This window comes from Grampus griseus (assembly GCF_964374135.1).
Source record: "Grampus griseus genome assembly, chromosome: 3".
NCBI classification, from domain to species: Eukaryota; Metazoa; Chordata; class Mammalia; order Artiodactyla; family Delphinidae; genus Grampus; species Grampus griseus.
This window is the reverse complement of record NC_139019.1, coordinates 163054253-163115657: the sequence shown is the minus strand read 5'-3', so window position 1 is coordinate 163115657 and position 61405 is coordinate 163054253. Positions and strand designations below refer to the sequence as shown.

The window sequence follows — 61405 nt, the reverse complement described above, 5'->3', positions numbered from 1 at the left end:
TGCTGTGAATGGTTACGGGTCTCGTAAAAATGCTCCTCCCAGATAAAGCTTCAGTGTTGGTCTGAATTTGTGGGTTTTGGGTGTGGAAGTTGGGAAGAAGCTTAACCCCAGAGGTGATATTGGGGAGCCATACACACACTACACCCTCCTCTCCTAAAACTGGGCAACCCTCCTCAGGCACTTGCAGCCGGTCCTTCCCCCACCCCAAGGTCAGGCTACATTGTCCCTGTCTCCTGCTTCGAAACCCAGACACATTCACAGGGACCATCTTCCTCCACTTAAGAATCCTCAGCCCCGGGGGCTTCCCTAGTGGTACAGTGATTAAGAATCCACCTGCCAATGCAGGGGACACGGGTTGGAGCCCTGGTGGGGGAAGATCCCACATGCCGCGGAGCAACTAAGCCCAAGGGCCACAACTACTGAGCCTGCGCTTTAGAGCCCGCGAGCCACAACTACCGAGCCTGCGTGCTGCAACTATTGAAGCCCGCACGCCTAGAGCAGGTGCCCCGCAACGAAAAGCCATCGCAATGAGAAGCCCGCGCTCGGCAAAGAAGAGTAGCCCCCGCTCACCGCAACTAGAGTAAAGCTCACGCGCAGCAACGAAAACCCAACGCAGCCAAAAAAAAAAGAAAAAAGAAAAAAATCCTCAGCCGGGTCCCAGAGCCCCGTCATCCTTCACCCTGTCATCATCCGAAGTGACCCCTTGGCTAGCTCAGCGACGGTGGCGGGGGGTGGGGGGAACGTGCAGAATGAAAAGGGAGAGGACCAGGAGGGCAAGCGCCCTTTAAGGGAGCAAAAAATCACAAGAGTTGGACCTCAGGCTGTAAGGCAGGAAAGGAAAAAAAAATCCAAATTTACCTCTGACGGAGAAGCCAGGGGAGGAGCGAGGTTCAGCGGAAGAGTGTTGATTGGGATTAGCCAGAATTGAAAGAGACGGAGGCGGGGCCTGCTGGAGGGGCGTGGGCTGTGATTGGCCAGGAGTAGAGCCGGAGGCCGGACACTGGAAACCACCTGGCCATGAGAGGCCGTGTCTGGGCCGAGCCAGAGCGTGGAGCCTATCAGGGACTAGTCTGCCGGAAGCAGGAGGAGGCCCCAGGCTGGCCGGGTCGGGGGCGGAGCCTGCAGGGAGTGACTGTACGGAAGAAAGCCGAGACCTCTGGAGGATCCTTGACTACCTGTTCAAACCTCTGCTTCTCACCTCGCGGGCGGAGTCTCCATCCTTGTGATGCCTGGGCCTGGGTTCCCAGGCGGGTTTGGGGAAGTGAAAGTCACCAGAGGCCGGGTCTGGCCCAGCTCGTGACCCTGCGCCTTGCGGTCCCGACACAGATTTCTAGACCCCAGCTAGAGCTCTGAGCTCATGGACGCCCTGAGTTTGCTGCTATCGGCCGCGCTGCTCTGGATCCCTGTAGGGACCCTGACCTGCTACGGGGACTCGGGGCAGCCTGTGGACTGGTGAGTGCGCGGGAGCCGACCGTCCCTCCAGGGCCGCATTGGGGATTGCTGCGTTCCTAGGTGAAGACTGGGGTTCCTTCTCTTCTCCCGCTATTCTGTCCATTTCCTAACTTCCAGGTTCGTCGTCTACAAGCTGCCGGCCCACACAGGGCCCGGAGATGCGGCGCAGAGGGGGCTGCGGTACAAGTACTTAGACGAAGACTCAGGGGGCTGGCGCGACGGTGCGGGGCTCATCAGCAGCTCCACGGGGGCCGTGGGCCGCAGCCTGCTGCCGCTGTACCGAAACACCACCAGCCAGGTGAAGACGCCCCCGGCGGAACCAGGGGTGGGACTCTAGGGTGGGCCCGACTTGGGGGAACCTTCAAGTTGCCCCTGTCCATCATCCCCAGCTCGCCTTTCTACTCTACAATGACCAACCGCCTCGATCCAGCGGGTCTCAGGACTCTTCCAGCCGTGGGCACACGAAGGGTGAGGCCAGACTGGGGACTGGGGAAGAGTTCTGGTTTCCCTGTGCATTTCCCCCAGCTAACCCATGAGTTGCCAGGGGGGTGAGGGTGGGCTGCTCTGTCAGGCCCTAGCCATCTGTTTCCTTATTTTAAATCAACACTGTCCTTCCTCTGGACTATGAGAATCGATGGCTGTGGAAACTGAGCTCAGCGGTGGTTCTGACACTGCCCACTGGTCCTGTGGTCCAGGGCCCCCTACAGACTGAGTGTTCCTGGGTTGCACATGTGCTCGCTGGGATGCCTCAAGCAGTCCCCCTGATCTCCAGTTTCTGGTTCAGGTGTGCTGCTCCTGGACCAAGAAGGGGGCTTCTGGTTGATCCACAGCGTTCCGAACTTCCCTCCACCTGCCTCCTCTGCTGCATACAGCTGGCCTCCTAGTGCCCGGAACTATGGGCAGACCCTGATCTGTGTATCTTTTCCTCTCACCCAGTTCCTGGATATCAGTGAGTGGAGACGGGGAGGCAGGGTGAGTCCCTGATTCCCAGGCTAGGATCTTGGAACAGTCCCTCGTTTTCTTCTCCCCTTGCCCTCCAGGCAGACAGCTGACCTTCACCTATCCCCTCGTGTATGACCATAGGCTGGAAGGGGACTTCGCCCAGAAATTCCCCCACCTGGAGGAGGTAGTCAAGGGCCATCATGTTCGCCAGGGACCATGGAACAGCAGTGTAACACTCACATCAAACAAAGGACACGTGTTCCAGAGCTTTGCCAAATTTGGAAAGTTTGGAGATGGTGAGCCTTGAGGTTGACAGTTGGAGAACTTTTTCTGCAGAGGGGGGGTCTGGTGTGTCCATGGCTGAGGGCAGGTCATGGTTAGGGACTAGAACACCTTGGAGTCATAATCACATGAGAGGTAAACAACCAATATACCTGTGTTCAAATGTTGGTGTCTGGCTGTGTGATACACGATTTAACCAGGGCCTCAACTTACCTTTTTGAAAAATGGGAATAATGGTATCAACTTTAAAGGGCTGTTGAGTGGCATGATGCATATAAAGCATTTAGTAAGGGCTGTTAGTCTTAATGTTATAATCCCCCAGATTGCCAGGGATTGATAACTGAGGAAACAGCTCAGAGATGGGAAGTGGCCTAGGGAATCCCTAGCCGTGATCCTCACCCTGTCCATGTCCTCTCTCCATCTTCTGCAGACCTGTACTCTGGCTGGTTGGTGGAAGCCCTTGGCAGTGACCTACAGGTCCAGTTCTGGCAAAGGTCTTCTGGCATCCTGCCCTCCAACTGCTCTGGGGTCCAGCACGTACTGGACGTGACCCAGACAGCCTTCCCTGGGCTAGCTGGGCCAACCTTCAATGCCACAGAAGACCATTCCAAGTGGTGTGTAGCCCCAGAAAGGCCCTGGGCCTGCGTGGGTGACATGAATCGGAACAAAAGAGAGGAGCACCGGGGTGGGGGCACACTGTGTGCCCAGCTGCCCGCCCTCTGGAAGGCCTTCCAGCCTCTGGTGAAGGCATGGGAGCCCTGTGGAAAGTAGAGCAGGGCCTTCTCTCTAGGAAGCCCAGCAGAGCATATAAGAGCTAAGGCTCAGGGGCCAGTTTGGACTTCAGTTTGAATCTATTTAGTCTCTTCCTATCTGTTTGGCCTTAATCATGTGCCTTAACCTCTCTGTGACTCAGTCTACTCATCTGCAAAATGGGAATCATAACACCTCACTCAGGATTGTTGAGGAATAAAAAGAAATGGGTAAATGAGGCTGTTAGTCTTTTCTTCAGGTGGGCACTGGGACTCAGAACAGCACTGCAGTTTGCTGAGGGTCTGGGGGCAGCTGGCACATAGGTGAGACACAACGTGGGACCACAAGGAAGGGCCAACCAAGACTCACCTCCCCTCTTTATGGTAACCAGGACTGGAGTTCCACCCCTCAACAAGCACACAGGCAAGGGGGAGGAAACGTGATGTCCTGCCTTGCTAGGGGAGGAGGGGCGAGCTCTAGAAAGCTCACGCAGCACGGACGCACTTTATTTATATGTGTACATATGTATACAGGCGGCTGTACAGCGCGGGGCCAGTGGCTCCCTTTGCTATGGGCCCGGAGGCATGGGGCAGGGTGCCCCTTTTTTGGTCGGGGCTGCTGGGGGCACAGCTTCAGCAGGGCACCGGGAAGTCAGCGCCACCTCAGGCTTGGTGGTGGGGACCAGGAGGGAAGCAGGTGGGGCTGGGGGCCCTGCACTGCTGGGTACATTCTTTGTTAGGGCTTGGGAGGGGGTCTGGGGCTCTGGGGAGAGCTTGGGAGAGGCAGGTTTGGAACGAGGCCCGCTCAGCGTGGTCCGCTCCTCCACCACCTCCAGCACCCAGCGCTCCCGGCCCCGCGGGGCCTCAGGTGCGGGAGGTGCCAGGGGTGCAGATTCCTGCAACCCCTTGGAGTCCACACTTGGGAGTTGTGGCACCTCAGCCTTGGCCCCAGACCGCACAGGCTCTACGACAATGGGCACCGGGGGCGTGCCTGCTTCGCCGGAGCTGCTGCGCCGGCCCGTCTCGTGTTCCTGCACCGGGCTCAGCGCCGCCTTGGCCACGGCCCTGGCCGCCCCGCCCGCGCCGTCCTCTGTCTGCACGCTCTGGTGTCGCGTGCCGCTGGCGTCCCGCTCCAGGGTCCGGCCCCCGGGGGTCGTCGCGCGGGGCGGAGTGCAGGCCTCGGCGCCACCCGGGGACTCTTTCTCCTTACTCGAAGCCGGCAGCAGCGGGTCCGCGCCCAGGCTCAGGGGCGACTCCTGGCGGCCCAGGCGGCGGACGGCGACGTGCCGGGTCGCGCCGGGACCCTCGACAGGGGGCGTCTCGCCGTCCGACTCGGCGAGGCTATGCAGCGCTAGCTCGCCGTGGAAGTCCTTGCGGAAATCCGGGTGGCCCACCTCGAGGCTGTGTTTGCGCAGCGCGCCCTTCTTGTCGGCGCCCAGCGAGGCTCCCAGTTTCTCTGCTGATTGCACGCGTTTGAGGAGTGGCGAGCGCGGGGGCTCGGCACTCTTAGGGCGCGGGCGCACCACTGGCGGCGACGAGTGCAGCTTGGCCGGAAAGCTCTGCGTCGTGTGAGAGCTGCCCACCGTGTGGCCCGGCAGCGGCGGCGGCGACGCCTGTGTCGGGGACGGCGTGTGCGCTAGCGGCGACAGCGGGATGTTGCCGGCCGACTTGCAGCGCGCAGAGCGGTACTGGCGGTGCAGCTTCGGCGACAGGCCGTGCAGCGTGCTGGGCCGGATGTGGTGCGAGGCCGACGACGCTGGCGAGTTGGGCGTGCTCGAGGCCGGCGAGCTGCTCTGGGACGAGGCGCCTGTGGACGGGCGAGAGAGGACGATGAGCGCCGCGGGCGCCGCCAGGGCACCGACCCGCCACCGCGCGCAGCTCGGCCCCCGCGCAGGCTCAGGGCCTACCTAGGTAGGCGGAGTCAGGCGTGGAGCGGTAGCTGTGGGTGGGCGAGCGCGCCGGCAGTCCGTGCGTGGGCGAGCCCGGGAGGCTGTCACTGGACGACAGCGAACGGTTCAACGACGACAGAGAGCGGCTAGTGTGCAGCAGGTTCGACTGCTTCGTTATCTTGCGGAAGAGGGAGCTACGCTTCTTGCTGGAGGACAAGGAGGGGACCACCTTCCCTAGACCAGACTCCAGAGCTCCCGGCTCCTCCCACTTCAGGACTTCAAGGTACCTCCTGGAACCACCCACCCTTTCTGACCCCTCCCTCTTCAGCTACCACACAGTTCCAGACCGAAGAACTTCCTTTAGCTCCGTCCCACTTGGCTCCTCCCACCTCAGGTCTACCCATTCCTTTCTGACCACTCACAGTCCAAGCTGGAAACACCCATCAAAACAGAACCAACCTTTTTTGGCCGCGTCCACCTGTCTAGCCCCTCCCTCTCCAACTAAACCCACCTGTCAGATTGGGAAAAAATTCACTGAACTCAGCCAGGCTTATCTCAAATCCCCACTCACTCCTTGTCCAGGTCAAACCCACTGATCAAAACAGAAAACTCTCCTGGCTCCACCCACCTCTCCTAGTTCCTCCTACATATAAGGGAAGAAATTATTTCTACTGGCCTGGCATACTCATCCCAGATAGAAATCTCTTCTCCCGGCCCCTCTCAGTCGCCTAAATATAATACATCCAGCAAGGCAGAATCATCTCCTGGACGGCACCCTCTTGGTCCACATCTGCTGGCTCAGCTCTGCTCCCACAGTGCCTTTCCTTCAGCCTAGGAGCTTGGTACATCCTCCTTTCCTGACTCCTCCCGCTTTCCCAGCCCCTCCTTCTCTGTTGTCTTGGTTTTGCTCTTCACTTGGTGGCCCCGGCCACCTTTCCTGTGAATGTCCCTTCTCCTGTCCTCACCTATGCCCCTCCCACGTAAGCCCTGGCCATCGCTCATAAACTGGAGTGTTCCAGGGGCCTGCTGTTTATAGCCCCTCCCACTGCACTTGGCCCCACCCACCTCTCCTGGCCCTCCTTGGCAGAGGGCCGCTTGTTCCTCCGAGCCATTTTGGCCTTGTAGCTGCTGCGCCGCGCAGGGCCGATGCGGATGGAGGTATTTTCGAAGGGCGTGGTGGTCACGGCTACTTTGTTGCCACTCTGGGGGAAGAAAGGGGGAAGTTCTCTGCTGGAAGCTGCTCTGGCAACTCCAACTCCCCGGGATCTCCCCCACCCTTCGCCCCACCCTCACCCCAAGACAGTTGGCGCTCTCCCATGGACTCACCTTAAGGATCAGCTCGACGACCTCAGGATGCACCATGCCATGCACAGGCTCCCCATTCACGTGGGTGATGAGGTCCCCGGCACAGAGCCCTGCCTCCTGGGCTGGGCCCCCCTCCTCCACGTGCTGGGGATAGGGAACCCCACAGGAGCAGAATTAACAGGCTTGGTAACAAGGAAAGCTCCCTAAGCTTATGTGCCAGACACTTAGCTCTGCAGGCACGGTCATCTTCATAACAGTTTATGAAATAACAGTTATTCTCCCCAGTTTACAAATGAAGAAACTGAGAGTCAGAAAGGAAAAGTTACAGAGGAGGGTCACAGAGGAGTCTCATCTAGGTTGCCTGGTTCCAGAGTTTGAGCTGTCCCTCACCCCTGGGGAGGGGGCGGTGTCTCTCTCCCCACTCCCACCGTGGAACACAGGCTCCGCCCATTAGTGCTCACCCAGACAATGTGGTGTACACTGTAGACATCTGAGTCACCCATGTAGACGCGGATAGCACGCAGTGTGAAGCCATACTTCTTGCCCGAGCGTTGGATGGTGATGGGGGAGCGAAGCCCACTGACAGCTGGCGAGTAGTCCCGACTCGGTGAGGAGTCCCGTGAGGACGGGTTGGAGGAGAGAGATCGTGGGGACATGGGGCTGGCCAAGGGTGAGCTTCCATGGGGGTCCACTGCAGACACAGACCCATGGTCAGAGGTCAAAGCCAACAGACACAGGTCTCCCTGTGTCCGCTCCTCCCTCCTCCCAAGTCAAAGTCCCAGAGCTCTCACTGGCCCATCCCAGAGCCAGTCACTGTGGACAAGGAAAATGCACCTGGCACCAATGGGGGCAGCCCCTCCCCTGCCAGGCGGGGCCCAGTGTCACCTGCAGGGATCATGACAGACAAGGCAGTGGCCGAGGCTGACTTGATGACTTTGCCCCCGGTTCGAGAAGGCCGCTTCTCTACCACCGGGTCTCCTGACAGCTGCTGGTGCCGCGCCCGGCGCAGAACCAGGTCATTGGTGGCTCTCAGGCCTGATGGGTCCCCATCCTTCGAGGATGGGCAGAGGTCGCCTGGGCGTGGGCGGTCGGCTGCAACAGAGCAGGTGGGTTAGGGGTCACTCCAAGGTTATAAACTTCTCGCACGCTGTTCCCTCTGCCTGGAATGCGCTTCCCACTTCTCTCCCTTGCTGGATTGTGAATTTCATGGGAGCAGGTAACATGCGTCACGAACAGCTCCTGACTCAGAGGAGTGCTCAGATACGTTTGTTGACTGACCATGGAAAACGGGTCTTCCTCATATTGATGAGAATCCCAGATTGGAGTGTGAAGAGTACACGAGAACTTGCATAAACAGTACAGGCTCATTGAACGCTCATATATGACCCCTGAGGAATTGGGGAAGGCGGCAGGAAGGGGCACTCACTGGCCTCCGGGTCCCCGGCGCTGGGGGTGCCATCCCCTTGAGCTGCCTCCTTGGGGGCCCGCGCATCCAGCGAGCCTGGGGGGTCGGAGCTGGGCCGAGCAGACCTGCGCAGCCGGGCCTCATCCTCGTCCTCTTGGGGGGCGCTGAAGCGGCTGGGCTCCAGCAGCGCCGAGAAACGGCGGCGCGCGCCCAACGGAGGACTGGCCTCCCCCTCCAGGAAGCTGGCCTCGGACGCCGAGAAGCGCTTGCTGCGCAAAGGGGGCGTGGTCAGAGGAGTTACTCCCCTTCAGGTCCAAAAGGACCCAAAAGGACCCAAACCCCAAATCCTGCCCCTGCTCACATCTCCGGGGAGCCCCCTCTCCAGGTCTTCTCGCGCAGGGTCAGGCCACCTAGGCCTTCCCGCTTGCCGGCCACCTTCTCCTCTGGGCCCTTGGCGCTCGGCTCCCGCTTGTTGGTCCCCGCTGCTGCCACGGGGGTCTTGGGCTCGTGCTGCGCCAGCTGCTCCATACTGCTATACACCTTCAAGGACGGATGAGTGGTGATGGAGGCAAGTCCAGCCCCCAGGTCCCGCCTTCCCTCCCGAACCAATCGAATTCCCGCTACTGGACCCGGCCAAACTACGCTCCGCCCCAGTAAAGCCGGGGTCCCAGCCCCCCAATTCTGGGCCGATCCCGACCACCTACAGTTCTTCAGTTCTGGCCCCACCCCACAAAATTAGGCTCCGACCTATTCTAGACCCTGCCCTGCCCAAGCCCTAAAGAATCTGCTCTCCTTCCTGCCCCGCCTCTCCAGGCCCCGCCCAGTTATGTGTGCCTTCGCCCTAGGCAGGTCCTGCACCCCCGCTACGTGCTGTTCCTAAAAGCGAGACGTTGCCCAGCCTCGCCAAGGCCTGGCCCAGCCCCCTCCATCCCCAGGCCCTGACCCCGCCCCTTCCAGATCTAGCCCCGCCCCACTGTGGGTCCTCATTTCCACAACTCTCCAGGCTCCCGTTAGATTCCACTCGATGCCAAAGGTCGGTTCCAAGACATCCAGCGAGGATGTTCCCCCGCCGCCCCCGCCCAAGCCTCATCACTCCCCGATTCTCACCGCCTCAGTAACTTCTCTAGTCTGAGACCTTGGGCCTGGACCCTGCTCCCCATAGCCTCCTCAGCCCCTGGCCACTTCAGGCCCACCTCCATCCCGTACTTAAACACAGGTCCCCCCTCCCGACGGTCTCACCTCACCTCTGTCCCCGCCTGGCCTCACCTTGCTGAAGCGCGGGGAGCAGGAGGAGAACTGGCGGATCTCCACGGGCTCCTCCTCCGTCGTGTCATCCTCGTCATACGAGTTCACATGGTGATACCTGTCTGAGCGGGCTGGAGTGGAGGTGTGGGTCGTGACCGCGGGCATGGGTCCACTCCTCAAATCACACCCCCACCGGAGCCAGGTTCGGGTCCTGCAGGCCCGGCCACGCCCCTGCCCCTTTCTCGGATCAGATTTAGGTCCTGCCCCCTCGCTGGGTCCCCGTCCCACTCTCTGAGGCTTCGTCTAGCCCCGCCTCCACAGAGGCCACATCCCCAGATTGCACCGAAGGCGCTCTCCACCCTGGCTCCGCCTCTGCCAGCCCAGACTCTTGCCTCGTGCCGCGTCCTAGCACCGCCTCGTAACCTAGGTCCAGTCCCAGTTTTAGAACTTACTCCTGTCCAGGCCCCACCCCTACCCCAGCTTCCTTTCTTACCTTCTTCTCAGACTGAGCCCCGCCCCTATTCCAAGCCCCGCTCCCGACACAACTTCAGCCCTCTCCTCTCGTCTAAGGGGCTAGTCTCCTACCCAGCTGCGTCCCAGCCCAGGCCATATGCAAGTGCCCCCTCAAAGGATCCCACACCCCGTCCCCGCTCACTGTCAAAGTAGCTGGTGTCATCCTCGGACTCCAGGTGGGGGATGAACTCGGCCTTCTGCCTCAGGAGCCCTGTCCAATCCAGGTCTCGAAAGAAACTGTGCTGCTTCACCTCAAAGGCACCGCCTGGGGAGGAAGGGGTGGAGGGTGTAGGGGAGGGAATTCTTGCGACAGCTATGGCCAGCCAAGCAGCCCAGCTCCCCACCCATTTTCTGGCCCAGGGACACGGCACTTGGAGCCCTGCTCCCGGACAACAGACCCCCCCAGCTCTGCGACCCCTTACCTGCCCCTAGCCGGCCCAAGGGGTTGGTCTGCAGGAGGCTGGATATCAGGTGCTGGGCATCCGTGGGCAGGGCCTCGTCCCCCTCGGGCCACAGGATGTCATCTGCAGAGCAAGGTGTAGGGCTGGGGTTCGCTTTTGGAGTCCATGAGGCCCCGGGCCAGCCCATGTTTCCATGCCCCCTGCCTGCCCACCGCGGAGGCACGCACCACTGATGACCTGTCCAAAGAGCTCTTCAGGTGTGTCTCCAAAGAAGGGCACGCAGCCCACCAGGAACTCGTAGAGAATGATGCCCATGGCCCACCAGTCCACCGGTTTGCCATAGCCCTGGCGCAGGATGACCTCGGGTGCGATGTACTCTGGGGTCCCACACACCTGGGGGCAGGACGTCAGCCCACGCCCTGGCCACAGGAGGGGCCTCCCGGGGGAGCAGTGCCCCCCGCCAGGCCCTGGGCCCCACAGTCCTGCCGGGTCACTCCACCCGAAGTGACCCCCACTCCCGCACACACACCTGTTTGTCCAGGAACTCCCGGGCGTCCTTCTCAATGTGGCCCTCATATAGGTTGGTGGTTAGGCTCATAAGCCCCATCTTGGAAAGGCCAAAATCCGTAAGCTTGATGTGCCCCATGGAGGTGATAAGGAGGCTGCAGAAACAAGCTGAGGGCTCAGCGGCGAGGACCATCCACTTCACTCCTGGCCCTTCCATGCCAGGGCCTCCCGAGGGGCAGGGAAGGAGTGATGGGAAAGGTCAAGGCTCACTTGTCAGGCTTAAGGTCGCGGTGCACGATGCCATAGTTGTGCAAGTACTCGAGCGCCAGCACTGTCTCAGCGAAGTACATGCGGGCCATCTCCACAGGTAGCGCCCCAATGTTCTTCAGCAGGGTGGCGCAGTCCCCCCCTGGGGGTGAAGGAATAGGCCCACGTGAAGAGGGAGGTACCCCTGGCTCAGAGCTGAGCACTCAACATGCACCGTAGTACCGGGTCCCCATCTCACATTGCCCCAGTTTTATAGCTAAGGAAAACTGAGGCTTCGATAGGGGTCTCCCTCTCCCCAGCTTGCACAGGGACTGCCCTCTACCAGGCTTCTCTTGCCCTCTTAGCCATCCTCCAATGTCAGTATAATCAGCTGATTTTACCCAGGAGGGGACTGAGACTCAGAGAGATGTTGGGTCATGCAGGGAGTTGATGGTAGAGGTAAGGTTTGGTTTGGGCCAAGGCTGCCTGCATATCTACTGAGTTTAGGCCCTTGATCTGGAGTCTGAAACTTGAGGGTCCGGGGACTTAATATATAAATTACTTGCCCCCACCAGAGTTACTGCAAACAGCATTCATATTTTAGTCTCCTTCAGTGTCCATTTCTCCTTTTTCTTACAAGGGCCAGATTTCCTTCCCGGTTTAACAGCTGGGTCAGCATGTAACCCAAGTTGCGCCAATGACTTTTCCCTATTTTTTCACAAAGATTACTAAGCGCATAGAATGTAAACCGGAATCTGTTGGATAGTAACCCCACTATATCAGGGCCTGTTTAAAGGGAAGTCCACAGAGCCAAAATATGGAGCGATTACTAATGACATGATTTGAGCACCTAGATACAGCCATTCCTGAAGGTGACATGGATTTTTTCTATCACAAGTCAATAAATTTCTTTCTTTCCTTTTTTTTCCTCTTGAGCCAGGTTTATCTATGTCAGAAACTGATGAATCAGACTTGAAGCCGTGCCCTCTGCAGTGGAAGCACGGAGTCCTAACCACTGGACTGCCAGGGAATCTGAATTTGGGCACCAGATAATCCTGACACACACTTATGCAGAGAATAAAGTGCCCATGTGGCCATGGTCTTCCTGAGCCTTATATCCCTTGTTGCCAACCTCACTACATGAAACAACCTTGTCTCTTTTGGCTTATTTTTCTTGTTTATTGTATGTTTATACAGACTTGAATGTTACCTACATGAGGGAAAAGTGTGTCTGTCTGGGTAACCACCAGCGCCCAGCACAGCATGTGGCATGAGGGAGATGATGAGGGGACACCTGTTGAGTGACTGAATGCTCAATTAAGGCTTGGAAGTGGCACAGTTGTATCCCTGTGAGATCATGTGTGTGTCCTAATAACCATAATACATGTCTGTTTGGATGATAGATGGATTAATGTTGGGGATGGATAAACAGATGAAAAACCTATACAGTGGTGGTTGGATGATCGGATGGATGGCAAATGGACAGATAAATTGATGGATGAATTGTGGATGAATAGATGGATTTAAATAGCTTGCTAGAGAAAATGAGATAGCTGCTAGAATGGAGGTTTGGATGAATGAATAAAACTAAGAACAGTAAATGGATGGATGGAAAGAGGGATGGATAGCCGATGGATTAATAAATAGGTAAACAGGTATTGGTGGAGAGATGGATGGTAAGTAGTTAGGTGAATAAATAGATAGATGAATGAATGTCTAGATATAGAAAAAGATGGATTGATGGAAAACAGATGTACAATACAAGCAATGAACCCTAATATAAATTACGGACTTTAGTTAATAATTATGTATCAATATTTGTTCATCAATTGTAACCAATGTATCATACTAATACAAGATGTAAATAACACGGGAAACTGGGGGGAGGGGGAAGCGAGTATGTGGGAACTCTCAGTACTTTCCAATCAATTTTTCTATAAACCTAAAACTGCTCTAAAAAGTGAAGTCTATTAATTTTAAAAAATAGATGTAGGGCTTCCCTGGTGGTGCGGTGGTTGAGAGTCCGCCTGCCGATGCAGGGGACACGGGTTCGTGCCCCGGTCTGGGAGGATCCCACATGCCGCGGAGCGGCTAGGCCCGTGAGCCATGGCCGCTGAGCCTGCGCGTCCGGGGCCTGCGCTCCGCAAGGGGAGAGGCCACAACAGTGAGAGGCCCACGTACCACAAAAAAAAAAAAAAAAAGATGTAATATAATATTGTAAATCAACTATACTTGAATAAAATAAATAACAATGTAATGGATAAACAGAAATTTGGATGGACAAACAGACGGATAATCAAATGGATGGATGGATGGAGAGATGGCACATAGATATATGGATAGAAAAACAGATGGATTAGCAAATAAATAGATGAAATGAAGGAAGGGTGGATAATTGGATGGATGTATCTATATTGAGAGAAATGAAGATAAATCAATAGATGGCTGGATATAAATAAACAGATGGAATGGATGATCAGTGACTGGATGGATAAATGGTTGGATAAACATACAGGTGGGTAGTTAATTTGGTGACTGGGACTCAGGCAGGCCACCCCCAGCAGCCCTGACTAGCGAGCATCCCCTCATCTTCCCTGCAGCCCTGCAGGCAGCCACACCTTCCACATATTCCATGACCATGCAGAGGTGGCGCCGGGTCTCAAAGGAGCAGAACATGCCGACCACAAAGGGGTTCTCAGCGAAGGTGAGGATGTCGCGCTCCACGAAGGCCTGCTGGATCTGGTTGCGCAGGATCAGGTTCTGCTTGTTGATCTTCTTCATCGCGAAGCGCTGCCTCGTTTCCCGGTGCCGCACCAGGTAGACGGCGCTGCAGGGGGAGAGAGCGAGGACCGGCCATCACCTCCGAGACACCCGGCCTCCGCCACCCTCCCCCCGCCAGAGCCCCGGGTGGCTCACCCGTAGGCACCATTGCTTATGAGCTTGATGGTCTCGAAGTCATTCTCTCCAGGTGGTTTCTTAGCCTTGCTGCTTCGGCCCTGCAGGGGAAAAAGGGAGACCACTCCATCATCATCATGAGACTGGCACTCTTGTTATTCCACCTAACACATGGGGAAACTGAGGCACAGAGGGGGTGGGTGTGTCCTTCATCCAAGTGCCACAGTGAGGGAGTAACAGAGTCAAGACGTGAACCCAAGACTGGCTGACCCTGAAGCCATATACTGATACCTAACTTCTCTCCATTAGGAAAGAAACCTACAAAATGGCTAATCACTCTAATATATAAAGAGCTCTCAGACATCAACAAATAAACTAACAATTGAAGAGAAAAAATAGGCAAGATATGTGAATTAGAGTTAGAGCTCTTAACCATGTGAAAAAATGTTAAACCTCACATATAACGACAAAAAGGCAAACTAAAACTACCTCAAGATACCATTTTGCACTCAGAAGATTGGCAAAAAAAAAAAAAAAAAAAAAATCCAAAAAGCTGACACTCTGTAGGTAAAGCTGTGGGGAAACAGATACTTTTATACCTTGCTGTTGGGAGTATAAATTGGTACAGCCCCCATGAAAGGTACTTGGGTGTATATCAGAATTACAAATGCATGTTCCCTTTAATCCAGCAATTTCACTTTTGAATTCATGCTACAAATATGCTTGCACATGTGAAAAATGACCTATGTACTATCCTGCTCATTGCAAGACTGGAAACAATCCATACACAGGAAATTGGTTAAATAAACACGAGGGGATATAATCTAAAGGAATATTGTACCGTTGTTTTGTTTTGTTTTGTTTTGTTTTTGGCTGCATTGCGCCACATGCAGGATCTTAGTTCCCTGACCAGGGATCGAACCCATGCCCCCTGCAGTAGAAGCATGGAGTCTTAACCACTGGACTGCCAGGGAAGTCCTGTACATTTTAAAAATGAGGAATATCTCTGTACACTTATTAGAAAGTTCTCCAAAGTATTTTGTTAAATGGGGAGGGGGGTAAGGAACAATATTACTGTATGCTTTTGTGTAAAAAAGGGGACAAAATATAATCATATTTGAGGTAATAGGGATATGGGGGACAAGAATGGGTATAAGATTTTTCACTGTATGTCTTTTTAAAAAATAATATTTATTTTTCTTAGGGACAAGAGATTTATTACATAAATATTTCACGAAAAGATCTATGAGATATAAAAATATTGAACTCTACACTCCTAAAAATGTAGCCCAAAAGAGTCTGACACAAACATTGACAGAATTACAAAGAGAAATTACTCAGAACAAGAATTTAACACATGGCTCTCAGAAACTATCAGATCAATCCGGCAAAAAAAAAAAGATGAATAGGAAGATGGAAGATTTGAATCACTCAATTCACAAGTTCGATTGAATGGAATTACATAGGATCCTACAAACAACAATTAAAGATAAATACCTTTTTAGAGTTTTAGACTTTTGAGTGATGTCATTCCATTACCTATTCAAAAAATTAAACAAATGGCATGTATAATGAGATTCAAAAAAATATATATATATATACATATATATATATATATATATGACAGGTGTGTGTGTATGTATGTGTGAATTCATAGACACAATTTGAAACAAAAGTCACAAATCCAAATGCCTTCATGGGCCAGGCATACCAGGTGAGAGCCATGGGTGGCTGGGGTGTGGATACCCCATATCATAGGCCAGCCCCCACTCAATGTCAGCTGGTTCCATCACAGTATTGTCAGAACTTCTAATTTTTCAAAAAGGCACAAACCCAGATTCTAATTTTAATCTTCTGATTTCTATATTTTGTTTCACATTTTTGAAAACACTAGGCAGCTCAGAGAAAACACATGCATGACCATTATGGTGGGCAATCTCCACCAGATATGTGGAACATCTACCGAGTGTGGTTGGCCTGGGGGGTGGAATTATAGTAATTTTTACTATGCTGAGCTGTTAACACACAGAGACACTCAACCCACTCAAAACTCCATGCAGTGTTCCTCAAGAAATTAAAAATAGAATTACCATGTGACCCAGCAATTCCACTCCTAGGTATGTACCTAAAAGAACTGAAACATTTGTTCCAACAAATACTTGTACACAAATGTTCACAGCAGCACTGTTCACACAATAGCTAAAAGATGGAAACAACCTAAATGTCCATTGATGAACGATGGATAAACCAAATGTGGCCTATTTTATTCAGCCATGAAAAGGAATGAAGTACTGATTTATGCTACAGCAGGGAAAAGCCTTGAAAACATTATGCCAGACACCAAAGGCCACAGAGTGAATGATTCCATTTATATGAAATATCCAGATTCAGCAAATCCATAGAGACAGAAAGATCTAGAAAGCAGATCAGTGGTTGCCAGGGGCTGTGGGGGAGGGAGGATGGGGAGGAACTGCGTAATGGGCACAAGGTTTCTTTTTGGGATGATGAAAATGTTCAGGAACTAGACAGAGGTAATGGCCACACAACATTGTGAATGTAGTAAATAACAATGTTATGTGTATTTTACCAGGAAAAGAAAAAAGCCTATGAAGGAAGAGCTATTATTAACCCATTTTAGAGTTGGGGAAACTGAGGCTCAGAGTGGGGACCAAGAGGTCCACCCAGCCTGAGGACAAAGAGCCAGGAGGTGAGCCCCGACCAGTCGGGCCAGACCAGAGTGTTGCCTGCTGGGCCACCTGGCCTTACCTCAGAGAGGTCGTCCTGCTCAGGTGTGTTAGAGCCGCCACTGTCCTGTTCCTCCAGGTGTACCACATCTAGGAAGGGAATGAGAGTGAGTGGAGACTGGGGTCCCAGCTGGTTCACCCACAGTCCCCTGCAGCCAGCAGCCAGCACCTGGAAAGGGGTCACGGGTGAGGCCCAGCTGGCGGATGATGTAGCGGGGGATGTCCGTCTTGACAAGGTGGCCCTCCTTCGCATGGCCCTCGGCTGCCTCCAGCAAGTGGTAGAACTCCTCGGGGTTGAATTCCTGAGGCAAGGCAGGGTGCGCTCAGGGTGAACTCCAAGGTGTCCCAGCCAACCCCTCCCCAGTCCCCCACCAACTGCCCCCCGCCCATGCCCAGCCCCCTTACCAGGCACTCCAGCAGCCTCGCTGGGCGTGAAATGATAATGAGCAGCTTCTTCACCAGCTGAGTGACAAAGGCCACCTCCAAGCTCTCGGAACGTTCATAGGCCTGGGGTGCAGGGCATAGTGGGGGTGTGGTTCACAGGTGCCTTTCCTGAGCCAGGCTTCTCTCCCATCCCCACAGGAACGGACAATACTGCTGCTGTTGTCCCATTTTACAGATGAGTAAACTGAGGCCCAGGCCACATGGTAAAAATAATCATTATTGTTACAGCAAACATGGTCCTAAAACCTTCACTCACTCAATTCATCTTCAAAACAGCTCTATAATCCAGGCCGAGTTAAAAATCCCTCTGCCTGGCATGCTCTCTTCTCAGATCCTTGCATGGCTTCCTAATTCTCCTCCTTTAGGTCTTTGCCCAGTTGTCAACTCCTCATGGAGGCCTGCCTTGAACTCTCCAATCCAAAATCACACTCCACTACCTGGTAGGACTCTCAATCGCCGTTACTCTACTCTCCTGTTCCTGTTTTCTATCAAACAGGCCACGTATTAATTTATCTATCATGCCTATCAAAGTCAGGACTATGGTGAGGCAAATGAGGCAGTCACCTTGGACACCAAAACCCTCAGTCTTCAAGATAACTAATATTTTAATGCACTATTTGAAAAATCAAAATTAATGCAGAAAAAAATGATAAGCAAAACTTATTTATTTTTTGGCCGCAAGGCTTGTGGGATCTTAGTTCTCTGACCAGGGATTGACCAGGGATTGAACCTGGGCCCTGGAAGTGAAAGCACCGAGTCCTAACCACTGGACCGCCAGGGAATTCCCAGAAAAATTTAAATAAGGACAGGATCCCAGAGGGCTGGGCCAAACCATACTGGAGCTTGAATCAAAAGGAAACGTGTGGGACCGTCTCTACATGTTTTTATGTTTTTCAAATGATTAATGATTTTAATGAAAACAGTATTACTGATTAGTTCGTTTCCATTAAAACCAGGAAAGTTAAATTATAACAAATTTTGGTTTAATTATAAATAAAATATTTAAACTTAATGTTAAGTTTTAACATACTTTTTCTTTTCAATAATTAATGCTCTGAAGAGGGAAAAAAATCACCTGCCTCATCCTAGTCTCAGTCCTGATGCCATTTGAGGAAGTAGCATTTGAGTAAAGATCTGAAGGAGGTGAAGGATGTTAAATTCCTGCTTCCTGTTTGGGGGGTTGGGAGGGATAAATTGGGAGATTGGGATTGACATATACACACTATTGTATATATAAAATAGATAACTAATAAGAACCTACTGTATAGCACAGGGAACTCTACTCAATACTCTGTAATGACGTATATGGGAATAGAATCTAAAAACGGAGTGGATATACGTATATGTATAACCGATCCGCTGTGCTGTACAGCAGAAACTAGCACAACGTTGAAAATCAACTATACTCCAATAAAATTAATTAAAACAGTGAAAAAAATAAAAGAAACTTTTACATTATTACTGTCAATATCACCAAATTATGTGAAAATCTTGGTTATAACAATATAGTGATTTTGATGAAATAAAGGCAAAAGGTGCATTTTGTGAAATAGATACGTGTATATATAAATTCCTGCTTCCTCCATCAGACCTAGAGCGGGGCTTTAGTCTTTCTCCTCCACCCTTCAATCCACACTAGCCCCTTGGCACGTGGCAGGCGCCCCCTGAGTGGATGTGGGATGAAGGAAACTATGGGGCCATTGAGCCTGATTTGGGGGTTCAGAGCCTGAGGTGTGGCCGGCCTCCTGGTGCACTCACGTCCTGCAGCAGCTTCTCCAGGTTTTCCTGCAATTCGTAGAAGTATACGGTGGTGATGAGGCCGTCGCGGGACTTGGTCAGGCAGTCCCGGGCCAGCTCGATGATCTGGTGGTGAATGAAGCTGAGCACGCCGTCGGCCAGCGGCAGCACGCTGTCAGGTTCGTAGGCGCGGGCGAAGTCGCGCAGCTTCTCTTCCATCTGCGCGGTGGCCTGTGGGAGGGACGGAGGCAGGGCCGGGATGCCGGCGCGGGGCTCAGCCCAGAGGCAGTGGTTGCCAAAGCCTGCACGGCGCGGCGCCGGCCGCCAGGGGGCGCGCGGAGCTAAAGCGAGCGAGGGCTCCGGCCGCCCCGCTTCCCTGCAGCCGCCCCCTGCCCCGCCTCACCTTCGGGAACCTCTCCTTGTAGACATGGTTCATCATCACGATCTCGTTGTCGTAGGAGGAGGGGGAGCGCCCGGGGCTGCGGAGAGAGAAGCCCATCGCGTCCAGCCACTTTCCTCCAAAACTGCAGACAGGCGCCTCGCAGGGCATGAGCCCCCAGACCCACCAGCTTGGACGGGGAGGGGGATTCAGGCCCACCTGAGGCTCCGCGAGCGAGGCCGCACCGCAGGGGAGCGGCGGCCACCATCCTCATCCGTGATGCTCTCGGTGCTGCCGAAGTGTTTGGAGAGGAAGTGGAGCTCGTCCACGGTGGGCTGGTAGGGCAGCTGGTGCAGGCGCTCCTGGGAGGAGCAGGAAGACTGGGGGGAGGGGCGGGGCCGGGGTCAGAGCCACCACGTTCCCCCACAGCTCGGGACCCTGGTCTGGGAACCCCGCGGCTGGCGGGCCACTGAGCAAGGCCAGAATCTGGACCTGGCTTATGATCCTTGGATCCCAAGGCCCAGCTTGGGATTCCTGGCAACAGAGGGGGGCGGGGAGGGGGCAGGGACAGACACAGATGAGAACAGTGACACAGACATGAATGTGGCCCGAGGGAACCTGTGAAAACCTGAGTCAAGTCTCATGCCTCCTCTGTTCAGAACTCTCCATGGCTCCCACGGTACTCATGGTGAATGCCTAAGTCCTCCCCACAGCCCACAAGGTCTTGCAAGATCTGATCCTGTCTCCTTGCCATCACCTCCTCCCACTCTCCCCCTCACCTGCTCTGCTTCAGCTGCACAGGCCTCCTTGATGGTCCTTGAACAAACCAGACACACTAGTGCCTCAGGGCCTTTGCACTGACTGTTCCCTCTGTCTGTGACACATCTACTATGGATCACTTCTCCTTCAAGTCTTTGCTTTAAAGTCACCCTTCGGGAGGCCTCCTCTGACCACACGGATCATTCCCTCTCCTTGCCCCAACTCGTTTCTTCTTGCTGACTTCTTATCTCATTACTTACTACTGTACATCTTTATGACTTATTTGTTACTGCTGTCTGCTCCTCCAGCGCAGGGATTTGGTTCTGTTTGGCCCCAGTCAGGGCCTGGCATGCAGTTGGGGCAAACACAGACCCACAGACATCAGTGGAGAAACACAAGGACAGCCACCTGATTCTGCAGGCAGGATGATCTTTTTCAACATGATATCACTCACTTTCTTGCTTAAAACTCCCCAACCCATCATTATCTATTAATCTTTTCAGTGCACACAATCTATGACCTACAGAATCAGTAGGTCAGACTGAATTTTTAATTTAATTTAATATAAAGCAAAACAGCCTTTCTATGGCTTCCCACTGCATTTAGAATAAAATCTACCTCACGATCCTGGCCAAGAAGTCCCAGCATGAGGAGGGTTGCTGCCTGCCTCACCTCCATCCCTCCACTTCCAACCCAAAGCTCCAGCCACACAAGGCTATTTTCACCTTTCTAAATGTGAAAAGTTCTCTGTTGCCTCTGGGAGTTTGCACATGCTGCTCCCCTTTGCTGAAACACCCTTCCCTCCCTTCTTCCACCTGCCAACCCCCTGCTGATCCTTTGTCTTGGCTTCAAGGCCACCTCTTCCAGGAAACCTTCTTTAACCCTCCTTCCAGCTCAGTCAGGTGCCTCCCCTCTGCTATCATCCCCTTGCCTTATGCTACCCCCATCACAGCTCCGACCACCCCAGCACCCCAAGTTATAAATGCCTTCTTACTGATCTGTCTCCTCCCATGAGGGCTTTGTGAGTCCTTGGGCCCAGGCCCAGCTTGTAGAGCCCCACACACATGACAGTCATGTGATAAAAGTCTGCTGAACATCATACCAATATATGGAGGAGCGAACCAGAGAGACATGTAGAAAAGAGGGCAGATGGAGAGAGAGACTTTGGGTACTGCAGTGGGGGAGCAAATGGACTCTGGGTGAAAGGGGTGTGTCCTGGCCCTGGCCAGCTGCAGACACTTGGGCAGTTGGTTTAACACATGAGCCTTAATGTCATTATCCGAGGTAAGTAAAATAATTAAAAAAGTAAAATAATTAAAATAAGTCCGAGGTAAGTAGGACCCCCAAGAAGACATGTTGAAGATGGAGAACAGGACCTTGGAGGGGACTTGGAACTCACTAAGGGATGGACAGATGACACCCTTGGAGAACAAGAGAAACCCAAAGCTCTCATTTAGGCCAGTCCAGCCAGCCCCCCGCGGCTCCCACCCACCGGCCCCGCCTGCCACACTCACCGAGACGGTGGAGCTGGGCGTGTTGGTGCCATAGCCAGACGAAGGGAGTGAAGCCAGAGACCAACGGCGTCCGTCCGCCCTGGAACCCAGCCGACATGCTCAGAGGCCGCCAGGCCCCACCAGACAGCCCCATTCCTCAGGGTGTGAGAGAAACCACTGGCCGTGGCCAGAGCAGGAGGTGGGGGAATATATTTGCACTCTGAGATTCCTGAAGTCCCCCAGAGTCAAGGAGGTAAAGAGAAAGTCTTCCAGCCAGGTACCCGGGACCTGGAGTAAAGATCAGTCTTCTCTGCTCCTTCCCATTTATACTCCTCTCCTGTCAACCTCATGCCAAACAAGCCCCCAAAGTGAAAAAAGCCCACTCAAGGAAGTCATCCCAGAGGGACCCCAAAAGATGACCGCTAGAGGACCCCCATGAGAAAATTCTCAGAGGAAGATCACTTGGGTCTTTTCAGAGAAGAAATATTCCTTCCTCATACACACACACACATGCATGCTCCCATAGACACAATCACTCTCGTGGCTACACCCATTAGTATTACTGTTACTAGTACGGTTGAGTTCACACACTGAAAGTCACACACATTCACACCACGTGACTCTTCAACACAGACACTCACATGCATTCACTGTTCCATACATGGACCCAAATATCACATGTTTCCAGGCTAACACACAATCATACATGAAAAAAGAGACGTACAGTCACATATAGACATATATACTTACAGAGACCTGGTACTCACACACTCTGACATACACACACACTCCCCCACACACTCTAGACTTTCACATTCACGTGACACACATTGAAGACACCCTCACGCAGTCAGTCACACATTCAAACTCTCAGCCACACACTCATTCACACTCCCACACAAATTACATATTCACATGGAGACACACATGGAGGTACATGTTTCCTCAGCTATTCACACACACATTTACAACCCTAGAAGTACACAGTCACACACGTTCACTCTCACACGCTGATACACACCCATGGATACAAAAACAGGCATGGGCTGCCTCCCATATTCACAGCCTCACAAACTCACACACATCCCCATCAGCACACAGATTGCACACTCACGTGTACACACACTCCCATGCACTGGAATCCTCTCTCCAGGCAGTGACCTCGCTCAGCTCACCTGCTTCCCAGCTCACCCTCCATGTAGGCAACCACATCCGGCCCAATCTTGGAGCCCTTTTCTGGCTCCCTATTGCCCTCAGCTGAATTCCACGGTCGCAGGGAATCCCCACTCTTCCAAGGGAGCCGTCCTCTGTCCCCACAGTCTCCTGTGACTCGCACCCCACAGCTTTCACCAGCCTTTGCGGTGACCTGCGTTGCCTCCCCAACTCAACTCCAAGGATAGAGAAGGGATGTGGTTCACTCCATATCCCAGGTCTCAGAACACAGCAGTTGTTCAGACGTTTTTAGAATGAATAAAGTTCAAAAAACAAAGAGACCCACCCAAACACCCTGGTGACTCCTCAAAGATTCCCCCTCAAAATTCAAAGAATCTCTCTTTCTCCCCCAATCTCGACAAAGTCCCCCAGAAAATTCATCTTAGGGACACTCCAGAAACCCACAGAGACCCCCGGAGGGAAACCTGAGATTTCTCCTCTTGGGCCCTCGAGAAATAGCCCTAGGGGCCCTCCCCCACGTCAAGGACCAAGTCTTTCGATGGGCATCAAGCAGTCTGCGCTTGCGCACTTCCTCCCTGCTTCCCTGTCCTGTTGCTATGGAAACGCCTGGCCTGGAGAGCGAGGCTTGGGAGACTAAGACCCAGGCCCCATAGCGCAAGCGCTTTCACTCCGCGGCAAAGGAAGCTCCGCCCCTTCCCTGGTTCTGAACTGGTGGTTGGCCCCGCCTTCTTATAGGTCCCGTCCCTAAGACTGGGTGCCTGTTCCCGCCAGGACGTTGGGGCACTCTGCGGGTCCCTCAGGCCTGACTCGGGTGCAATTAGAAGGGGAACAGATGGTGGCCCAGACGGTGGGTAGGGAGGGTATGGCCAGGGTTCTGGGGCCCTGGGGAGAGGGACTCACCTTCGGGACGAGGCGAAGGAGAAATGGGCGGGGGTGTTGGGGGAGAAGTTACGGGGACTGTCCAGGGGACTGCTACCTGTGGCGGAAAGAGAGGGATCTTCAGGCTTGGGATAGAAGGCAATCCCATCAAACCTCCTGATCCTCAAAGCGGGTTCCAAACAGCAGCTTGTCCCCTCTTTAGTCTAATCCCACCCACGTATGGGTGGACCGCTCCCCTTAGCTGTGGCCCTGCCTCTCAAAATGTTTTGGCTACCGAGTCAGCCCAGCCCCTCTCCAGGCCGATTCCGTCTTTTTCGAGGTGGCCCCGCCCCTTAGGTATGGCTCCTCCTTTCTGCTCCATCCCCTTTCCAATCAAGCTCCTCCTGGGCCTCCGCCCACAAATGCCCGTCCCCCTGCGGACCGGCCAAGCCAACACAAGATGGCTCCGCCCCTTGTCCAATCCCGGTCCTCTCCGTCTAGACTCTGGACCACCACTCCTGTGGCATGGACACACCCCTCGCCTGTGACCACGCCTCCTCTAGTCTGGCCCACAAACCCACCACCTGTCTCACCCAGGTGTCCAGGCAGTGGGGAGTGGGGTCGCGGCAGCGTGGGCGAAGTGCTGGTCAGGATGAGACTTTTCCGGTTACTGGTGCGGCAGCTGCGGGGAAGGCGAGGCAAGGGACCGGACCCGGCCGTAGCCCAGTGAGTTTGTGCACCCAACCCGCGGTCCTCCCATCTCAGATCCCCACCTGTCTCCCAACTGTGTGTGCTTGGATGTGCTCCCAAAGGACTGCTCAGAGGAGGAGGCAGTGGAGGCTTCGGTAGGACTGTGTATGGGAGGTGATGCGTATGTGTTGTGTATGTGCAAGACTCCTGGTGTGGATCATGTGTGCCCATGCATGGCACAGTGTATCAGTCAGGGGTGATAGTCATGTCCACGTGATACTAATGGAGATACTGAGTGTCTGTGTGTCTTTGGGTCCTTGCGTGACATTCGCTGTGTGTATCCAGGTGTGGCACCCGTGTGTGAATTCAGCACTGGGAGCATCCTAGTGTGACATCATGTGTGACAGTCCTTGGGTTTATCTTGTGTGACATGACCTGTGGCTTTGTGTGTCTATATGACACAGTGTAACGCCACTTGTCCATGGCTAGATGTGCCACTGTGTGCTGTAAAGTGTGCGTGATGCATGATTTCTGCTACGTGTCTGTCTTTGTGTAGCAATCTGAGTCTGTATGAGATACTGTCCTTGTGTCTGAGTGTGACATTCACCATGTGTGTTCCCGTGTGGCATCTACTGTGTGTGAGTTTAACACCCTGTGACACTGGGCACGTCTGAGCATACCACTGTGTGTGACATGGATGAAAATGAGTGAAAACCTGTGATATTGTGTGTGTCTCCGACTCTGCAAGATTCTGTGTCTGTTATTCTATCATCCGTGTGGCACAACATATGACATGCTTAGGTGATATCGTATATTGTGACATTGCACGGATGTCATTGCCACACATGTGTCTGTGTGCATTTCAGATGGCACAATTGTGTGTGTGAATCACCAGGCATGTGACATCTTACTGAGTGTACACTACACTGTGCCTGTGGGCTTACTTGTCTGTGTGATGCTGCGAGTGTCCTTGTGTGTCTGTGTGTGCCTCTGACCTATGGCCACCATATGGCTGGGTACGCGTGGCGGCTCCCGGGTGTATCTGGGACACTAGGGCTGTTGTGTGTGTATGTGTGTGTGACATCATGTCCTGAGTGACGCTATGTGTCACTATTTTTCGTATGAGGCTGTGTTCTTTGGGGGGCGGTTGTGCTATGATAAAAGCCCCCCCTTTCATTCTGCCCCTCAGGATCCCAGCTTCCAAAGAGGGACCCTCCAGCCCCTCCATTCTCTTCGCACACACCCCCCTCCCCGGCTCAGTGACTGAGCATATTCGCGCGGCCAGAGCACGCGGCATGGGGGTGGGGGGAGGCCAGGCTGCGGCTATTGTTCTGAGGGTGCTAAGCCCCCCACCCTCCCCTTCTTCCCCTACCCTCACCGGGCTGCCGGAGCCCGCAGCGCCATCAGACAAAGGCGCCTCAATCCCCCACCAGGCGCAGCCCCCTCCCCCCGCGGCGGTCCTTTCTAGCGTGCAGTCCCCCCAGCCTCAGCCCACACTGCCCTCCATTCAGCCCCATCCCTGGCAGGAAGGCGCGAGCGAGCACCTCTGGCGCAGCTGGACCGGGTGCAGCATCCCGGGCCCCGCCCTGCAGCAGCAGCCGGAGGGCGGTTTTGGGGGAAGGGCCAGGTCAGGGTCTGAGGGATCGGGGGTCTACCTCTTGGTGCGACGGAACATACTGCCGCCAGGGAAGGAGGGCATCGAGAAATTGGAAAGCGCGGTCCAGAGAGAGTCAGACATGACCCGGCGGCGGCGACATGGTGGCAGGTGCGGCAGCGGCGGCGGCGCGGGGAGCAAACGCGCGGGGCGGAGGCTGGAGCCGCAGCGGGCAGGGTAGGGCGGGGGAGGGGAAGGCCTGCGGCTGCCGCTAGCCAGGAGGGGGCGCTGCAGTGCACCAGCGCGTCTGGCCCCGCCCGCGCGCCCGCCTGGCGCCCCCACCCGGGCCGGAGAAGGGGCGGCCAGCCCCGCGCGTTTCTCCCCAGGGCTCACCTGCTGCTTTTCCGGGGCAGGGGCAAATCTTTCTGGAAGGCAAAGGAGCAAAAGGATAGAGGTCAGCGGGGACCAGCAGCCACTGCCCAAAAGCCCTGTCAGCCCCCTGGAGGGGTAGAGGTGGGATGGGACAGGTCCTTCATCAGCATGGTCACCTGCGCCCTTGGCCATGAGGTGAGGGCTGGGCTCCTAGGGGAAAAGGGTACCAGGGTGATTCCTCTCCCGACCCCCAGAGGCCAGCAGATGGCCCCCTATAGGACTCCCGAGCTGGCGTCTCAGTATGTGTTTGTGCAAATGAAAACATCCAGGAGTCGTTATTTGAAAAATATTTCTTGAGCACCTACTGTATGACAGGCCCCGTGCTAGGCACTGGGGACACAGCCGTGAATGAGACAAAAATCCTGCCCTTTGGGGACTAGCATTGAAAGGAAGGAAGCAGACAACCAAGATTAACATAGAAGTGAATGAAATAATTTTAGACAGAAATAAATGTTATGAATAAAATTAAGCAAGGTGATGTGATGGAAAATGGCTAGAAGGGGGACATAATAGTTACAGAGGCCTGCTCTGTGGAGATGATTTTTAAGTTTGTTGCTGAAAAATAAAAGTCAGCCCTGGTAGGCTCTGTGGCGAGAGCATTCCGGGTAGAGGGAATTGCAAAGGCCTGGAGGTAGGAATAAACTTGGCATGCTCAAGCATGAAAGGGTGAATGACTGGATGGATGAATGAATGACTCCTCCACACCTCAATTGTTCTACCCCACTCTCAATCAGATTCACAGAGTTGGGGTGGGGAGAGTTAGGGTGGCTCAAACTGAGATTTGACATGGGAATCAGGTGATGGCTGGGTGGTCTTTTTCAGTAATGGCAGTGATAATAATTGGTAGGTATTGGGACTTCCCTGGTGGTCCAGTGGTTAAGACTCCGTGCTTCCAATGGAGGGGGCGAAGTTCAATCCCTGGTCACGGAAACAACATGCCACGCAGTGTGGCAACAAAAAAAAAAGTTAGGTATTAACTCTGTCCACATCACAAGAAGGTTGCATTCTGTTTGTCAAGCACACAGGAAACCACTACAGGGACCAGAAATTACAGAGGTCTGGACGCTTTTCTGAGAGCACTGGGGAGAAGGGTCATCACCTTCCACCCAGTTCTGTGTCCACAGGCTAAGGTGAATAAAAGGGATTGGGTAGGGCTGCAGGCAGAAAGATTCAGGTTAGGGTTCCAAAAGCCCTTTGGTGGGGACTCCAACAAGGGAGAAATGAGGAGTGTTCTAGGATTTTTCTAGAATCTCTGATAGCAGAAAGCCCCGGGTTCAAATCCCAGTTTTGCCACTTATAACCTTGGCAAATGACCTTCCGATAGTCCATTCCTTCTAGAGGATTCTGTCAGATGATGCAGGTGCCTAGCACCTTAGTATGGTGTCTAGCATATAGTAAGTGCTCAATAAATATTAGGTCATAGGAACAGGAGTTATTGTGGATGGACATGCTGCATGGCAGAAGATGGGCCAGAGGGACCTCACACTCCCATGTACAGAGGACAGATGGATGGTCTGCGTCAAAAGGAACACTGTCCAGATTGGCAGCCCTGCCATCCTGAGCCAGGGGTGACCGGAAATCTATACCAGGTTTTCCCTCTGTCTTTGCAGGATCAGCTTGAATGAGCGGCCCCTTGGACAAGCCCCTTGGACCAGCCGGCCAGCCAGGGCCAGGCGGCTGCAATGGCACAATCAAAATCAAGACCTGGATTTTCCCCGCCACGGAGCCCGGTACTCCAGACTCGGGTACAATGGGCCTAGGAGGGTGAGCCCCAGGGGGACCTTTAAGTGCTACCTAGAAAAGTCCTCGACTCTAGCCCCATCTGCTAGCATCCCTAAACATTTTAGGGTCGAAGAAAGGGGCAAGGTGGAGAGGTAGAGGATCTAGATCCTTGGCGTCCGTGTAAACAGACGCCACTTCCATCCCCAGCTGCAGAGCTGCTCTGCCCAGCGGATTCTGCATCTCTTCGTGATTAACGGACGGCCCTGTGGCCGGGGCATTCGAACTTAGGTTGCTGTACGATCCCAACTGCACACAGGGGACCTTGGGAGCTCCGTGGTTGTGGGACAGCTCCTAAGGGGTTGCACCAGTGTGTGAGAGTGTATTCAGGCTGCGAAGTGGTTAACCCTGCCAGAAGGGAAGAGGTTCGGGCAGGACTTCGGTGGAGTAGCTCCCTCGGCCTAGAAGCCTGGGGAAGGATGGGTGGATGAGTGGGAGGATCCCGGGTTGGGGGCGTGGTCTTGCGCTGGAGAGCTAAGTCCCGCGTGGCACTGAGCCAATAGGAGTCGGCGCCGGCCCAGGGGGCGGGGACACACCCCATGCAGGCTCCGCCCGTTTCAGCCGTTTTCTGGGGACCCGACGGCGCGGACCCAGTCTAACTGCTTCAGCACTTGCTCTGGTTTTGCAGCAGCTCCCTCCCTTTTATCAGAACCCGTTCTCCTAACCCAGCCCAGGGAAAGGAAGGAAATCCGAGGAAGACCTGAAGAGCCCATCTGGGCTCTGGTTAAAACTCAGGTCTGGCTCCAGCATCATCCAGACGCCAGGGAAGTCCTTCCTGCCCTCTGAAATGGCCCCATCCAAAGATGGACGAGGCCCCTGGGTGATGGTTTGAATCCTCTCCTTCTCTTTCCAAGCTCCAGGCTAGGTATGTAGCCTGAGACTGGGCCCATTCTAGGCTTTATATAAACTTCTCCGGACTACCTAGCTCGGGGCTGCTTCAAGGAGGCTCAGAAAGACCAGATGCCAGGCAAACCTTAGGATGAAGCTTTGACCGATTTCCTCTCTGGGGTTAGTTTGGGGCCAACACCGAACCCCCGTATTAACCCTTAGAAGTGCATGCTGCAGACCGAAGAGAACCCTTCTCAGCTTCAGAATCCCCACCCATCTAGGATGTGGGAGTTCCTGACGCCTGGATTTGTCCCCGCCTTCCCCACACTCCACAGCAAACCTCAGTGTCCCACTCCGCGCAGTGGACCCACGTCTCCTGCGCCTGCGCAGCCTAGAGACCAACATCGTCTAAGGCTGCAAGGAGCTAAAAATCGCTCCCGCCCACCCACAAGCTGGGCTGGACTTGAGGATCGCGGAGTGGGGGTGGGGGGGGTAGTGTTGTAGTGGAGCGGGGTGGAATGAAGAGTGAGGAGGGAGGCTGTCTAGATGCCTGTCCAATTAGGGCAGTAGGAAGAATCCTGGTGGCCGAGCAGGTGCGTGGAGGTCGCAGGGGGTCGGCATGCCTCAGGAAGGGACTCCTGGGGTGGTGAGGGGCGAGGCTGCAGCACAAATATGTTTACCACTGCTGCGGCGCCGGCAGCCCCGAGGGGCGCGGGCCCTGGGGCAATAACTTTGTTCTGCGCCCCCTCACCCCCAGCCTGGCTGGGCACCAGGGCAAAGACCTCGATCCCAGCCCCTTCCCCCTCTGACGGGCCGGGAGCCCCTCGGGTTATCCTCGAGGGGAGCGCAAGGCTGCATCCCCCTCTGTCAGATCCCTGGATCCCCGGGCGGCCCCTGAGGGGCGGGGTCCCCAGCGCGGCGGGACGCGCGGCCACCGCGTTCCCCTTAGGTAGAGTCCCGAGGCCACGGGAGAGGGCGCCTGGGCCAACCCTGGCGTAAGTTCTCCCGCCTCCTGCCGGGCCCCGCCCCAGGGCGCCGACCCCTTCCCCTCCACCCGGGGCCAGGGCTGCCGAGTACCTGCAGCCTCCGGCGACGAATCAGGCCCGAATCGTCCATGGCGGCGGCGGCGGCAGAGGCTTCGGCCCCGGGGAGGGAGGTGGGAGGCGGCGGCAGGGGCGGCGGCGGGAGGAGGGAGGCGGGAGGCGGGAGGCGGAAGGCGGGAGGGAGTGAGAAGCCGCGGGGACCGCGGCGGCGGCGGCGGCGGCGGCTGGGGGGGGGAGGGGGCAGGGAGGTGGCGGGGGCGGAGCAAAGTGGGGCGGACCCGGCGTCGTCACTGCGTCTGGGCGCCCGAGCCCGGCCTCGGCCAAGGCTGCCCGCGCTGGGGGCGGGGGGGGGGGGGGGCCGGGGGGGGCGGGGGCGGCGGGGGCGGCGGACAAGAGGGGGAAGGAGCCTCCAGATGTCCCCAGGGAAGTCAAGCTACCGAGAGACCCCTGTAGAGACACGCCAGGGGAGAGACATGCCCATGGGTAGACTCCCAACCCAAGAAACACCCCAAAGGAGACAGTCTCACTAAGATATATTCCTTATGCAGACAACCTCCTCCCCGCGGTGACCCCCTCAGAGAGACACATTCCCACGGGGAGGTAGTCTCCATAGGGAGGCCCTCTCCAATCAGAAACTCCTCTCACCCTGAAAATCATTTCTAAAACAGATGGTCTCTGAGGGGTGACGCTTCCTCTCAAAAGCCCACCCTCCAAAGAGGAGACATTTTCGTAGAGAAAGATCCCCGCGGGTGATATTTCACTTGGGGAGCTTGGTGAGGTTACCCTCAGTGAAAGACCCCACGAAAGCCATATTCTCTATGGGAAATTGTCCCCACCCACGAGACCTCACATCCCAAGGAGATACACTCTTACAGAGTGTGTATTTGCACTGAGGAGACCCGTCCTTACGGGAGAAGCCCCCTCCGAAAATCATTTACATGCTTATACCAACCCGCTTCCCTAGCGATCCCCTCCCTCATCGTCAGGATTAAGAAGCCAGGCCAGGCTGGGCCGTATTTATAGGAACGATTAGCTGGTGGTTGGGGAGGAGGGCAGCCGAAGCGATTTTCACCACTCCCCCGCAGTGTTCCTGCAGCTGAGGCCAAGCCAACCATGCTTCCCCTAGTTGTAGTGAAAAGCGTCGGAGACCTCCCCACGCCAGTCTTGGCATTGGAGGGCATGGTGGGGTGGGGGCTTCCCAAGGGTCTCAGTCCATAACTGTCCCGAAGACCCTGGAGGGCGCGGTCACTGGGCGGGAGCGACCCCTGCCTGTCAAAGGGGGCTACAGCGAGGTCTAGGTCCCGGTGTTCCCCAGGCGCTTGTCTGCTCATCTCTGCGCCTTTGCCTGAGTTGTCTCGGTCTGTTTCTCTCTGTCTCTGTCAGCATGTTCGTGTTGCCATCTCGCTGAGTCTGTTCCTCGCACTTCTCTGTCCAAGGCCGGGAAACCGCTCTTGACGCGCCTTCTCCCGCCGGCTGCCGCGGGAGCTCTCCGTGGTGCTGATTTCTAGCGCTCCAGTCCGTAGTGCTGAAATATGAGCTCAGGTTGGGGGCGGAGGTTAGGGAAGGGGAAGGGTTGTCGGGAGGCACAGCCTAGAGGCTGGACAGATAAGACCCACGAGCACCCTGGACTACCCCAGGATGAACCGGAGAAAGGCTAGGTCCACTGAGTACTGGTTGCTGAAGCTTCCAGGACATCAGTGGGTGTCCTTAGAGGGGCCAGGAGACAGTGCCTCCTGATTAATTTACTCAACAGGTATTGAGCACCTACTGTGTGCAAAGCAGTGTTTTGGATTCTGGGAGTACATCAGTAAAAGAGACAGACAAAAACTCTGCACTATCCGAGAAAAGAGGGAGAGAGATTTGTGGTAGTACTCATTGCTCACAAAAACACATATGCAAACTCTACAAGCACAGGCACGCACAGACACTGTGCAAATACACACACACACACACAAAAAAAAATACACACACAAACACGAAAGTACCAACACATGCTCAACAAACAGACTCGCATATACCCATTCACACACCCTGCAAACACATACTCCACAAAACACATATTCTGCAAATACACACACATACAAACACATACTCAGCAAACACAAACTCACAAACACATGTAATCATTTGCAAACATGGAGTTAGCATATAGACACAGAGAGTCTTATGCAAACACATAAACACAGAATACAAACACACACTCAGCAAACACAGAAACACATATTCACATAAACTCACATTCTGGAAACACACGTGCAAACACATACTTAGAAAACACAGACATACACACACTCGGCAATGCAGGCATACACAAACAACACATAAAAACACTTAACAACACAAGCACACACTCATCGTCCCCAAACCAAAGGAAGCTCAGCTGCACACAAACTCTTGTCCAAAATACAGACTCATTATCCTCCCAATGCAAAACATGGACACATATACATACACTCACATACCCACTGGAGGGCTGTTTTTCTTTTCTTTTCTATTTTATTTTATTTTAGAGGGCTGTTTTTTCTTACTGGACTCCCCCACTAAACTATCAGCTCTATGAGGGTTGAGATTTTCATGTCTTAGTCACTACACTGCATCCCCAGAATCTGGCACACACTAGGTGCTCAATAAATGTTTGTTGAATGAATTGAGGGAACGTTTGCAGGGACACAAATTCACAGAAACTGCAAAGGGGCACACACACATACACACACACACACATGTCAGATGGAGTCCTACACCCTCTCCACACATGACAACACCTTCTTGTTCACTCATTGTCAACATTCATGGTCAATAACCTTTGTCCAGTGACCTATTCACAATAATTTGCATAACATCTATCCTCATCCTTCATCCCCCTCCCCTTCACTTATTATCTGACTCTTACTCAACTGGACACACTTGGCTCTTGGAACACTTACAGACCTCCTTACCCAGATTTTGAGCACACACACACACCACACACTAAAGAGACGCACATAAACATATCGTCACACAACAAACACACATACCCACTCAATACATACACAAACACAAAACACACCCTCATCCCACACACACACACCCTCATCCATCTCCTCACACATATACAGAGTTTAAGTCACAAGCTCAACATAAAGACAAACACAAGGATATATACACACCAGCCTCAGATCCTCTGGTCTTTGGTCAGCTGGAGCAGAGGGCGGGGAGGTGGGAAATCCCTCCCCTGCATCAAACCACGCCCCTTTCAGCTGTTTCCTGGATTTGACCCTGAGGTGTCTCAGCAGTGCCCTAGACTCCAGTCCGGCTAACAGGTGAGGGGTGGCCGGAGGGGGCAGAGAGGGGGAGGGAATTGCCGTGTCTTCACAGATCCCTAGTTCCCCCTGCCCTGGGGCCTTTGGATCTCACTGGCAGAATCCGAGTCCTGCCACAGCCAAGCTTGGGTCCAGAGGTCCAGCCCTGGGTGTCAGCCCCTAAGCTGATTGTGGGCCGAGAGAAGGTGACCATGAAAGGGGCCAGCAGGGATCAAGAGGGAGGGAGGAGACTGGGCAGAAGAGAAGGAAGAATTACTGGACAAGAGGGGGGATTGGAAGATCTGGGGAGGTCCCTTTAGAGGACGGAGGAGGTTGCCTGAGGGCCCATAGGGTGGGAGATCCCACTTTGGGTCGGGGTGGGGGGGAAGGGAACCAATGTCAAACAGGGGTGGGGACACTTGCACCTGAAGGGATGGAGGGGACATGAGTCTGACGGGGGGGGGGCTCCTTGGTCAGAGACAGACCTTGGTGGCCCCCGGGGATTTGAGGGTCCTTGGCTATTGCTTCCTCATCAGCTGCCCTTTCTCTGCTCTGCCTGGGACTGTCTCCTGGCTGCGTATCAGGACAGTGCCACCCTGAGCTACCAGAAAGGGACAGCTGAACCTCACCCTGTATCCCAGCTGACTCTTATCTCAGGTGGACATGGTCTGCAGGGGTTGCACTCGACCCAGGGGCCTGGCCTGGGCCCTGCAACTGACCCTGGCATGGATCCTGCTGGGGGCTTGTGGAGGGAGCCACCCACTCCCAGCTAGATCCCAGAGACACCATAGGCTGGTGACCAATTTGGGCACAAGCCAGCTACACCTGGCAGGTAAGTACTCCAGACTTTGCCTAAACTCTAACAACCAGAAACCCCAACTCAACCATAACAATGCCAGAATTTCCTTTGGAGAGGGGTTTAGGGTGACCGGAGGAGGCACCTGGGTCTAGTGGTGGTTAAACAGCACAAACTGCCTAGGTTCAAATCCCAACTCTGCCACTTCATAGCTGTGTGACCCTGGGGAAATCACTTAACCTCTCTGAGCCTCAGGTGGGCCATTAAGAAAGGAGGAGAAATAATAGACCTACCTCATAAGGATGTTGTAAAAGTGTATATGTAAGTATATGAGAATTTATATCACCACCAGGTTGTCATAAATGATAAGCTGATTATGATTAGTGATTATTTCTTGAAGCTCCATTTGCATCACAAGCGAAGTGTCTTTAACTTTTATGTTTGAGAGAACATATATAATTGGGGTCTCCCCGTTCAGAGGAACCCCAAGCCTTGGTTCCCCAACCCTACCTGAGGATCCAAGATGGCAACTCACTGGAGTCCCCTTCTCCATGACACTCTTGTCCCTCAGAGATGAACACACCAGAGGCATCGGACCCTGGGATCGTCTCAGGGAGCTGTGGGGAGCTGAGCCCCGGGCAAGTACAGCAACCTCCAGTGTTTCCTTGTGTTCTTTGCTCCAGCTGTCCCGACCAGGGGACAGAGCCCTTGCGCACCTTGACCTATCTGGGCCTGTCTCTCCCGATATCCAGGTGTGAATCCTTCCTGGGAAACCTCCAGGTTGCCCTCCGCAGTCGTTTCCACCTGCTGCTATTGGGGGTACGCCAGACACAGCCTCTCTGCTCGGAGCTCTGCGATGCCTGGTAGGAGTGGCGGGGCGTGAGGGGTGTGGTCTATGGCTTGGGCGGGGCCGAACGGGGGATCTGCAGCTTGATCCTCCGGGTGCCTGAAGGGGCGTGGCCTGCGTCCAAAGCCACCAAGGTGTACAGGACGAGGCCTGGTGTTTAGAGGCTAGGTAGAAAGGGACGGGGCCTGTGGAGGACCCGCTGCTAAGACTGGCACTACGGAGGACTGGCCTTCCATGGAGCTGGCTTTTTTTTTTTTTTTTAAGGGGAGGGCCTCTTGATTGAAAAGAGAAGCTAAAAGGGTGGGGCTGGCCTGGAATAGATGGTCTGAGGTCGGCAGGTGTGAGGCCTGAAGTGACAGAGCCCTGGTAAGTTTAGAGAATATGGGGCAGGCTGAAATCTAGGGGATGGCTTTTGTAGGAGCGTGGTTCTAAGAGGCGGTGCCTGGATCTGGGGAAGGGACATACCCGGGGCAAAGCCTTGGAGAGCAGGAATCCCACTAGGACGTGGCTGCGGAGTCTTCACCCGCCTTCTTTTCTCCACACACCATCCCCAGGTTTGCCACCTGCGAAAGTGATATCATCTGCAGCCCGACTTGGCTCCCACTCCTAGAAAAGAGGGGCTGCGAGCCTGGCTGCACCACCTATGGGCAGGTGAGCATGGGACAGAGGAAGCCAGGAAGAGACTGATACTTCCCCTCACTATGTCCTGGGTTAGCCCGTCTAGGTCCCAGAGTCCGGACTGGCACTCCCAAGGCCCCCACTCCCATCCTTCCCGCTTCCACAGCCCAATCTCCACAGTAGGATATGCCTGTAGCCTCCCTAAGGCCCACTGAGTCTGGATTTGCCCTCCCCAAAGGACGGTCTCTGCTCTAGGCCCGTCCACAGTCCCCCTGGAAGGCCCAGAAACCCGAGTCTCCTTCTCCAAGGCCCCAGCCTTCATCTGGTTCTCTGCCACCCGAGCCCCCGGGACCCAGTAAAACCTCGCACTCCCCAAGGCCCCACCCCCACTATGGCCCTGCCCCCAGACTCCCGGGATGACCTAGAGGTGAGAATTTCCTGCCCTAAGATCGCGCCGCTGCCCCCAGGGTAGCTGGACTCCACCAACTCGGACCCAAACTTCACCCCTTCCCGCCAGACTTTTGCTGACGGAGCGGAACTTTGCCGCTCGTTTCTGGGCTACGCGGTACCAGTGGCGGATCCTGGCTCTGGTCACTGCCTCAACATTTCCACCTCGGTGCTGCCGCGTCCCAGACACGCACGGAGGGCCCGGGAAACCACTTTCCGGCGCTCCCGACGCCCTCGCACCTGGATCCTGGACGCTGCAAGCAGCGGAAGTGGCAGTGGAAGTGGCAGCGGCCCCTAGGGGGCGCCTGGCCTTGAATGGAAGATGCACCCCCTCTCCCCACCTCCGGCCCCGCCGCTCAAGACACCCAGAGTCCCACCCCTGTCCCTCTCTGCATTCTAGTTTCCAGAGTCCCATCCTTCCTCTCTGGGGCCCCAGAGACTCGCGCCTCTTCAGATTATTTGAGAAATAACCCAATTGTAGTTCATTGTTTTCCTCACCCCCCTGAATAAAGTCGCCAGTTAGAGCACGTGATGTGGCTGCTTCTTGGGGGAAGTAAGTGGAAAGGAGAGTTGCCAGAAAGTGATAGTTGTCTCTCAAATCTTCAGGTCCTAAAGTTAGCCACTGATTCACAGGAGCGTGTAAATGAGGGCTTGTCTACACCCTGGAGCATCTGTCACAACTTGGAATATCCAGGTGTCAGAAATGGGGAGGAGGACTTCCTGGTGGCCAGTGGTTAAGAATCCACCTGTCGGGCCTCCCTGGTGGCGCAGTGGTTGAGAGTCCTGCCGATGCAGGGGACACGGGTTCGTGCCCCGGTCCGGGAAGATCCCACATGCCGCGGAGCGGCTGGGCCCGTGAGCCATGGCCGCTGAGCCTGCGCGTCCGGAGCCTGTGCTCCACAACGGGAGAGGCCACAACAGTGAGAGGCCCGCGTACCACAAAAAAAAAAAAAAAAAAAAAAGAATCCACCTGTCAATGCAGGGGACCCAGGTTCTATCCCTGGTCCAGGAAGATCCCACATGCAGTGGAGCAACTAAGCCCGTGCACCACAACTACTGAGCCTGCGCGCCTAGAGCCCATGCTCCACCATAAGAGAAGCCACAGCAATGAGAAGTCCGCGCACCACAACGAAGAGTAGCCCCTGCTCTCCACAACTAGAGAGAAAGCTCACACGCAGCAACGAAGACCCAACACAGCCAAAAATTAATTTAAAAAAACAAAAACAAAAACAAAAAGACACCGCTGGGCCTGTTTAATCAGAGGCGAAGGCCATAAAGGGTTTCTGGAGGTCTGTACAAGTCAGGAAGCTTCTTGGTGGGACTGGTGGCACACAGTGGGAGAGCACACTTCCTCTCCTTGTCAGTCCCTCTTCTGGACCCCTCCCCATTTTTTAAAATTTATTTATTTTTGGCTGCGTTGGGTCTTTGTTGCTGTGCACAGGCTTTCTCTCTAGTTGCAGTGAGCGGGGGTTACTCTTCGTTGGGGTGCGCAGGCTTCTAATTGCAGTGGCTTCTCTTGTGGAGCACCGGCTCTAGGCGCGTGGGCTCAGTAGTTGTGGCTCACGGGCTCTAGAGCGCAGACTCAGTAGTTGTGGCGCACGGGCTTAGTTGCTCCACAGCATGTGGGAATCTTCCCAGACCAGGGATCGAACCCGTGTCCCCTGCATTGGCAGGCGGATTCTTAACCACTGTGCCACCAGGTAAGTCCCAAGGGTGTCTTCTTCTTTCCTTCCTCCGCTTCTCCCAAATGTCATTCCTGGACCTAAAGCAAAGGACTTACTCAGATTCAGGATTTGGGTTGTAAACACACTGTAACCACTGGACCGCAAGGAAAGTCCCATGTAAGCACTACCCTTAATCCTCCTCCTTATCCACAGGCTCTAGGAGAACCAGTTTCCTCACCTGAAAACAGGGGCAATATCCCTTTTAGTTCTATTCAATAGAGCAAGATTGGTGGATGTCTTGTGTGTCCAGGCACTGTGCTAAGATAGATAGATCAGGCCCATTCCCTGACCTCAGTGACGGTGAAATAGCATAAGAAGCAAAGTGTCCCACTGGGAGAGTAGTAGACAGGCATCTTTCAGATGCCAGAGACAAATTCAGTTCAAAGTGCCTTTAGCCAAGACAGTGATAAGCTTCAGGAATGGCTGTCTCTAGGTTCTTAAATGATGTTACGAATCTATCTGTATATATATATTTTTTGGCTGTACTCTGGGACAGGATCTCCTCACAGTAGCAAAGATGGACCAGCAACTCCATGATTTTATTGATTAAAATGGGCCTATTTCTCTGTAAAACCAGCAAAGTTCCCAGGGCTGGCTCTCATTGATCCAGCCTCCTCATAAGCCCATTACCAAGCCAATAATTGTGTCAAGGGGCATGCTGTACTCTCACTGGCCTGATTTGGGTTATGCTTGTACCTAAACGCCCATGGTGGGGTGAGCTCCATCTGAACCACATGGACTGATGATGGGGAAGGGGTGTCCCCCCCTAAAGAAAGTCAGGTGATGAAACCAGGAGAAGGGGAAGGAGTGCTGGTCAGGGAGTCATGATATATTGACCACAGAGACTGGTGGTTATGACCTTGACTCTGTAGTGTATCTACCTGGGTTCACATCCCAGTTCTACCGTTTACTCACTCTGTAACCTTGGGCATGTTGCCCAGCACTGATGAGCCTCAGTTTCTTCATGTGCAAAATGGGAATAATAATTGATCCTCCCGTAGGGTTATTGGGAGAATCGAATGAGTTTATGCAAGTTGTTATGGTTATGCATCACTGTGGAACAAACAACTCCAAACTTAGTGCTGTAAAACAACAATCATTATCTTTCATGGTTCTGGAGTTTCCCTGGGCTCAGCTGGATGGCTATTGTTCAAGGTCTCTCATGCAGTTGCAGAGAGTGGCTGGGGCAGAGTCACACTCACGTATCTGGTGGTTGGTACTGGCTCTTGCCTTGAACCTCAGCTAGGGCTGTCAGCCAGAGTTAACTACACGTGGCCAATCATAGTGGCTTGGGCTTCCTCATAACATGGCATTTGGGTTCTAAAGGTACGTGTCCCAAGAAAGAGAGCCAGGTGGAAGTTGTCTCACCTTTGACGACCTAGCCTTAGAAGTCAAACTGTGCTGGAATTCCCTGGCTGTCCAGTGGTTAGGACTCGGCACTTTTCACTGCTGGGGCCCAGGTTCAACCCCTGCTCAGTAAACTAAGATCCTGCAAGCCAGGTGGTGAGGCCAAAACAACAAAAAAAAAGGTCACACGGTGTCACCTCTGCTTTCTATTCACTAACGTAAGTCACTAAAGACAAAAGGGAGGTGCCCTAGACTCCACCTCTTAATGGGAAGGATGTCAAATACAATGCTTAGAAAGTGACTGGCACGTAATTAATTAACACTCAATAAATGCAGACATCATCCATGATCACTGTTGTTGTTGATGATGTTTTATATGTACTGTTATTGTGACAAGGAGGATAAGCAGGTATTCAAGGAAGAGGAGTGAGGTAAGCCTTTGAAGGAGCTCCAGGTAGATGACCAGAACACAGGGAAGGGCGTTTCAAGCAGGCCTGAAGATTTCAGGTTCTGGGGAACTCCCAGCTGCTCAAAACACCTGGAACAGAGCATGGGAGCTGGGGTCAGATCACAGAAGGACGTGAATGCCTTGCAAAGCACTTGGACCTGTTGATAAGGGGTATGAGAGCCATGGAAGGTTTAAGCAGGGGAAGGTTCATCAGACTGACACTCTTGCTTACAAGCAGGTCTGGGGGAGGGTGAGACTGGAGGTGAGGGGCACCAGTAAGGACCTTGGGACGAGAACTGAAAGATGGGCAGAAAGGGATGAATGAGAGTCAGAGGAATAACCCACAAAGCTGTCCTGAGGAGAGTGGGAGCGATCATTTGAAACTTTCAAGAAGCAGGGGTTGTTTTCAACCTCTTTTGAAATAAAACCCTGGGGATCTTTGGCAGGTTTGGTGTGGGACCCTGAACTACACATTTCTTTCTATTTTTTTTTCTAGCCATATTTCATTATTAAATACAACTGTATTTATTTGTGACTGGCTTATACCTGCTTTGTGGGTTTTTTTTAATTAATCTATTTATTTTATATTTATTTTTGGCTGTGTTGGATCTTCGTTTCTGTGTGAGGGCTTTCTCAAGCTGCAGCGAGTGGAGGCCACTCTTCATCGCGGTGCGCGGGCCTCTCACTGCCGTGGCCTCTCCCGTTGCGGAGCACAGGCTCCAGACGCACAGGCTCAGTAGTTGTGGCTCACAGGCCCAGCCGCTCTGCGGCATGTGGGATCTTCCCGGACCGGGGCACGAACCCGTGTCCCCTGCATTGGCAGGCGGATTCTTAACCACTGTGCCACCAGGGAAGCCCCTCTTTCTATTTTTTTTTTTTTTGACTCACATATTCATTCTTTATTTTCCACCCAACTCCATCTTGTGATTCTCTTGGTTCTCTATCACGGTCTTTGGAAGGTTGTCTCAGTTCCAAATAGCTGGACTCCACATTTTGTACTCCCTGGTGAGCTTGATGCTGCTGGTCTGGGAACCCCACTTTGAAGAGCCAAGGATCCCTAGACTTTTGTTAGTAGAAATATTTGCGAGTTACAGCTTTAGGGTACCCACTCGTTTCTGCTTGTCACCAGATGGGAAGAAAGAGGCGAGCAGTTTCTCCTTATCTTTTTTAAAAAAATATTTATTTATTTATTTTTGGCTGCATTGGGTCTTAGTTGCAGCACGCTGGATCTTTCGTTGCGGCACGCGGGATCTCTCGTTGCGGCGCATGGGCTCTTCATTGCGGTGCCCGGGCTTTTCGTTGCAGTGCGCGGGCTCAGTAGTTGCTGCATGTGGACTGAGTTGCCCCCGGCATGTTGGATCTTAGTTCCCCAACCAGGGGTTGAACCAGTGTCGCCTGCATTGCAAGACTGATTCTTTTTTCTTTTAAATAAATTTATTTATTTATTTATTTTTGGTTGCATTTGGTCTTCATGGCTGCGCACAGGCTCTCTCTAGTTGCGGCAAATGCAGGCTACTCTGTTGTGGTGCGCAGGCTTCTCACTGTGGTGGCTTCTCGTGTTGTGGAGCATGGGCTCTAAGCACGAGGGCTTCAGTAGCTGTGGCTCACGGGCTCCAGAGCGCAGGCTCAGCAGTTGCGGCACACGGGCTTAGCTGCTCCGCGGCATGGGGGATCTCCCCGGACCAGGGATCAAATCGTGTCCCCTGCATTGGCAGGTGGATTCTTAACCATTGCACCACCAGGGAAGTCCCTGAAAGACTGATTCTTAATCACTGGACCACCAGGGAAGTCCCTCTCCTTATCTTACCAAGGCAAATTCCATCAGCAGTCAGAGGGCCTATAATTTCAAGATGAACTGTAATTTTAATAATTCTGAGAGGGAAAGAGGCAAGTCTGAGATACTCTGCATATATGGCATAGAAAACGGCAGAATTACAAATGGAATCAGGTTCTGTAATGTTTTGCAACTATAGTGACAATCACAGGCAGAGGCGTGAATAGAAGATGGCTTTAGGTGGGAAAATGGGGTGGACATGGCTCCTCCCCAAGGTCTGCCCTCATCACGTCTGCTCTAGGGCCTTCTTGTAGCCAGGTACTCTCATCTCAGGGTCTCTGCACTTGCTGTTCCCACACCTTAGAACCCCTTTACCCTCCTGTTATCTGTTCCATCTCTCTCACCCTTCAGATCTCAGCCAGTCAGGTCCTCAGTCTCTATGAGCCCCCCTGGAGCTGGCCTCCCCATACACACTCCAGGGTCCCTCTGTCCTCAATGGGAGGTTTGGGACCCTTCCTGGCTGGTCAGCACAGGCTTCCCCATGTCCAGCACAGGACACGCAGAGTGCAGAGGTGCTCTCTCATGAACTGAATTGCACCCACTGCCCCCCCCAATGCATATGTTGAAGCTCTAACCCCCAGTACCTCAGAATGTAACTATATTTAAAGATAAATCTTTAAAGAGGCAACTAAGGTAAAATGAGGTCCCATGAGTGGGTCCTAATCCAATGAGTGGAGTCCTTATAAGTAGCGATTAGGACACAGACACACACACAGGGATGTGATGACATGGGAAAAAGATGGCCATCTACAAGCCAAGGAGAGAGGCCTCAGAAGAAACCAACTCTGCTGATACGTTTATCTTGGACTCTCAGCCTCCAGAACTGTGAGAAAATGAATTTCTGTTGGTTAAGTGCCCCAGTCTATGATATTTCTTATGGCAGCCTTGGCTGTACACACTCCGTAATACTCCCACCATGCCCTGGGTTTCTGTTATCAGAGCATTTATTACAAAGTGAAGAGCCATTCTCTCTTCCTTTCCATTAAAATCTCACTATTCTGGTGACTTCCCTGGTGGTCCAGTGGTTAGGACTCTGTGCTTCCACTGCAGGGGGCACGGGTTTCGATCCCTCGTTGGGGAACTAAGATCCCACATGCCGCATGGCGTGGCCAAAACAATTAATTAATTAAAAAAATCAATCTTACTGTTCAGGAGTGCCCTGGTGGTCTAGTGGTTAGGATTCAGTGCTTTCACTGCTGTGGCCCAGATTCAGGGAACTGAGATCCTGTAAGACTTGTGGCCAAAATATAAAAAACCAAAAAAAGTGAAATAAAATCCTACTGTTTACTGTTCAAGTCAAGGTTGTGGGGGAAGGGTCAACAGTGGGGAGGATGGGAGGATATGGAGTCTCTCCCAACCCCCAGGAACCAATTTTTGACTCTTTACCCCAGATATTCCATTCCCCTTGCCACAGATTACTTCAGACATAGACATGTTCTACTTTCAGCTAGGAAGGGACAGGGTGGCTGCTTGAAGATGAAGCCTTTGGAGGTTGGGATGTGATGTCTGGAGCTGTTGCAGCCATCTTGGTACGATAAGAGGTAAAAAAAACCCACCAAAATTGGCAAAACAGAAGATGGATTAAAAAAAGTGTCTTGGGGCTTCCCTGGTGGCACAGTGGTTGAGAGTCCACCTGCCGATGCAGAGGACACGGGTTCATGCCCCGGTCCGGGAAGATCCCACATGTCGCGGAGTGGCTAGGCCCGTGAGCCATGGCCGCTGAGCCTGTGCGTCCGGAGCCTGTGCTCTGCAACCAGAGAGGCCACAACAGTGAGAGGCCCGCGTACTGCAAAAAAAAGATGTATCTGTATGTATGTTTGTAACATGCCAGGATATCTCCAGAGGACCTAGAAGGCACCTGCTATGGTCTGAATATTTGTGTCCCCCCCAAATTCATATGTTGAAATCCTAACCCCCCAAAGAAGATGGTGTTAGGAGGTGGGACCTTTGGGAGGTGATTAGGTCATGCGGGTGGAGCTCTCTCATGAGTGGGATTAGTGCCCTTATAAAAGGGACCCCAGAGATTCCTCACCCCTTCCACCATGTGAGGACACGGCGAGATGGCAGTCTGTGACCTGGAAGAGGGCCCTGCCCCAAAGCTGACTGTGCTGGTACCCTGATCTTGGACTTCCAGCCTCCAGAACTGTGAAAAATAAATATACATTGTTTACAAGCTGCCCAGCCTGTGGTATTTCATTACAGCAGCCCACAAAGGACTGAGACACCCCAGTAAGCCCACCAGGGTGCTGCGGGTAGGATGGGAGGGAAGCTTCTCAGCATACTCCTTCTTAATTTTGCTTCAAATATACCATGCATTTAAAAAATCAAATCAGGGGCTTCCCTGGTGGTCCAGTGGTTAAGACTCTGCACTCCCAATGCAGGGGACCTGGGTTCAATCCCTGGTCAGGGAATTAGATCCCGCATGCCGCAACTAAGATCCCAGCGCAGCCAAATAAATAAATAAATATTAAAAAAAAATCAAATCACATCAATCAATGTCCATCCTGTTTCAGTTCTAGAAGTCAACAACTTGGTCCAGATGCAGACAGAGCACACCTCCACCCTACCGCCACCCCAAAACAGAACCTCCACACTTAGTTTTCCTTGAAGAATTTTAATCACAAACTGGGGGTGGGGTGGGTGTGGGAGGAGGTAAAGGGAGTACAGGCTGGCTGCTAGAGAATGGTGGCTGACTCCAGGCCCCGCTCCTGGAAGTACCGATGGGGGAGGCGGGGGCGGGGGCCTTCGCTGAAGTACGACTTGATCCTCCTAAGTCCCTCCTGATCCCCCGTCTGCGAGTCCTCCCTGTGGGAGAGAGATGGCGACACTGACTTCTGGGGGATCGGCCCTCTCAGGCAGCGCTGAGCCCTGGCTTCTCATCCTCCTTCCTCATAGCACCTCCAGGACACCTACCATGTAACGTCTTCTGCCTCCTTCTCCAGGATGCTCTGGGCTGTGCGCCAACTGAACCGGACAAACTGGGGGAAGCCGAACACAGGGTCCACGTGCTCCCTCAACCACGCTTTTGTCTTGGGATCTGGGGGAAGGGTAGGGTGGACAATGTGCTAGCCCTGAGCCCTGCCGTAATGTCCCAGCTTCTCAGCTTGGCATCTGAGGCCCTACCACCTCATCTCAGTCCTCCTCTGGAGTACCTGAAGCACCGCCCACTGTCTGAGACATCTTCCTGCCTCAGGACCTTTGCACAAGCAGTTCCCCCCAACTCTTTGCCTGGTCAACAGTTGCTTATGGTGCAGTTTAAGGAGACTGCCCTTGAGACATCTCCCTTACCTCCCCCAAGGACATGAGGCATTGAACCAGCATTTGTGGACCATTGAGTTAATGCCCATCTCTCCCATGTAACCACGAACTCAGTGGGCACAAGGAGGTCCTTGTTTGTCTTGCTCATGGCTAAATCTTCAGGGCTTGGCCCTGCAGGTCACATACCAGGTGTTCAGTAAGCAATGAACACTGCCCAAAGTGTCTTTGGCCTGGACCTGGTTTCCTCCCTTTGGCCTCACCTAAGTTCCAATCCTAGACTTGCTGTGTTACCCCACCCAACTGCCAAAGGGTTCCTTGAACCCAGCCACTGAATCTTTGCCTCTGCCCTTGTGTGTCTTTGGGAGAGGTGGAGGGGAGGGGCACGATCATTTCCACTTTACAAACAGGGAGACTGAGTCTCCTAATGAAGAGAAAACAATGGATTCAAGCTGGGGCCACCGGACAGCACTGCACAGGAGCCAGTACCCCTCACTCTGCCCTTTGCGCCTTAACAAATGGACAGATGCCCATCGTGAGTCTCAGTCCTTCACTGGGGCTCCAGAGAGAGAGCAGAAAGGGAGGGAGGGAGAAGGGAAGAGGGAGTCTGCCAGCTGGAATCCAACTTTGCCACATTTTGGCCATAAGCAAGTGGCCCCCCTGTCTGGGCCTCAGCCTCTTCTGCTGCAGAGTGGGGTGGTCAGAACAACTTAGAAAACCTCAGAAGCATGCCAAGCCTGCCTTTTTAGTTTATTGTCACTCACCATTGGGGTAGCCTGAGCCATAATCAGTGTCCAGGTCCTGCAGTTTTTCCACAAACTTCCAGTTCTTCACAGCCTGGTCTCGGGCCACCTGTGGGCAAGATAGGCACTTGGGATCTCCCTCCCCATGAAGCAGCCATGCTTGCCTCCTGCCAGGGGGATGCTGGGAGCTGGCCATGGCCAGCAGGGGCCTAACCTTGGCACAGATACTGGCGGCACTGACCACGGGATAGAGGGCATCTGCCTTGGCCTTGACTGTCACCTCAACACCAGGAAAGCGCTGCTGCAGCCGCTCCTGGTATGTCTCTGGGGGCCCCACAGTGTCCACAAACACCTGCCGTGGTGACAGAAATGTATTCATTCAACAAACATCCAGAAAAACAACTGTGTAGATGATCCAACTTCACAGCCTTTGCACTTGATGTTCCCGCTGCCTGGAATACTCGTCTCTCAGCTCATGCCCAGGCTGCGTCTTCCTCTCGGGGGTCTCAGCTCAAATATCACCCTCTAAAGAGGCTTTTCCTGATCACACTATATCCATTCTACATTTATTAAGCACCTACCTACTGCATGCCATGGGCTGCTCTATGTGTTGAGGACATAGCAGTAAACATGACAGAGTAGACACCCTGGTGAGGGCCACAGACAAGAAACAGGACAAATAATAAAGAATAAGGGAGATCCAGAAGAGATTATAATTTTAAACAATTTGGGGGTGTTCAGGGAAGGTCACTCTGAGGTGGTGACATCTGAATAAAGGCCTGAAGGAAATGAGCCACAGGGAGATCTGGGAAAGAGTGTTCTAGTGCAAAGGCCCTGAGGTGGGACCATGTCAAGTACCCTGGACAGCAGTACGGGGACCACATGTCTAGAACAGAAATGAGGTCAGAAAAGTAACAAGAAAAGTAATCTCCAGAGCATTTATTATTCTCAAAAATCACCTTTACTATTTGCTTACCAGCTGCCCATCCATCTCCTCTGATTTGGTCATGAATCCGAGGGCAGGCTCCTTGTCTGTCTGCTTCAGTACTGCATGGTCAGCTCCACATTCCAGCCCTGGACCTCAGCCACCTTCTTAGCAAGGCCTCCCTTGTTACATTCTCTATCTCAAGTATATTTACCCTTGTGATTCTCTCAAAACGGTCTGTTCTTTGCCTTGCAAACTCGATGCAATACCAACTTATAATTCTCTCTGGGGATTTAATCTCATTCTTCACTTGCCTGTAAACTTTCCTGATTTAATTCCCACTGTGTTCAGAAAATTAAACATCGAGATTTACATTTCAAAAACGTAAATGACTGTCTGCTGTGTGGGGAGCACATTGTAGGGGAGGGGGCTGGAGGAGGATGGGGCAGGTATCCAGGAGGGGAGGGTGCCCTGGGCTAGGATACAGACTGCGGTCGGGGAGAACAGATGTGGGATTCGTTCTACACACTGAGCCTTTAGAATATGGAAATAGATTAGATGGGGGTGAGGCTGGGGGCCCCACCATGGTCCTCAGTGGGGCACACATTTAAGGTAGGAAAAACAGTAGGACATCAACAGCAGTAAAACACATTCCTGAATCATCCATCGCACTTCTATACTCCTATTTTATCCTGAGGTGATTAAACGGGGGCAATCCAACCAACAGTTAGCTCACCTGGGCCACTTTCACACCTTGGTCCAACGCATACTGCATCAGCCCAGTAGCTGTATCATGAGACAGGGAGTTCAGGTTGTATTTGACCCTGTGGTGGTGGACAGAGCCCAGTCAACATCGTTCCAGCCACTCATCCCTTCCAGCCCATGATGGCTACCCCCCCGCCCCCGGGACCCCTCACCGCCCAAGCATGCTGGTAGAGATGAGGTTTGGAGACAGCACGTCCAGTGCCCAGCCCACAAAGTCTCCGTCCTCCTCCATTTTCGCAAAGAGCCTGTGCCGCTCGCTCTCCGACAAGGTCTTTGAGTCTGGGTGGAGGATTGGGAGAGAAGGGGAGCGGCTGGTTCCCCCAGTTCCTGCTCTCCCCCTCCAGCTTGCACCCGCCCCTGAACATGCCCAGGAACCGCCTCCCTAGATCTACCCCAGGGCTCACCTGCCACTTTCAGGGCCTCCAGATCTGCCAGGCGGGACAGGGGGCAATAGCAGATGGCGTAGACCATGGGGCCTGGGGAAGAGGGGGTCCAAACAGTGAGCCCGTGAAAGCCGCCATCTCTATTCCATCATCACCGCTTTTTTTTTCGGTGCCATCACCAATGCCATCGCCATCACCACTATCACCACCACCACCACCCCCCCGAGTGCGGTGCAATCCCAGCTCCTGTTCCAGTGCAACTTGCATCCACCTTATCACGCCCCTCCCCCACCCGGCCCTGGGGGCGCACCCAGCACCGGGCCCCGGCCCGCTTCATCGACGCCCAGGACGCAGGGCTCCTTGCGGCACACAGAAGGTACAGGCGAGTTCAGGCGACAGCGGCCCGTATTGTCTCTCTCCAGCTCGCTGAGATCCATGCCGCCGCAGCCGCCGCCACCAGCGGCAGGAACAAAGTCTGCAAGGAAAGGTCTCTGCGCGCTTTTTCCGCGGGCCCAGAGGCAGTGCTAGCTCTCGACCAATCGCCGCGCAAGACACGCCCCAAACGTTCCCGCCGCCGTTGTCGTTTGCGCAGCACACGCCGACGTCGCTGCCGTGCAGCTTCCTGGGAATTGTAGTTCCCGAGTCTGACAGCCGAGCTCTATGGTTGGGGAACTGGATAGGCGGGGTCGCTTTCCAAGCTCCGCCCGGGTGTCACTGGAGCTCCGCCCGCCGGGGCTGGAGGGAGGAGAGGGAAATAAAGGGGAAATTGAGGGGGGCCTTGAAGGATTCGACCCGGTCAGAGCCTAAAAGGTCAGATACCACTAGACTCCCAGAATACGGTGTCCGCATCACTGAGTTCCTGTCCCCCATCTGGTTTCAGGCTCTTTGTACTCGAGGTCCCTGCTACTCCACACAGTCTAAGCCCCCTGGACTAGGTATCCTGGCTCACGCTGGGCTCAAACCTTCGGACTTAGAGTCCCCCAGCTCTCTCTCTCCGTAGCTCACCGGGAGAGCCACCCCCCCGCCTCTCGCCTGCTTTCTACCCTCTCTCTCATCCGGGCTAAGCCTCTCCTACCCCCGAACCGAGATCCCAGACCTCTACAGACTCCGGCTCAGAGTCTCCGCCCACCACGCAGGCTCCTTTCCCCTCCATCCCCAATTCAGGGTTCATGCTCCCGCCCCGTCTCCCACCCTTCTCCCTCTTTCTCCCACGTCTTAGCGAGGAGCACGCCTCCCAGATTTGTCCACCACTCCAACGACATGTCTCTTTCTATTCCCTGCTCTCAACAGAGCTCACGCCCTCAGACTGTGGGTTTCTGTTCCTCATCAGGGTCCCAGTTCCTCCATCTGCGTTTTCCCCTCCCCACCCCCACCACCTTTCTTCCTTTCTCCTCGGATATCAGCGGGGCTCCCATCTCCTGACTCAGCCCTCCCTTCCCACGCTGCACTCAAGCCCCAGATTTAGTGCCCCATTGTTCCCTCTTCGAGGCCCGCCTCGTACCCGCCCCCCACAGCCCTTCCTCTCTCCCCTGCCCACCCTGGGAACCCGCGGCCCCGGATTTGCCCATCAGCCCCGGCCCCGCCTCCTCCGCGCCCGAGGCTCACCCGGGCTCAGGGCCTCCAGTCGCAGTCGTTCGGCTCGCAGGATGAACAATCTCGTTGCCGGCAGGGCCGCACCTGAACCAGATTCTCGCGGTCCATGAACACCGGGCCCGGCGCTGTGCCCACAGCCTCGCGGCTGCGCTCCTGCTTGCCCAGGTCGCAGAAACAGCGCCACTTTCCCCACGGGCCAAGGGCAGAGTCTTCCAAGTCTAGGGATGGAGGGCCAGGTAGGAGGGAACCTTTCCCCCCGCACCCCCAGGGAGGGAGGAGGAGAAAGACACTAATACATCACAACAGTTCGTATTTGCTCAGTTGTGCTTCTGTGCCAGGTACCCAGCCATAGATTATCTCTAATCTTACCGTTAGTCCCAGGTGGGGAAACTGAAACTTAGAGAGAACAAGCCACCCTTCCAAGCTCACACAACTGGTGAATGGCCCAGAGGGACTGCAAAATGACACTTCCCACCTGTGCCTGCCTGTCCAGTTGGGAATGTGGTACCACACCCTTGGTGTCCACCATCTGAAGATGACTCCTCTCTCCAGGGGCATGATCTTGAGCCTGTCCAACTGGCACAGTGTCACCTGACCAGCAGGGTTGCCAGGTGGTAAATTAAATGACATAATTGTCATAACGAAGGTACTTAAAGCCCCTGGCGATGTGCTAGTACATAACACAAAAACAATTATTATGATCACTTTCAAAGCAGCTACAACGTTTATTAGACGCCCTTCACAACCCTTCTTTTACTGACTCTTCCCTACAGCCCTAGTTGACAGGTCTTAGCCCAAATCTGTGGCTCACAAAGTCCTGACACCTCATGCCCTCACCAAGCCTCTGCCAGACAACACTGGCCTCTTTCCAGTCCTCTGTCAGGCCGTTTGGCCTTGGCACTTGCGGTTCCAACTCCCTGTTGCACTCTTCCCCCTAAATCTTCGCATTTTGGGCTTTTCCTTGTCATTCCGGCTGCATTGGTTACCTATCTTCAGCCGGGCCTTCTCTGACTTCAGAAGTTTACCTGCACCCTGCCTTTTCTATCTCCGCCTTTCCCAGCACTTATCCATGAGTTTATGGATATGTCTGCGTCGGTATTTATTGCCTGCTCACGTCCCCTCTCCCGGTGTAGGCTGCTTATAGACAGTCTCTATCTCAATTTACAGATGAGAAAACTGAGCCTCAGAGAAAAGTAATCAGCCCGAGGGGCGCCGCCAGTGCATAGCTGGCAGAGATTTTTTTTTTTTTTTTTGCGGTACGCGGGCCTCTCACTGTTGTGACCTCTCCCGTTGCGGAGCACAGGCTCCGGACGCGCAGGCTCAGCGGCCATGGCTCACGGGCCTAGTCACTCCGTGGCACGTGGCATCTTCCCGGACCGGGGCACGAACCCGTGTCCCCTGCATCGGCAGGCGGACTCTCAACCACTGCGCCACCAGGGAAGCCCCTGGGCAGAGATTTGAGGTCCCTGAAGGAGGGTCTATTTGCAGCCAGATGGTGACGTGGGGCAATGAAGCACCTTTCTGCACTATCACAGCCGCAGCCTGCAGTTACCTTTCTCCAGATGCTGCAGCCGCAGCTGCTCCCAGGTGTCCCCTTCTCCCTGCTCGCCGAAGTATTGGTAGTCGGGGGAAACCTGGGCAGGAGTTGCCAGCAGCAGGAGTATCAGAGGCAGCAACAGTAGTGTCAAACCGCTCCGGGCCATGCCGGACTCAACCGACCCCAGCTCGCTCCAAAGAGGAGCCCCGCGCATCACCCCCGCGGGCCGACGCAGTGGTCGGGGCCGGCGGCTGCGCGTCTCCCCCTGCCGCCCGCGGGCAAGTGGTCGCGACCGGCTCCTCTTTCCCTCCCCTGCGCTTGCAGTGGACCCGACCGTTCCGCTCGTCCGCCCACCCCTCCGCGCTAGGCGTCATGGTTCGGGCCTAATATAAAAGGCTCCAAGGCCCAGGGCACACTTCGCCCTACGAAAGCGAGTCTGTGCGTCTGCGAGTCTGTGCGTCCCGCCCTTTCCCACGCAGGTATGGACACCTGGAGTGCATCGAGCTGCGGGGAGTCCCCTTGGAGCAGCTTGGGCCCTATCCGGACCTCAGCGCTGGCCGCCTTTGTTTTCCGCCCGCCGTAGTGGCCGCCTTTGTCCTTGCGGGGAAAAACGAGGCCAGAGCCTTGGAGTACAGGCCGCATCCCCAGGCTCCCCGCCCCCAGCTCGCGGCATCTCCTCCTGGGGCGGTGGGCTTGCGCGACCGCGCTCAGGCCGACACGCTAACTGGGGGCCGGCCGGCAGCTGCCCGGCCCCTCTAGCTGTCCAGGGGGGCGGGTCTCCCAAAGTCTCAAGGCCGTGCCAACCTGGTCCCGGAGAAGGTGCGAGGCAGTACTGCTGCCTCCGCCGCTCTGACTCAGTAACTGGGCCCGGTACGCAGCGTGACCTTGGGAAGCGAGGACAAAGGGTCGTCCAGGGCGCACTGACCGGGCGGGGGTCTCGGCTTTCAGTCATGACCTCCGGCTACGCGCACATCGGAAAGCCCGCCCCGGAATTCCAGGCCACCGCCGTGGTGGATGGCGCCTTCAAGGAGGTGAAGCTTTCAGACTACAAAGGTGAGGGCGGCCTGGAGGGGGCCCTGGTGGGGGCGGGGCACAGGCATTAGAGGGACTGAGCCCTAACTCCTTGTCTATTCCCACCCCCTTCCCCAGGAAAATACTTGGTCCTCTTTTTCTACCCGCTGGACTTTACCTTTGTGTGCCCCACGGAGATCATCGCTTTCAGTGAGCGTGCCGAGGAGTTCCACAAGCTGGACTGCGATGTGCTGGGCGTCTCTGTGGACTCTCAGTTCACCCACCTGGCTTGGTATGACCAGTGGGGACCAGTAAGGAGGAAGGGTGCAGCTAAACCTACACCTCTATAGGTTCTGAGCTGTGTGTTCTCCTGGCCGGTGCTCAACCTCTGCGTCTCCCTTTCCCATCAAGAAAATAATGGAAATAGTGATTCCCAAGTCCTCAATGATGATGACAGTAATTAGCTTTTGGAAACTAGTTTCGTGGCGTAGAGAGTTAGCAGATGCTTTTTTTCACTTAGGGCAACACAGCCTCCCTCCCGTGAACTATTTCAGCAAGGTGGAAACTCCAGTTCAAGAGAGTGAAGGGCTGGGCCCAGTGACACAGAGCTAGAGAGAGGAGGATGGGGACTCTAAGGCAGGTTCTCTGCCTCAAGGTGCTGGAAACCACCAGTACATGTGAAGCCACTTTGCTAGAGTATTAGCTTAGTCTTCCCAGCTGTGAGAAGCAGCCCCAGCAGCCACTTCAGGGTGGGGTGGGTGGCGCTCCCTGGGGTTTGCTCAAAAGCCCCTTATCTCTCACCTCCAGCACCCCCTCTCCAGCCCTTATCACATGCAGGCCCAAAGGGTGAGGACCCTGCTGTGCCAGGCATCCTGAGGTCCCAGCCCTGTCTCCCCCACCCACAGGATCAACACCCCCCGGAAGGAGGGAGGCTTGGGCCCCCTGAACATCCCCCTGCTGGCTGATGTAACCAGAAGCTTGTCCCGTGATTATGGCGTGCTGAAGGAAGATGAGGGCATCGCCTACAGGTACTGTGGGACCCTCAGGAAGCCCCCATCCTCAGAGTGAGGGGATCGCTCTTGGGTGATGCCCTCCCTGCCCCCAGCCCTGTGGCTAGCAGGAAGACGGTGCTCCCTCCCTGGGTCCTGACAGTGGGAACTCTGGCTCCTCACTGTGAACTCTGCTATCTCAGGGGCCTCTTTATCATCGATGGCAAGGGTGTCCTTCGCCAGATCACCATCAATGATTTGCCTGTGGGGCGCTCTGTGGATGAGGCTCTGCGGCTGGTCCAGGCCTTCCAGTACACAGATGAGCACGGGGAAGGTGAGCCGAAACCCACATTCACATGTGTTCACACATGGGTACATATGCAGCCCCTCTGTCATGCACACATACATTCACTGCCCGCCCTGTCGCTTGTGTGGGGTGGTTGTGAGGGCCCCAAAGAAGATTTAACTCAGGGCCTTGTCTGCAGGAAGTTTCTAGTCTGGTGGGAGAGATACCCCAATATAAGGGTGGGGAGCTGGGGAGGTAATAGAAATCTGTAGAAGGTATTTGAGAAGGCCTGTGCCAAGGCAGGCTTGAATGTTAGTTGGATCAGAGTATCTTCTCATGTGAAGGCCACAGCCTGACCACAGGCCCTCAAAGTCCACTGGGGCTGGCTAAGTCCAGCCTGACCACAGGCCCTCAAAGTCCACCAGCCGCCTAAGAGAGAAAGATGCGATTAAAGGAGCCAGAAAGAAATTAAAATGTCAGCCAGGGAATTCCCTGGCGGTCCAGTGGTTAGGACTCTTGCCTTTTACTGCTGAGGGCTCGAGTTTCCCCTGGTCAGGGAAACTAAGATCCCACAAGCCACACGGTGCGGCCAAAAAACTACATAATAAAATAGGTACTTCCCTGGTGGTCCGTTGGTTAGGACTCTGCGCTTCTACTGCAGGGGACACGGGCTCAATCCCTGGTCGGGGAACTAAGATCCCACGTGCCACATGGTGTGGCCAAAAATAAATAAATAAATAAAATAAAATGTCAGTCAGAAAATCCTGCAGCTGGGCTTGGAGGGCTCCTCTTACCATGTGGCATGGTCTTAGGCCTGGACCACTTGGCTCCAGGCTTTTTCTTCTGCAACTCATGCTCTTGCTTTGCCTCTTTTTGTCCCCTCACTACTGGTCTACCTTGAATATGGCACTCTGGCCTCATATGTGCACCCCTGTTTTTCCACAGTCTGTCCCGCTGGCTGGATGCCAGGCAGTGACACAATCAAGCCCAACGTGGACGACAGCAAGGAATATTTCTCCAAACACAACTAGGCTGGCAGAGGGGTGGCAAGCTTGGGGTCTTGGCCCCCATCTGTGCCCCCACCTGGGTGCCCCATACTGACCCAGGAAAGGCCCCTTCAGACTCTACAGTCCATGACCCCAGAGGGCTAGGCCAAGGCTTTCTCAAGCTACCAGCTGAGAGCTGGTGAACGGTGACCCCCTCCTTGGAGCCCACATAGCTGAGAACAGGCCTAGAGGCGACTAATAAAGTATTAGGGACAGATGTAAGTCTGTGTTGGTGTGATTTGTCCTGGCGTGGTACCACTCCCCACCCCCTTCTCCAGACTGTGGCCTGGGAAACTGACATTGTAGTTGCCGATCTCCACCACAAGGTGGCAGTCTTGCATCATGCTCACTGCTTACTCTCCTCCCTCTTTCTCCTTGGCCTGAAGACGGGTGGAGGGGCCGGGGGCGATGGTGCTGTTGGCCCCTTGCAGGGAGCAAGTCCCAGGCTGCCTTACAACCTGAAACCTGGCCATGCAGAGCAGCGCCCACACCTAAACAGCAGCCAGCCTGGGTTCAAATGCCGCTTAAGCTGTGATCTTCCCTGGGTCTCTTCAACAGCAAAATGGGAATAAAGACAAACCTACATTTCACCATTTCACGTTAAAAGAGATGAAGTACGTAAAGCTCAGGGCTCTGTTAATGGTTATTAGGACCAAGTTCCTGGGGCTGGAAGAAGGTGGGGACCCAATCCTGAGCATAGAACCAAGAGAGGGAGCTTGAGGTAGAGGCACAGTCCCTGCTGCAAGTTCTACACCACCCCAGGTTGGAAGGGCTGTGCCTCTGCCCCTGAAGTGGAAGGATGAGGGTTAGGCTGGGAGGCAGGTGTTAGGAGCAAGACAGTGTTTGAAGGAGCTCAGTTTGATGCTGTGCATGTTCAGGCAAGTGGCTTTGCCACTCTGAGCCCCCATTTCCTTCCACAGAACAGGACTGACAAGCTCATTTAATCCACAGACCCATTATTACTGCTATCCAGCCTAATGCCCTCCAAGGTCACCCATCTCAGCCTTGGGATTTTATCTACAGTCCTCCCCAAGGCCCTGTGTGGTCTTCCCTGACCTCATCTCCCAACTCCTGGTTCACTCCATTGCAGCACACAGCCTTCTTGCAGTTCTTTAACAGGCTGATCTTGTTCTGGCCACAGGAGCTTTGCATGTGCTGTTCCCTCTGCCAGAACGCTGTTACTCAGGATTTTCTCAGGGCTCAGCTTCAAAGCTGCTGAAAAATCGCCTCATTAAAGTTCCATGTTCCCAATCCATTCTCCAAAGCAGCTAACCTCCCCGGCCCCATCACTACCACTTTGACCATTTTTTTTTTCTTCCTAGCACTTACCACCATCTCCGAATCACGCTTGCTTGTTTATTGTCTGTCGGCCCTGGTCCCGTCTGTGACTCCTGGGCCAGGTTGTTCAGTACTTTATAAATGAATTAATGAAGCGTCTGTTCTACCCCACCTCGCCCCTGTGGCTTGGTTTCTCGATCTGTGTTTTTCTCTGCTGCTCTGGGGGCTTCCAGCTCCGAAGCCAGCCAGATCCCCATCGGGGCTCACCAGCCGCGCTCGCACCCGTCACAGCTGCGGGGGAGGCAGCCCCATGAGAGGGCGGCGGCGGCGCCCGGCGGCTCGAGCAGCCGCCCCGGCAGGACCAGACCTGGCAGTCGCCCCGCTCCCGGCCTGGCACCCGGGAGGGGAAACTGGCAGGCGGGCACCGCCCTTCCTGGCGGGGGTGGGGAGGGGATCGCGGCGGCAACGACGCGCAGGCAACTGCATCCCCCCTCCCGGGTCAGGTCAGACGGAGCTGGCGTGGGCTCGGCAGGACCCAGGCACCAGCCCGATGGGGGAGACTCTGGGGTGGCTCCCGGGGTTCTGGAGTGCGGCCCGCCCACCGCGGACGCTCTGGACCCAGGCCTGGGGCTTTCCGGGCCTTGGTAGCCGCCAGCCTGGGAAAATCCCGGCCCCTTTCCCGGCGCCGCGGCCCTGCCCGGCAGAGCGGGGGAGGGGATTCCCGGAATCTGCCCAGAGACCGCCGTCGCGTCACTGGGCAGAATCAGCCCATGTTTGGACAGCGCTTCCGTAGCGTCAGCGGGGAAAGCCCCGGCGCGCGCGGCTGGGCGGGGCCGCGCCTGCGCACTGCGCGTTTCGCCCCAGGCATCCTGTCCCCCGGTGCTGGGGAGTTGCGGGACCTGGTCCCCGCCCTGCACCTTCCAACCCGGGAGATCGGGGGACGCAAGAAGGGTTGGACACCCAGGCTGGGGACGCAAGATGTCTGAACAAAGCTGGCGAGATTGACACAGTTACAGGAGCAAGCCACAAGCCGCAGTGGGGTGGGGGCATCCCACTACTCTCCTCCCTCCGCCCGCCCGGCTTGGAAAAAAAGACAACAGAAATTAATAAAGAACCTTTTTTTTTTTTTACTTAAATAGATTCAATAAAAAGTAAGAACAACACACACACAAACACATCTTAAAATAAATTCTTTAGATACCGACTGCGCGTTTCTTCCGCACAGTACGGTGCAGAGGGGGGGAGGGCGGGGGCGGGGGTCCCCTCCCCAGTATCTCCGAGGGCTTGAGTACCGGTCGGCGGGGCCAGCTCCGCCGCAATCGCCCCCTCCTCCCCTCCCTGTTAAATACACAAATATATTATATTCAATATGAATTGAGTCCAGCAGAAAAAAAAATACAAAAAAAACGTGGAAGGGGGGCTTGTAAACGTCGAGGTGGAAGGACTGGCCGCAGAGCGGGCGGGCAGGAGTCCAGTGTGGTTTGTGGCGTCCCCAGGCCCCGGGGCCGGTGCCCACCGCCTGCCCCCTCGCCCCATGGGAGGCGTGCGCCCAGCCGTCCAGGTTGGGAAAATGTCCGTACGGGGGATAGGGGGGCGCTCAGAAGGCGTGTCCCTTGACTCCAAGCAGTAGCTGGCAGCCGTTGCTGACGTGGGTCATGACCTTCTGTTTGAGCTGGGCCACCTGCTCGCGGAGGAGGCCGGCAGTGCTGGACAGCCCGGCGTTCTCGGCCTTGAGTGTCTTCACCTTGTCCTCCAGGCGCGCGATGCGCTCCAGCTTCCGCTTCCGGCACTTGGTGGCCGCCAGCCGGTTCCGCAGCCGCTTGCGCTCTACTTTGATGCGCTCCTGGTCTTCCATGTTGATGGGGGACACCGGCGGCGTGGCGTCGCGGCTGCGCGCCTCAGGCACGGTCTGCGGTTCCTCCTTGAAGGTGGAGGCGCCGCGGCCCAGGCCCAGCTGCGCCGGGTGACCGCCGGCGAAGGGCGGCGCGTGTGGGAGGTAGCTGATGGTGGCCGTCGGGTACGAGCTCCCAGTCCCGACGGTGGCCCCGGCTCCTCCGGAGGTCGCAGAGGCTGGAGAATAGCTGCTGAGGTTGGTGTAGACGGGAGGCGGCTCCGGGCCGGCATATACGCCCCCGGGCCCGGCCGGGGGCCCCCCGCTGGCGCCCAGGGACACGTTGGGGGGCGTCACGTGGTTCATCTTGTGCAGGTCGTCCAGAGCTTTTACAAAGCCGTCGGCGAAGCCTTCCTGCTCCTCGGTGACGCCGCCCCCTGCGCCCCCCGCACCTCCACCACTGCCACCCCCTCGGGGGTAAAAGTACTGTCCCGGGGGCGTGGGCGTCGTCGTGATCACGCCGTTGCTGTTGGGGACGATCAGGCGCTCCAGCTCCGATGAGGCGAGCTTGAGCGACGCGCCGGTGTCCGAGCCCTGGCTGGAAAAGTAGCTGCCGCCACCGCTGCCCTCTGGGCCGGGGCCCCGCGCTCCGGGTGCTTTAAGATTTCGGTAGGGGTCGGCCAGGTTGAGCGCCAGGCTGGGTTTCAGGAGTTTGTAGTCGTGTAGAGAGAGGCCGCCCGGGGTCCGGCCGTATCCGGCCGCTGCGTATGAGTCGTCGTGGTAGAAGGGCTGTTCCATTTTAGTGCACATCCGGGCGGCCCGGTCGGTCTGAGGGTCCCTGCGGGGCCGCCCCGGGCCTCGCTGCAGCGAGGCGCGCGCAGTCCGCGGAGGTGGCTGGACCAGGTGTCTGGACGCGCGTTCCCGGGGGCCTGTACGGGCCGAGAGAGGCCAACAGGCGGCTGTGCACGGAAGCTCTGTGCGGCTTCTCTAGCCCCTCTGCCCCCCTCTGGCGCACTCGCTTTCTTCGTGTTGCGTCCCCCTTGCTCCCCGCTCCCCGTTGGCTCCGATGCTGGCCTGGACGCGCTCAAGGTCCCGGCCGCTCAGCCGGAGCCACACGCCTTTATACGGCGATTGTCAGCTGCGGAAGTGCGCTCCGATTGGCGGTCGCCCGAGCCGGGCCCCCGCGCCCCCCTCCTGGAGCGTGGGGAAGGGGAGGAGGCGGCTCGCGTCATTGTCAGGAAGCGCGTGTCCTTGTAAACAGCGGCCACGGGCTGGGTGGCTCGGAGCGACTGCAGGGGGAGGGGCTCAGAGGACCCTGGTGCGCGAGGAAGGGGGCGCTGGGGCGGTCAGAGGTACACGGGGAGAGGCTTCAGGGAGGGCGATGACTCCCCTGGAGTACTCGATGAGGGATACGAGGAACTGGTACAGAGCAAGTGTGCGTGTGTTGGGGGGACGGGGGTGGTCCCGAGCTGCACACGGAAAGGCCTGAGGGATCTGGAGTCTTCCAGAGGGGCTGGGGGGCTGAGAATACACTGAGAGACCCCCCAAAGGAGAGACAGGAGGGTTAAGCAGGGTAGGGGGGGGAGTGGTAAGGAGACGCCTGACTCAGAAATTGAGTGGGGGGTCCAGGGTACAGAAGAGTTGAGGGACTGGAATTTTCACGAGAGGAACTGAACCCAGGAAAAGTGAGGAAGGGGAGCGATCAAAAGTGTACACGGGAGCTGCTGGACACCCATTATGCAGAAAATGAGTAGGGGTCCTGGAGTCCATGGGAGAGACTGAGAGTCCCCCACAAGTTGGAAGGGGAAGGAATTGGGGGTCCTATATATGGAAAAAGTGAGTGAGGGTCCTGGGGTACACTGAGTCAAGGAAAATATGTGGGGTAGAAGATTAAGACACTGTCAGAGGTTGGAGGTCACTGGGGGTCATCTGCGAAGGCCCGACGGAGGAGAATTAGAAGGGTCGGGGCACCCCTTCAGTACTGAGATAGTACTGACAGAGGGTCTCCGGTTGAGACATGAGAGAAGGAGGGGTCTTTTGAGGATCCTGGGGACCTAGACTGCTGCATCTTCCACGATCGGCGTCCCCTCTTGTGGGTGACCTCTAGGTGCCTGTATACTCTGTCCCCACCCCAAAGACCTCCCCCAGTGACCCTGGACTTGACCGACATAGTGTCGGCTCCTGGTGCCTAGACCCAGCCCGACGGCCGGGGCGCGGTCGCCCAACCCCACTCCTTCCTTAGAAACAGGCTGGGGAAAGAGCGCCGCGGCAGGAAGTGTGGCAACAGCCCAGGGGGAAGGAACAGGGCCCTGCCTCCGTCACTCGAATCCTACGGGACCATGCGCCCCGCCCTGGGTCCAGCCGGGTTCTGCGCCTCGTAAGAGGAACCTGGGCTTGCGACCCCAGAGGAAGCCAGGGGCGTGGGACAGGCCCCGCCGCAGAGGCCTCCAGTCGTCGATCCCCACCCAAGCAATGGTTCAGCCCTTGGCGCCCGCAGGCGATCGCCGAGGCTGGCAGTCCGGGACGATTCCATCGGCCTGACGGAGGGGGACTCACCGGGGCCTGGTCGCCATGGCAACAGGCCGGAGTCCGCGGGCAGGATTGGGGGCGGGGCGGCCCCCGGAGTCTCTCCCCACCGCCCATATAAGGGCACAGGAAGGGGTGGGGTTAACGTTGTCCCGGAGCCCCGGCCAGGAAACGGCTGCCCCGATCTGCCAGGTCCCAGGGCGCGCCAGGGCCCCAGGACGGCTAGTCCCGACCAGCCCCGGCCGCCTGGCCCGGCCCCACCCAGCCGCTCTGGGGCCGCGTCCTGCCAGGTCCTGCCCGACTCGACCCAGCCTGGCAGGTCCCCGCCTGCCCGCGGGCCTGGGTCGGACTTCGCCCCCGGCCCGACGGGCGTGGAGGGGGCGGGTCAGTGCCTCGAGGCGACCCCGGTGCCTGGGCGGGCTGGCACGGCTGCCTCCTACCTCGAGCTGGGTGCCCTTACTTTCTGCCAGGAGGTCTGGGGCCCCTCCCCCCATACATCCCTAGGGGCTGGGGTGTCCCCACCTTCATTCATGTGGGTGACGGGCCCTACTCCTGTTTCAGTGTGCGGGTCGCCTCACCATCCAGAATACCTAAAAGGGGGATCCTTTCCCTCATCTGAGTTGTCTCCCTCATCTGAGGGAACCCCTCCAGAGCCCCTTCCCCAGAAATGGGTGAAGGTTTAGATGGTGAGGCTTCCAGTTAGACTTAAGGTGGGACTTCCAAGCAGATAGGCTGTGAGCCACTAGAACCAGAGGTGAGCTCAGTCTCTCTCTCTCTCTCTCTCTCACTCAGAGAGAGTGTGAGGCCTCTGTCTTTTGGGAGCATGGAAGTTTCTTTAGGGTAGAGAGAGGCTGAGGGTGGGGGGCTAGCCAGACTTTGTAGGGCAAGCGCAGAGCTCACCAAGTGTGGAGGAGAGAAGGAAAACGAAAGAGGCAAAAGAGAAACAGCTCTGTGGGGGCTGGGGGAAGTCCGGCAGAGCAGTGGCTTTGGGGAGGAAGGTCCCATGAGAAGCTGGGGGTGTCCCCATCTTTGGAGGGTCCTTGTGATCCCTGGGTACCCCCTCTCCTCCTCCCTTGCTTGAACTGCTCCCCTCCCCCGCCTCAGGCTCAAGGGAGATTCCAGTGGCCGCTGAGTCTGGCAGGCAAGCTGCCAGGCCTGTGTCTCCTGCCCATGCTAATAACTGCAGCTGACATCTGGCTGGGCCCTGCGGGGGCGCAGCGGGCAACGTCGGGGGGCTGGGCAGGCCTGGCTGGAGGGCAGCATATCAGGAAGCCAACCTGCAGGTCCCACAGGCCAGGAGGCCACAGTGAGTCAGCCCTGACCAGTGCTGAGGCTGCCCATGCCAGGGGAGTCCTGGAGAGAGGTGAGACTGGCCCAGTAAGGGTAGAGATGGAGGCCAAGGACCCAGCAAGGAAAAGTGGATGTATGGGGGGTGGGGGTCAGGGCAGGGAGGGATGCAGGGTTAGAGTCATGCAGACAGCAGACTGAGAAATAATAATTATTATTTTTGTAGCTAACACTTATATGGCTCTTACCATGGGCCAGGCACTCTTCTAAGTGGTTTACATAGAATAATTCATTGCCTGCTTCCAACAGCCCAGCGAAATGCATGCTATTTGTAGCCCCGTTTAACAGACTAGAAAACTTAGGCACAGGAAGGTAAGGAACTTGCCTGAAATCCCACAGCTATAAGCACTGGAGTTGACCTAGAACCTGAGCTGTCTGGCTCCAGAGCATTAGCCACTTTTTATGTGGATAATGACAATCAGAGAGGCATTTATGCAGTGCCAACTGTATGCCAAGCTCTGCAGGCCCTTTCATGAAGGGTCTCATTTATCCAGGCTTGGGCACAGGGCAGAGGGCTGCTGGTGTGTTTGGGGGCAGGTCAGCATGCTCTCTGCAGGGTGTTTGACCAGGGGGTGGGGATTGGGCCAGTGAGGGAGGGCGGGGGCCCAGCTAAGCTGGTACAGCCGGTTCCAAGCCCCTGCCAGTTTCACCCTTCTAGCCTGGGTGCCACCACCTCATGCCGCCCCACTGGCGCCAAGGCTGGCCGTCCCTGTGAGGAAGGTGTGAGGATAGCCCCCTCCTCCGTCTGCCCTGGGTGCCCAGACTAG

The 61405-nt window shown here is 55.1% G+C and overlaps 7 protein-coding genes across 9 annotated transcripts; 3 read left to right on the top strand and 4 right to left on the bottom strand.

Moving 5' to 3' along the window:
- The first annotated feature begins 1125 nt into the window (after window positions 1-1125).
- Window positions 1126-3651, top strand: DNASE2 (deoxyribonuclease 2, lysosomal). The gene is made up of 6 exons (XM_082652083.1): window positions 1126-1452; window positions 1570-1750; window positions 1842-1920; window positions 2237-2401; window positions 2493-2690; window positions 3107-3651. Exons 1-6 carry the CDS (start codon window positions 1358-1360, stop codon window positions 3445-3447), a joined length of 1059 nt encoding a protein of 352 aa, XP_082508209.1. The 5' UTR covers window positions 1126-1357; the 3' UTR covers window positions 3448-3651.
- Window positions 3652-3994: 343 nt separating this feature from the next.
- Window positions 3995-25846, bottom strand: MAST1 (microtubule associated serine/threonine kinase 1; the record flags this gene model as incomplete). The annotated part of the gene is made up of 26 exons (XM_082649755.1): window positions 3995-5232; window positions 5333-5520; window positions 6380-6516; window positions 6641-6763; window positions 7081-7310; window positions 7505-7711; window positions 8046-8293; window positions 8386-8564; window positions 9291-9400; window positions 9925-10047; window positions 10205-10306; window positions 10411-10576; window positions 10713-10845; window positions 10961-11099; window positions 13555-13763; window positions 13853-13932; window positions 16598-16665; window positions 16745-16877; window positions 16981-17082; window positions 18778-18987; window positions 19160-19235; window positions 19355-19515; window positions 21409-21487; window positions 23461-23536; window positions 24012-24100; window positions 25764-25846. 26 exons carry the CDS (start codon window positions 25844-25846, stop codon window positions 3995-3997), a joined length of 4689 nt encoding a protein of 1562 aa, XP_082505881.1.
- Window positions 25847-33713: 7867 nt separating this feature from the next.
- On the top strand, window positions 33714-36068 carry RTBDN (retbindin; the record flags this gene model as incomplete). Its single annotated transcript, XM_082650393.1, has 5 exons — window positions 33714-33894; window positions 34430-34496; window positions 34611-34721; window positions 35260-35356; window positions 35841-36068. Exons 1-5 carry the CDS (start codon window positions 33726-33728, stop codon window positions 36066-36068), a joined length of 672 nt encoding a protein of 223 aa, XP_082506519.1. The 5' UTR covers window positions 33714-33725.
- Window positions 36069-43727: 7659 nt separating this feature from the next.
- On the bottom strand, window positions 43728-47768 carry RNASEH2A (ribonuclease H2 subunit A). Of its 3 annotated transcripts, XM_082649780.1 has the most exons (8): window positions 47505-47757; window positions 47216-47287; window positions 46964-47090; window positions 46783-46870; window positions 45336-45473; window positions 45143-45230; window positions 44037-44160; window positions 43728-43928 (listed from the first exon to the last, which is right to left on the bottom strand). In XM_082649780.1, exons 1-8 carry the CDS (start codon window positions 47629-47631, stop codon window positions 43799-43801), a joined length of 894 nt encoding a protein of 297 aa, XP_082505906.1. In that variant the 5' UTR covers window positions 47632-47757; the 3' UTR covers window positions 43728-43798. The 3 variants fall into 3 exon arrangements, with proteins under 3 accessions (XP_082505906.1, XP_082505907.1, XP_082505908.1); XM_082649781.1 differs by lacking the exon at window positions 45336-45473 and having other exon boundaries at window positions 47505-47768; XM_082649782.1 differs by lacking the exon at window positions 46964-47090 and having other exon boundaries at window positions 46783-46832.
- Window positions 47769-47792: 24 nt separating this feature from the next.
- THSD8 (thrombospondin type 1 domain containing 8) lies at window positions 47793-50540 on the bottom strand. Its single transcript, XM_082649786.1, has 3 exons — window positions 50340-50540; window positions 48800-49005; window positions 47793-47929 (listed from the first exon to the last, which is right to left on the bottom strand). The coding sequence occupies exons 1-2, from the start codon at window positions 50536-50538 to the stop codon at window positions 48806-48808; spliced, it is 399 nt and encodes a 132-aa protein (XP_082505912.1). The 5' UTR covers window positions 50539-50540; the 3' UTR covers window positions 47793-47929; window positions 48800-48805.
- A 143-nt stretch (window positions 50541-50683) lies between these two features.
- Window positions 50684-53872, top strand: PRDX2 (peroxiredoxin 2). The gene is made up of 6 exons (XM_082649783.1): window positions 50684-50803; window positions 51273-51377; window positions 51474-51627; window positions 52241-52363; window positions 52528-52658; window positions 53556-53872. The coding sequence occupies exons 2-6, from the start codon at window positions 51275-51277 to the stop codon at window positions 53639-53641; spliced, it is 597 nt and encodes a 198-aa protein (XP_082505909.1). The 5' UTR covers window positions 50684-50803; window positions 51273-51274; the 3' UTR covers window positions 53642-53872.
- Window positions 53873-56037: 2165 nt separating this feature from the next.
- JUNB (JunB proto-oncogene, AP-1 transcription factor subunit) lies at window positions 56038-57849 on the bottom strand. Its single transcript, XM_082649779.1, has one exon. It carries the CDS (start codon window positions 57573-57575, stop codon window positions 56532-56534), a length of 1044 nt encoding a protein of 347 aa, XP_082505905.1. The 5' UTR covers window positions 57576-57849; the 3' UTR covers window positions 56038-56531.
- Window positions 57850-61405: the final 3556 nt, after the last annotated feature.

Excerpts from the sequence above, each read along its gene's own strand:
- DNASE2 (XM_082652083.1), top strand. The coding sequence starts at position 1,358 with ATGGACGCCCTGAGTTTGCTGCTATCGGCCGCGCTGCTCTGGATCCCT. Across the intron at positions 2,402-2,492 it reads CACCCAGTTCCTGGATATCA|GCAGACAGCTGACCTTCACC; the intron begins GTGAGTGGAGAC and ends CTTGCCCTCCAG. Across the intron at positions 2,691-3,106 it reads ATTTGGAAAGTTTGGAGATG|ACCTGTACTCTGGCTGGTTG; the intron begins GTGAGCCTTGAG and ends CATCTTCTGCAG.
- RNASEH2A (XM_082649780.1), bottom strand. The coding sequence starts at position 47,631 with ATGGATCTCAGCGAGCTGGAGAGAGACAATACGGGCCGCTGTCGCCTG. Across the intron at positions 47,091-47,215 it reads GGAGGCCCTGAAAGTGGCAG|ACTCAAAGACCTTGTCGGAG; the intron begins GTGAGCCCTGGG and ends TCCTCCACCCAG. Across the intron at positions 46,871-46,963 it reads TCTACCAGCATGCTTGGGCG|GGTCAAATACAACCTGAACT; the intron begins GTGAGGGGTCCC and ends CCACCACCACAG.
- THSD8 (XM_082649786.1), bottom strand. The coding sequence starts at position 50,538 with ATGCGCGGGGCTCCTCTTTGGAGCGAGCTGGGGTCGGTTGAGTCCGGC. Across the intron at positions 49,006-50,339 it reads GCTGCAGCATCTGGAGAAAG|ACTTGGAAGACTCTGCCCTT; the intron begins GTAACTGCAGGC and ends CTCCATCCCTAG.
- PRDX2 (XM_082649783.1), top strand. The coding sequence starts at position 51,275 with ATGACCTCCGGCTACGCGCACATCGGAAAGCCCGCCCCGGAATTCCAG. Across the intron at positions 52,364-52,527 it reads GATGAGGGCATCGCCTACAG|GGGCCTCTTTATCATCGATG; the intron begins GTACTGTGGGAC and ends CTGCTATCTCAG. Across the intron at positions 52,659-53,555 it reads CACAGATGAGCACGGGGAAG|TCTGTCCCGCTGGCTGGATG; the intron begins GTGAGCCGAAAC and ends GTTTTTCCACAG.
- JUNB (XM_082649779.1), bottom strand. The coding sequence starts at position 57,575 with ATGTGCACTAAAATGGAACAGCCCTTCTACCACGACGACTCATACGCA.